We start from the raw sequence: 72,089 nt of genomic DNA on the forward strand, positions 1-72,089 counted from the left end.
TTGAATAGTACTCCTTTGTATGGATATATTCATTTATCTATTGGTGATCATCTGAATTTTTTTTACAATTTTGGACTATTACAACTCAAACCACTATGAATATCCATGCACAGGTCTCTATATAGATGTATTTTAATTCCTCTTGGGTGATGACTTTGGAGCACAATGACTGGGACATACGGTAGATCTAGGATGAACCATTAAGGACGTGTCAAACTGTTTTCCAAAGTAGTTATACTGTTTTGTGTTTTACCACTGTGTATGAAACTCCAGTGTTCTTGCCTGGAGAATCTCAGGGACAGCGGAGTCTGGTGGTCTGCTGTCTATGGGGTCTTACAGAGGCAGACACGACTGAAGTGACTTAGCAGCAGCAGCAGTATGAAACTTCAGTTTTCTATATCTTTGCGAATAGTTGAGATGATCAGTGTTTTTAACTTTAGTCATCTATAAAGTGTGATAATAAATAATAAATAGTTATGCTTCAATTATATCATTTACTAATGATGCTGTGAACTTCCATATGTTCAAGCTGGTTTTAGAAAAGGCAGAGGAACCAGAGATCAAATTGCCAACATCCACTGGATCATCAAAAAAGCAAGAGTTCCAGAAAAACATCTACTGCTTTAATGACTATGCCAAAGCCTTTGACTGTATGGTTCAAAGTAAACTGGAAAATTCTTAAAGAGATGGGCATACCAGACCACTTGACCTGCCTCTTGAGAAATCTGTATGCAGGAAAGGAAGCAATGGTTAGAACTGGACATGGAACAACGGACTGGTACCAAATAGGAAAAGGAGTACATCAAGGCTGCATATTGTCACCCTGCTTATTTAACTTCTATGCAGAGTACATCATGAGAAACACTGGATTGGATGAAGCACAAGCTGGAATCAAGATAGCCGGGAGAAATATCAATAACCTTAGATATGCAGATGACACCACCCTTATGACAGAAAGTGAGGAAGAACTAAAGAGCCTCTTGATGAAAGTAAAAGAGGAGAGTGAAAAAGTTGGCTTAAAGCTCAATATTCAGAGAACTAAGATCATGGCGCCTGGTCCCATCACTTCATGGCAAAAAGATGGGGAAACAGTGGAAACAGTGAGAGACTACTTGGGGGGGCTCCAAAGTTACTGCAGATGGTGACTGCAGCCATCAAATTAAAAGACACTTGCTCCTTGGAAGAAAAGTTATGACCAACCTAGACAACATATTAAAAAGCAAGACACTACATTGTCAACAAAGGTCCATCTAGTCAAGGCTATGGTTTTTCCAGTGGTCATGTATGGATGTGAGAGTTGGACTATAAAGAGAGCTGAGTGCTGAAGAATTGATGCTTTTGAACTGTGGTGTTGGAGAAGACTCTTGAGAGTCCGTTGGACAGCAAGGAGATCCAACCAGTCCATCCTAAAAGAAATCAGTCCTGAATATTCATTGGAAGGACTTATGTTGAAGCTGAAAGTCCAATACTTTGGTCATCTGATGCCAAGAGGTAACTCATTTGAAAGACCCTGATCCTGGGTAAGATTGAAGGCTGGAGGAGGAGGGGATGACAGAGGATGAGATGGTTGGATGGCATCACCAACTCAATGGGCATGAGTTTGAGTAAACTCCAGGAGTTGGTGATGGTACAGGGAAGCTTGTTATACTGCAGTCCATGGGGTTGCAAAGAGTTGGACATGACTGAGCTACTGAACTGAACTAAACTGAATGATGTCCAGCATCTTTCCATATGCTTATCTGACATTCATAAAACTTTGGTTAAATGTCTGTTCAAATTTTTGCCTTTTTCTCAATTAGCTTATCTTAGGATACAGTGTTAAGATATATAGAGAGTAGTATTCAGATCATATATATGTATAATTGCTTATGTTATTCATAGGGGAATTATGGATATATATATATATATATATATATGATCTAAGTATTATTCTTTTAGCATATATATACTTTGTAAATAGTTTCTTCTTATCTCTGGGTTGTTTTTATATTCTCTTGATAATGTCTTTCAAAGAGCAGAAAATTTTTACCTTTGCCCAAGTCATTTTTTTTCTGTAGATCATGTTCTTGGTGTCACATCTAAGAAATCTTTGCCTAATTCAAGGTCACATAGATTTTTCTCTTATGTTTACTTCTAGAAGTTCAACAGTTTTGCTTTTTACATGTAGTATTATAATCTAGATATATTTGCATATAATGTGAGATATGGATCGATTGAAGTGTACTTATTACATTAGAATACCTAATTGTTCCAGCACCATATTTTGGAAAGACTGTAGTTTCTCCACAGAATTTCCTATTCACCTTTCTTTTGAAATTACTTGTCCACTCATATGAGAATATTTCTGGAATCTTCTCTGTTTCATTGGTCTATTTTTCTATCTTGATGGCAATACCACACTGTTTAGGTTGCAGTAGCTTTATAATAATTCTTGAAATAAAATAGTATTTCTCTTCCATCTTTGTTCTTTTTTTAAATCAAATTTGTTTTGACTCTCCTAGGACCTTTTTTTTCTAGTCGAATTTTAGAATCAATTTGTTGATTTCAACAAGAAAGTTTTTCTAGGATTTTGATTGATATTACAATGAATATATAGGTCAATTTCAAAAGAATTGTAGTCATCCATTCCATTAATTGGATTTTCTCTAATTTACATACACTGTGTATTATAGTTTTCATTTTAAAGGTTTTGTGCATCCTTCATCAGGTTTATCCTAAATAGTTCATTTTTGGATGCTATTAAAATGACATTGATTTTTAAATTTCAATTTCTGATTACTCATTGTTAGTATATAGATCTGCAGTTAATTTTTACATTAATCTGATACCCTATAATCTTTCTAATCTGATTTAGTAGTTATGACGTTTTTAATATATTCTATCAGATTTTATAGAAAGATTTTTGCTTTTAATTCCAGTCATCCCACTGAAGTACCAACAGGTCACACCTGATCAAATGAGTTGTGGTGTCTCACACACAAAAACAATAAATATTATCAGGAGTCGCTCAACTCATTTATACCATCGTACTTTTAATGTGTAAAAGCACTTTGTTTTTGGATTGATATGACTCTTAACTACTTAATTTTCAAACCCATTTCTAGTTGTATCTTTATTCATTTGAACTAGTGATAAATATCACTTCTGGTTGCTAATATTAGTTATGCAAGTTCTTATTTAGTTTATTTTATGCCAGTTCTGAGCAATAACTGATCTCTCTCTCTCTCTTTTTTTTTTAACATGGTCTATTTTTATTCTTAAAGGGAAACTTGAAAAATCTAACCAAATATTAAGTCAAACAAGTTCAGTTTAGTTCAGTTCAGTTCAGTCACTCAGTCATGTTCGACTCTTTGCAACCCATGAATCCCAGCACGCCAGGCCTCCCTGTCCATCACCAACTCCTGGAGTTCACTCAAACTCACGTCCATCGAGTCAGTGATGCCATCCAGCCATCTCATCCTCTGTCGTCCCCTTCTCCTCCTGCCCCCAATCCCTCCCAGCATCAGAGTCTTTTCCAATGAGTCAACTCTTCGCATGAGGTGGCCAAAGTACTGGAGTTTCAGCTTTAGCATCATTCTTTCCAAAGAAATCCCACTCTCCAAATTTCTACAATTTTTAATCTACCCTATTTATAAATTAGTTATCTCAGAAATAATCTGCCTTTATTCACATGAACTATCACCAACCAGAAAATGAAGGAGATTGGCATAACTATCTCCTTCCTTGTGGTTGCTGGGCTCATCAGATATATTCAGCTAACTAGGCAGGTATTCTCATCCTCATTACTCTTTAGTTTTTGTTCTGAAAGTAGATGATTGGTCAACATTTCCAGATAGAAATATTGTTTTTGTTTTTGTTTTGTTTTTTTTTTTAAGTCCCCCCGTTGAATTAGTGACAGGACTAAACAAAAATATGTCTTCAAAACAAGAAGTTTGAGAAGATGATAGATGAAAGACCTAGAGAAATATAAAGTAAGCAATAGGTCATCAACTGGGAGAGAGAAAAACTAAGTGTACATAAAACAGTATGGTTTGTGTTGTAAAGAAGTGTTGGAACCCAATTCACACAAAAATCAATGGTCAGAAATCAACATAATAGTGGAAAGAATGAGACTAGAAATCACAATTGCTGAAGGTTAAACAGAAAGACATTACAGGTTATAATCAAAGCTTTATGATAAACTTTACATTATTTCTTTGAGGATAAGTGCTTCTCTGAACTAAATTCATGGTAATATAAAAGGATGTACAGTAGATTGACATAATTTATTTAAATAATCCAATATTGCTACTCTTAAGCCTCTTAATAATACACATAGTCTTCTGCTTTCGTTTTATTCTCTGTATTTTGATGGATGAAGACTATATTGAGAGATTTCTCCTCCTGACCATGATGGAACAATAAGGACTGAACTTATGCTCCTGCCTGAAACAAACTTTAAAAATATAATCATACATGCAGAGAAAATATGTAAGACAATGGTTTTTAGGACACTGCACATAGAGGCATCAGAGGTCTACTGAGATAATAAACAAAAAATGAATCCAATGCCCCAGTGCTCACTGCCCTGGGAGACTTTCCCAGTGGGATACAAGCAGGCATAAACCAGAGAGAGCTTGGTTCAGTTCAATTCAGTTCAGTTGCTCAGTCATGTCTGACTCTTTGCAACTCCATAGCCTGCAGCATGGCTGGTTTCCCTGTCCAACATCAACTTCCAGAGCTTGCTCAAACTTACATCCATTCAGTCGGTGATGACATCCAACCATCTCATCCTCTGTCATCCCCTTCTCCTCCTGCCTTCAATCTTCCCCAGCATCAGGGTCTTTTCTAATGAGTCAGTTCTTTGCATCAGGTGGCCAAAGTATTGGAGATGAATATTAAGGGCTGATTTCCTTTAGTATTGACTGGTTTGATCTCCATTCAGTCCAAGACTCTCAAGAGTCTTCTCCAAAACCACAATTCAAAAGCACAAATTCTTTGGCACTCGTCCCTCTTTATGGCCCAACTCTCACATCCATACATGACTACTGAAAAAAATATAGCTTTGACTAGACAGACTTTTGTTTGGTAAAGTAATGTCTCTGCTTTTTAATATGCTGTCTAGGTTTACCACAGTTTGTCAGAACTTGTTAGTCTCTCTGAATTTAGAAGATGGAGCCAGGAGTCCAAGAAGACCAAAGTGGTTCTCTTCCAGGGATGAATACCAGAAAGTAGAGAGCTGTCACTGAGAGAACTCCAGAGATATGCAGGGGGCCTTTCTGATATTTGGATGAGTAATGATTAGCTCTGCATGAGTTGATATTTGGGTGAGTAATGATTAGCTCTGCATGAGTTCAACATCAGTAAAGAAAAACCCTGAAAGGTTCAATGAAAACAGCCATGGAGTTTAGACATGTCTGGGTATAGAGCCGGTTCTACATCTAATAATTCATGGCCATCATGTAGAGTACTCAGAAATATTTTTCCATGGAAGTGGGCAGTATTAGGCCTACAGTAAATGTTGCACTAATTCTAACAAAGTTTAAAAGCAAGGCATGAAGGATAAAAAATTTTCCAAGAAATTTAACCTTGTCCAAACATGAAACTGAAAAAAGAAAAAAAAAAACCTACACATTTATAGATATGTTAAAACATTTAACTCTTAAGATACAATTCAAAATGACTGGTATCCACATTTGCAGCAACATCAATGAACTTAGAGATTCTCTTAATGAGAGAAGTCAGACAGAAAAGAAATATCATATGACATCCCTTACATGTGGAGTCTAAAAAGAAATTATACAGATGAACTTACTTACAAAAAAGAGACAGAGACTCACAGACTTAGAGAATGAATTTATGGTTGCTGGTGGGAGGGAAAGGGGAAGGGATATTTAGGGAGTTTGGGAAGGTTATGTACACTCTGCTATATTAAAATGGATAACCAACAAGAATCCACTGTATAGCACAAGCACATACAACTCTGTTCAGTATTATGTGGGAGCTTGGATGGAAGCAGAATTTGGAAGAGAATGGGTACATATACATATATGACTCCCTTCACTGTTCACCAGTACTATTACAACATTGTTAACTGGCTATCAGTTCAGTTCAGTTGCTCAGTCATGTCCGATTCTTTGCAATCCCATGAACTGCAGCACGCCAGGCCTGCCTGTCCATCACCAACTCCCAGAGTTTACTCAAACTCATGTCCATTGTGTTGGTGATGCAATCCAGCCATCTCACCCTCTGTTGTCCTTCTCCTCCTGACCTCAATCTTCCCCAGGATCAGGGTCTTTTCAAATGAGTCAGCTCTTGCATCAAGTGGCCAAAGTATTGGAGTTTCAGCATCAACATCAGTCCCTCAAATGAACACCCAGGACTGATCTCCTTTAGGATGGACTGGTTGGACCTCCTTGCAGTCCAAGAGACTCTCAAGAGTCTTCTCCAACACCACAGTTCAAAAGCATCAATTCTTCAGTGCTCAGCTTTCTTTATAGTCCAACTTTCACATCCATACATGACTACTGGGAAAACCATAGCCTTGACCAGACAGACCTTTGTTGGCAAAGTAGAGTCTCTGCTTTTTAAATTTGGAGCCCAGAAAAATAAAGTCAGTCACTGTTTCCACTCTTTCCCCATCTATTTCCCATGAAGTGATGGGACCAGATGTCATGATCTTAGTTTTCTGAATGTTGAGCTTTAAGCCAACTTTTTCACTCTCCCCTTTCATTTTCATCAAGAGGCTCTTTAGTTCTTCTTCACTTTCTGCCATAAGGGTGGTGTCATCTGCCTATCTGGGGTTATTAATATTTCTCCCAACAATCTTGATTCCAGCTTCTGCTTCCTCCAGCCCAGGGTTTCTCATGATGTACTCTGAATCAAAGTTAAATAAGCAGGGTGACAATATACAGCCTTGATGTACTCCTTTTCCTATTTGGAACCAGTCTGTTGTTCCATGTCCAGTTCTAACTGTTGCTTCCCGACCTGTATACAGTTTTCTCAGAGGCAGGTCAAGTGGTCTGGTATTCCCATCTCTTTCAGAATTTTCTACAGTTTATTGTGATCCACACAGTCAAAGGCTTTTGCATAGTCAATAAAGCAGAAATAGATGTTTTTCTGGAACTCTCTTGCTTTTTCCATGATCCAGCAGATGTTGACAATTTGATCTCTGGTTCCTCTGCCTTTTCAAAAAGCTGCTTGAACATCTGGAAGTTTACAGTTCACATATTGCTGAAGCCTGGCTTGGAGAATTTTAAGCATTACTTTACTAGTGTGTGAGATGAGTGCAATTGTGCAGTAGTTTGAACATTCATTGGCATTACCTTTCTTTGGGATTGGAATGAAAACTTACCTTTTCCTGTCCTGTGGCCACTGCTGAGATTTCCAACTTTGGTGACATATTGAATGCGGCACTTTCACAGCATTATGTTTTAGAATTTGATATAGCTTAACTGGAACCCATCACCTCCACTACCTTTATTCATAGGGATGCTTTCTAAGGCCCACCTGACTTCACATTCCAGGATGTCTGGCTCTAGGTGAATGTGAGTGTTCACACCTTCGTGATTATCTGGGTTGTGAAGATCTTTTTATACAGTTCTTCTGTGTATTCTTGCCACCTCTTTTTAATATCTTCTGCTTCTGTTAGGTCCATACCATTTCAGTCCTTTATTGAGCCCATCTTTGCCTGAAGTGTTCTCTTGATATCTCTAATTTTCTCAAAGAGATCTCCAGTTTTTCCCTTTCTGTTGTTTTCCTCTATATCTTTGCATTGATCGCTGAGGAAGGCTTTCTTATCTCTCCTTGCTATTCTTTGGAACTCTGCATTCAAATGGCTATAACTGGCTATAACCCGATACAAAATAAAGTTTGAAAAAAAAATGACATTCAATAAAAAATCATTGAGAATTTTAAAATGTAGAAAATAATGTCTACATTTTAGGTAGTTAGAATAGGAAAAAAGGAGTCTAGAATGGCAGTGAAGAAGAAGACAAAGAAGGGGAAAGCCCATGGAAGTAAAACAAAGGAAGGTCCGAGGACTGGAGTGAGAGCCTCAGGTGAAACAAACAGCCCTCCTGGCTATCCCAGTTTACATAGGGCAGGCTTAGGGGAAGGAGAAAAAACATACAAATAGAGCCAAAATTGAGCAGCAGACTCCTCTTCTCTTCTCGTCTTTTGGGTTGGCCCTCATGCCTCAAGCTTCCCTTGTGGCTCAGATGGTAAAGCATCTGCCTGGATTGCGGGAGACCTGCATTCCATCCCTGCGTGGGGAAGATCCCCTGGAGAAGGAAATGGCAACCCACTCCATTATTCTTGCCTGAAAAACCCCATGGATGGAGAGGCCTTGTGGGCTACAGTCCATGGAGTTGAACAGAGTCAGACACATCTAAGCAACTTCACTTTCACTTTCACGCCTCGAGGATGTATTTGCTTGCCAAATAAAACTAAGCTGTAACACTGGTCCCTCTGTTGCTTCAAAATTTGCTGCAGTGAGACAGAACTGAGGAAATTACAAACTCCCCTGCTACATAGGAAAGAGAAAAATAGATCATAGCAACCCCCAAATTACAAAGATGATAATAATTAGCACATAAAATTTCAATCATTATTTTAATAGCATTCCATATGTTCAAGAAACTAAAGACTGAATATGTTAAGTGGAATCATGAAAGATAGAGGCAAGGATTGAGAAAATGCAAGAAAGATTTAACAAGGACCTAGAAGAAATAAAAAAGAGTCAATATATAATGAATAATGCAATAAATGAGATCAAAAACACTCTAGAGGCAAAAAATAGTAGAATAACTGAGGCAGAAGATAGGATTAGTGAAATATAAGCTAGAATGGTAGAAATAAATGAATCAGAGAGGAAAAAAGAAAAATGAATTAAAAGAAATGAGGACCATCTCAGAGACCTCCAGGACAATATTAAACACCACAACATTCGAATCATAGGAGTCCCAGAAGAAGACAAAAAGAAAGACTATGAGAAAATACTTGAGGAGATAACAGTTGAAAACTTCCCAAAAATGGGGAAGGAAATAATCACCCAAGTCCAAGAAACCCAGAGAGTCCCAAACAGAATAAACCCAGGTGAAACACCCCAAGACACATATTAATCAAATTAACAAATATCAAACACAAAGAACAAATATTAAAAGCAGCAAAGGAAAAACAACAAATAACACACAAGGGGGTTCCCATAAGGATAACAGCTGATCTTTCAATAGAAACTCTTCAGGCCATGAGGGAATGGCAAGACTTACTTAAAGTGATGAAAGAAAATAACCTACAGCCCAGATTACTGTACCCAGCAAGGATCTCATTAAAATATGAAGGAGAAATCAAAAGCTTTACAGACAAGCAAAAGCTGAGAGAATTCAGCACCACCAAACCAGCTCTCCAACAAATACTAAAGGATATTCTCTAGACAGGACACACAAAAATGTTGTATAAACTCGAACCCAAAGCAATAAAGTAAATGGCAACAGGATCATACTTATCAATAATTACCTTAAATGTAAATGGGTTGAATGCCCCAACCAAAAGACAAAAACTGGTTGAATGGATACAAAAACAAGACCCCTATATATATTGTCTACAAGAGACCCACCTTAAAACAGGGGACACATACAGACTGAAAGTGAAGGACTGGAAGAAGATATTCCATGCAAATAGAGATCAAAAGAAAGCAGGAGTAGCAATACTCATATCAGATAAAATAGACTTTAAAACAAAGGCTGTAAAAAGAGACAAAGAAGGACACTACATAATGATCAAAGGATCAATCCAAGAAGAAGATATAACAATTATAAATATATATGCACCCAACATAGGAGCACCTCAATATGTAAGACAAATGCTAACAGTATGAAAGGGGAAATTAACAATAACACAATAATAGTGGGAGACTTTAATACCCCACTCACACCTATGGATAGATCAACCAAACAGAAAATTAACAAATAAACACAAACTTTAAATGATACAATAGACCAGTTAGACCTAATTGATATCTATCGACATTTCACCCCAAAACAATGAATTTCACCTGTTTCTCAAACACACATGGAACCTTCTCCAGGATAGATCACATCCTGGGCCATAAATCTAGCCTTGGCAAATTCAAAAAAATTGAAATCATTCCAAGCATCTTTTCTGACCACAATGCAGTAGGATTAGATCTCAATTACAGGAGAAAAACTATTAAAAATTCCAACATATGGAGGCTGAACAACACGCTGCTGAATAACCAACAAATCACAGAAGAAATCAAAAAAAGAAATCAAAATATGCATAGAAATGAATGAAAATGAAAACACAACAACCTAAAACCTATGGGACACTGTAAAAGCAGTGTTAAGGGGAAAGTTCATAGCAATACAGGCATACCTCAAGAAACAAGAAAAAAGTCAAATAAATAACCTAACTCTACACCTAAAGCAACTAGAAAAGGAAGGAATGAAGAATCCCAGGGTTAGTAGAAGGAAAGAAATCTTAAAAATTAGGGCAGAAATAAATGTAAAAGAAATAAAAATAGAACTTCTAGATATGAATAATACTATATCTAAGATATATGCTTGGAGACATTAGTAGATTAGAAAATGAAGAAGAAAATATTAGTGAATTTGTGGACCTAGCTATAGAAAATATCCAAGATGAAACAGAGAAAACCACTCAAAACAAACAACAAAAAAACACAGGGCCTCAGTATACTTTGAGATAACATCAAGAAACTAAACATATGTGTGACTGAAATTCTCAAGGGAGAGGAAAATGGAGGACTAAAATAATAATAGTTGGTTTTTTTTTTTTTCAAATGTGATGGAAACTCACACACTTAAGTATAAGAAACCAGAAGAAAACTACATTAAGGTACATAATAATCAAATTTCTCAAAATCAGTGATAAAAGAAAAATCTTGAAAGCATCAGAAAAAGAAGATTCAATGCAGAAAAGGAACAAGATGACAGCAGGCTTCTTATCAGAATTAAAGTAATTAAAGACAATAAGTATTCTATTAACACAGAATACACTATACCCAGCAACATACCTTTTAAAAGTAAGAGCAAAACCAACACTTTTATAAGTACTAAAGCAGAAAGATTTCAACACCAGCAGAACTGAATTGCAATAAATAAATAAATAAATAACCTGGTATAGGAAGTTTACCTTCTCACAAAGGAATAAAAAATGTCTGAAATGGTAAGTACTTGGCTAAATAAAATGAGGTTTTTCTTGTAGTTATTATTATGTAAATCACTTTAAAAGATCACTGAGTAAGGGTAGGGTTCAGTTCAGTTCAGTCGCTCAGTCGTGTCCGACTCTTTGCAACCCCATGAATTTTAGCACGCCAGGCTCCCTATCCATCACCAACTCCCGGAGTTCACTGAGACTCACGTCCATCAAGTCGGTGATGCCATCCAGCCATCTCATGCTCTGTTGTCCCCTTCTCCTCCTGCCCCCAATCCCTCCCAACATCAGAGTCTTTTCCAATGAGTCAACTCTTCGCATGAGGTGGCCAAAGTATTGGAGTTTCAGCTTCAGCATCATTCCTTCCAAAGAAATCCCAGGACTGATCTCCTTTAGAATGGACTGGTTGGATCTCCTTGCAGTCCAAGGTAGGGAATGTTAAATGACTTATAAAGGTAATGAGCTTTCTCTATAAGGTGATGAGAATAGTCTAAAACTGGATTACAGTGATTGCCGCACAACTCTGTAACTACACTAAAAATATTGAATTTTAAACATTAAATGGGTGAATTTTATACTATGTAAATTATATCTCAATAAAACTGTTTCTAAAAGATAATTTTCTATTTATGCTAAAAAAACAATATGTTGTGGGTTTATGACATGTAGAATTAAAATGTATTACAACAGGAGCACAAAGAACAGAAGAAAAAAGTAATTTAAAAATTACATGATTAATTCAAAAGAAGGCACACAAAGAAGGAAAATAAAACAAAGGTGGAATTTCCTGGTGGTCCAGTGGTTACTCTGAACTTTCCACAGATTATGTTAGGTAGTTAAAATAGAAAAAAGAGTCCAGAATGGCGGTGGTTAAAAGACAAGGAAGGGAAAGCCCACGGAAAATAGAACAAAGAAAGGTTTGAGGACCAGAGTGAGGGCCTCAGGTAAAACAAACTGCACACCTGACTAGCCCAACTTACATACGGCAGGCCAAGGAGGAGGAAAAAACATATAAGAAAGAGGAGCCAAAGGGCCAGGGCTTGCTCTCTCCGGCATGCTCTCTCTCTCTCTTTCTCTCTTCTCTTCACGTCTTTTGGGTTGGCATGCCCTCATGCCTCAAGGATGAATTTTCCTTTATTTTCTAAATAAAACTGAGCTGTAATATGGAGCTGTAACACTGTCTGTGAGCTGTGATGCATGGAGGGCTTTAATGTCCATGGCTTCAAATTTTTGTTGTGACAAGAAAGAACCAAGGAAATTACAGGCTCCCCTGACAGATTTGAACCCTGATCAAGGAGCTAAAATCCCTCCACCCAAGAGGCATGGCCAAAAAAAAAAAAAAAACAAAAAACAAAACAAAGAAAGAAAACCAAAATGCTCTATTAATATAAATAAAATGCATTTCTAAGTACAAGGTATTAAGAGGCATAAAGAGATACCAATTATTTGATACCAGTGAAATGTCTCCTTTGTCAAAATTACATAGCAATTCTAAACACTTATACATGTAATAGAGTTTGAAAATGCATGAAGAAAAAACAAACAAACAAAAAAAACCTGGAAAGAAAATAGACAAATTTTCAGTTATCTTCAGATGTTAAAAGATCTCTCTCAATAATGAGAAATACAACTAGACAGAAAATCAGTTGAGATATGGAAGACTTGAACAGTATTATCAGCCATTTTCACCTAATTGAACTTCACAGAATGCTCCATGTAGAAAATGGCAGTATGCACAGCTTAAGCGTTCAAGTGCACAGAACATTTACCAAATAGAGCATATACTGGGGCCACTATAATTATTTCAATGAATTTTAAAATAATAAATTCATACAAATGTAGTTCTCCAACCACAATAGAATAAGACAGCCAATAACAGTAAGTTATATGGAGTACGCATAAATGTCTGGGAAATAAATATACTCTGAAATAACACATATCAAAGAGCTAATGAAAGGGGAAACTAAAAAGTATTTTAACTGAGATAAAAACACAGGACAAAATATTAATATTTATAGGATGCAGTTAAAGAAGTAGGTTGGGGGAAATTTATAAAACTGATTATATTAGAAAGACCTCAAACCAATGACCTTAGCTTCTACCTTAAGAATCTTAAAAAAAAAAAAAAAAAAAATCAAATGAAACCAATAGTAAGCAGAAGAAGGGAAATAGGGCAGTTTTATGAGACTGAGGCCTTAACATGTGGACTCTTTTGTTTGTTCCTTGCTCAGTCATGTCCAACTCTTCATGACCCCATGGACTGTAGCTGGCCAGTCTCCTCTGTCCATGGAATTCTCCAGGCCAAGAACACTGGAATGGGTTGCCATTTCCTTCTCCAGATCCTCCCTATGTTTCTTCAGATGCCTCTGTTTTGCGTGTGCATAGTGGTTCAGTTGTATTGTTGAGACCTTTGGACTGTAGCCCAGCAGGCTCCTCAGTCCATGGGATTTTTCATGCAAGAGTACTGGAATGGGTTGCCATTTTCCTTCTCCAGTGGACTCTTTTGCTATCTTCAAAAGATAGCATTAGAACTGAGTTAAAGTGCATAATACTTTACATAAAGTGCATAATACCAGCTTCCCAGGTGATCCAGTGGTAAAGGATCCCCTTACCATGCAGGAGACTCAGGAGACTTGAGTTTGATCCCTGGGCCAGGAAGAAGCCTTTGTGTAGGAAATGGCAACCACTCCAGTTATTCTTGTCAGGAAAATCCCATGGACTGAGGAATCTGGCAGGCTACACTCTATAGGGTGCAAAAAATCAGAAGCAACTGAAGTGACTGTGCATGCACACAAGTGGGTAGAATACCTAGCTCCTGTTACAAAATTACTTGGAGTGTGTAAAAATCATCCATATGGTCACAGAACTATTCTGTATGACTAATATAGGAGAGGCACAATTTTCATTAACAATCACCTGTTAATTTTTATGAAAACACAAGATGAAGAAAAATGGAAGCCACTTCACTGGAAAGGCAGCACAGCATAGGAAACCTGGACTCAGTTGTCTGGAGTTAAATCCTGGCATGGCCACATACTGGCTGTGAGACCCTGAAAAAATTACTTAATTTCTCAGTATCTCAATTTCGTCTGAAAGTGTGGGCAGTTTCAGCATCTACTCTAAAAGATCATTGTAAGTATTTAATACCCAAAAGGTATCAAGAATGTACCTATTGTTCATAGTTAGCACTGTGTTATGCTGTGCTTAGTCACTCAGTCCTATCCAACTCTTTGGGACCCCATGGACTGTAGCCCACCAGGCTCCTCTGTCTATGGGGATTCTCCAGACAAGAATACTGGAGAGGGTTGCCATGCCCTTCTCCAGGGGATCTTCCCATTCCAGGGATGGAACCCAGGTCTCCCACATTGCAGGTGGATTCTTTACCATCTGAGCCACTAGGGAAGCCCCATAGGGAGCACTATCTGTTGTTAAATAAGCATTAGAAATTGCCACATTTTATTCCTAGGATTTTCATTCAAATATTTCCACATATTGTTCAAATCCCATTTTCATTGTTTTGTTCAAATATAATTAAGAAAGATGTTTCTTATAATACTATAAGAGGGAAATAGATTACAAGCATTTCACTCTTAAAAGTGAATATCAAATGGGCACTTCATGTTACTTTAGGACAATCAACAATGAGACAGAGGATGAATTGAAGAATGAAAATAATTAATTTAGTGAACTGCACAGTTTATAGCTCTACAGACTACACAGACCCTGAAAGGGAGATTAGGTAGTGTTGAAAAAAGCTTTAAGAATGAATAGGGGGAAGAAAAAGAGGTGAAAAAGCATAATAATGATAGATACATGAAAACTAGGATTTGCTTTCTATCTTTCTCAGAGTTTGTTTTGTATTATTTCTTTTTCCTGCAAAAAATTAAAACATGCTTCTGACATTTTGGCTCATTGGAAGTAGAAAATCTTTAGTCATGAAGACATATAAAACAATGCATAAATATACATATGAACAAATTAGCGTATATCTCCAAGAGATCTAAAACAGAGTGATTCTATTTAATTGAAATATATTATTATAAATACAAAGCAAATATAATAAATAAAAACCACTTATTTTAATATAAAATTATTTCTTGACCTCTTACTCAGAACAAAACAATATTTTCTTAATTCTAATACATTAAAAGCTTTGAGAATCCCCTGAATTCTACATCATGGAGGAACAGAATCAAGTGAAACTCTCCACATGAGAGAATATAGAATTTATGATCATCCCTTTCTTAACTGGGCTGGCTCTTAAGGGTTTTCAATAGTGTTGCATATTTGATAATGAATTGAGAAAAACTAACACAATTAAAAGAACATTGCTTTTATGGTTAAAAGTATTAAATCTACAGGTACCTCAACTTAGAAGCATAAGAAAAAAAAATCTTTAAAACTACAGTTGAGCTCTGTACTATGGTTGTTACTTATGTAAAATTTCAATTATAAAATATTTTATCTTTATCAAAAGCTATTAGATAAACATATTTATACATATATATTGGTTTTTAAGAACAAATTTACAATTTTACTTCAAAAAGTTCTTTTGTAGCATTTTTATTTCTCAAATATAATACTTTTTGCATAATTTTGAAAATTATAAATATAAGAATATTAATATTTATCACTGGTTTAATATAAATGTATTCATATTAGATTGTATATTATTGTTCTAAAAATTCTAAATTTGAACTGATCATAGCTCCCTTTAAAAATTACCTTTACCAAGATGATTTTTTTCCCCTTGTTTTGTTGTCCAAGAACTTACTAACTTCAGAAACAACAAAAGTCCAATGAAAACGCTTGATTAACTCAGTAATTACATATCAGCCTTTTGCTCCAAAACTACTTTTTCCTGAGTTTAAGCCTTCTGAAAATAGGAGTCAGACAAAGAGGAGATCTTGATGACTTGATTCTTTTCTTTGATTTTAAGCTTTCTGTAACAATTAATTGACTAATTCTACTGACTTTAGCCCTTTTATTTCATTGTCAGTACTAACAGAAGACTCCATTCTAATATTCTAACATAAATTTCTAAGCACATATTCATTACACACTGTTTCAATACTGCAGATCTTTCAATGATATCTCTGTATTTATGTGTTTAAATTTAGCACTTCTCTCAGTGTGGCACTAACCTATCTTTTCAGCCTTAATTCTAACAGCTACTTCAAGAAGAACCAGCCAATAGATATAGAAACCCATATATATCTTCATCAGATCTGAAAATATGATGTACTAATTTCCTTCTCTCTTCTTTTTTAATTTTTTTTAAATTGGAGTATAATTCCTTTACTCTGTTGTATTAATTTCTGTTGTATATCAATGTGAATTAGCTATATGTATACATATATCCCCTCCCTCTTGGGTGTCTCTCTCACCCTCCACCCCACTCCTCTAGGTAATCACAGATTCTCTCTTCTGTTAACATTTCTGAAAGAAAACCTATCATCTATCTATGCATCTATCTATACCTATCTCCTGAAATACAAACCATTACCATTCGTTATGCACTGCATTTTTGGTATTTTTTTTTTTTTTGGGTGTGTTCATACTATAACTATTGGTTCCATTCCATGCATTGCACAGGCATAAAAAGGTGACTCAAAAACAAAATAGGAACTCTTTATCAGAGTCAGCCAGAAGAAGCACATTTAGCTCCTTTTCCCAGGCCTACATCTTCCTTTTCCCCCTTGTCTCATTTCATAAAATAATGATCAGGAATTCTGGTGGAGAATCTGGATGAGTCTCAACTTCTTAGAATCCTTGTACAAACTGAAGTTTTAGAACCAATCAAGCAGGGTTTACTTAATCTTTGTAAAGTATTATCAAAAATCTTTTCACTTAATATAACAAATACTTTCCCCTGTTTAAAATTCTTCAAAAATATTTAGTATTTTATCTAATTCATCTACATGTTTCATAATGATCTTTTATTTTTGGTAGTACAGTTGAGGGATATTATAAATGAGACTACTATGAACATTTGTACAAGTCTTTATGCTTTCTTTTCCATTATAAGTACATAGATATTGAATGAATGGGCCGTTGATAGCTGTTATGTTTTCACTTCTAAACCAACTGCCAACTTGTTTTTTAAATGGACTCTACCATTTTGCATATCTGCTGTCAGTGAATGAAAATAATAGCTCACGTCTCAACACTTATGCTCATTCTTATTTTTTAATTTCTCTGTGTTTTTGTTTTCTCAAAAGTGAGATAGTTTAGATTAATTTAGATAATGTTCTAAGACATGTATCTGAATTCAATAAATGGTATTCGTTAAAATTATTATGCTTCTTATTTTTAGTAAAATTGTTTATTTCCCCAATTCTGTAATCCTAACACATATGTACAGTGATTTAATATAATGCTGGTTGCTGTGCATGCTCACTCATGTTCAACTCTTTGTGACTCCATGGACTACAGGCTCCTCTGTCCATGGGATTTCTCAGGCAAGAATACTGGAGTGGGTTGGCATTTCCTACTCCAGGGGATCTTCCCAACCCAGGGATCAAACCTGAGGCTCCTGCATTGGCAGGGGGATTCTTTACCACTGTATCACCTTGGGAAGCTGATTTTATATAATAAATAATCCATTAATGTTTTTGAGTTATGAAGGCAATGAGTTATAGAGAGTAAGAAAGTATATGAAAAAGTACATCAAAAGTGATCATAATCTTACTAGCACATCTGTCCAAATGTGGCATCAAGGCGAACAAAGGGAAAAGGAAGGGATAATACTCTTTTCAATGGTGTGTCTGGGGTCAGTTCTAGTGACTGGATTCTCATCCTCCCCTTTTCTTTAAGTACTTTATTACATTTAAAAAATCAGCTCTATTGAGATATAATTAACATATAAACTGTAAGATATTTAAAGTGTATGACATGGTGATTTAACACATATAAATATTGTAAAAGGGTTTCCTGCCTTTGTCTAAATAATTTTCATACCCATTACCTCACATAGTTATCATTTTTTTTGCAAGAATATTTAACCTTTATCCTCTTAGTAAATTTCAAGTAAACAATACAGTTTTCAACTAGAGTCACCACATTTATATTGTAGCCTCAGATCCTATTCATCTTGTTCAGATGCTAAGTCACATCTGACTCTTTGCAACCACATGGACTGCAGCATGCCAGGCCTCCCTGTCCTCCACCATCTCCAGGAATTTACCCAATTTCATGTCCATTGATAGTGAGGCTATCCAACTATCTCATCCTTTGTCACCCTATTCTCCTTTTGCCTTAGATTTTTCAAAGCATCAGGGTATTTTCCAATGAGTTGGATCTTTGCATCTGGTGACCAAAGTATTGGAGTTAAAACTTCAGCATCAGTATTTCCAATGAATATTCAGGGTTGATTTTCCCTAGGATTGATTGGTTTTATCTCCTTGCTGTTCCCATTATGGAAAATGTATACTGGTCATACTTTCAAATCATTCTAACATAATTATGTGTAGATTTTCTGTCTATTCCTCCCATATACCAGATAGTATCTTTCTCTAACACATTCCTTGAAAACCTTTTCACCTTACTATGTATGTACATGAAAGTCACTCAGTCATGTCTGACTCTTTGCGACCACATGGACAGTAGCTCATTGGTGATTCTATCCATGGGATTTTCCAGACAAGAATACTGGAGTGGGCTGCTATTTCCTTCTCCAGGGGATCTTCCTGACTCAGGGACTGAACCCCAGTCTCCTGCATTGCAGGCAGACTCTACCTTCTGAGCCACCAGGGAAGACCCTGCTACTTCACCCTACTAGAAACTACTAGGGAGAGGTCTGAGGGAAGGCAAATAAATACAGCAAATTTGTGCTTTTGGCATTAATATTTTTACTGGAAAAACAATATCAAAACTGATTCCAGCACATTGAAAAAAAATTACACTTTTCCTAAGACTTTTATATATTTTCAGGTATTGTCATACTATATTTATCATTTTAAGCACATTAAAATTAAAAATTGGAGTCAGAAGTAAATTTGATAGCTCTGAATTTTAAGAAGACTAACGAAAAATGATAATTTTTTGCACAGCTGAAATTTGTAACAATTCTTTTAGATATAAATTATCAGGATGGGGAACACATGTATACCTGTGGCGGATTCATTTTGATATTTGGCAAAACTAATACAGTTATGTAAAGTTTAAAAATAAAATAAAATTAAAAAAAAATTCTTTTAGATATAAATTATACTCCTACAACACATACTAACTGCTATAACACAAAAGCAATAGAAAATTCTGATTTATACTGAGTATCAAAAGTTCATGTGAAAAAACAAGTCTGGCAGTTAAGATACAAAGAATTAGGAGCATTTCCAAGTGATCACTTGAAATTTAGGAGGCAAAGAAGGGGAGCCAGGAAACATCAGATTATAGAAGGTAGTCAAAACCTAAGACAGGGAAGAGAGAAACAAAGAAAAATATATGGTTATTTTTAAAAGAACCTGAAGCAAACAGAACCTAGGAGAACACCAATATTTAAAGGGTCAACAGAATAAAGGCTGTAATGGAGACCAAAAATAAATTTTAGAATTGGAAAGAAAACCCAGAAAATGTAACAGACATGGTTGGTAATCTAGATAAAATGCATTTTTTCCTTTTTAGAAGAATTGAAACTTCTGTTCTTGATAATCATCTTTTCACCTCATGAAGCTCTTATGTTGTCAAGGCAATCTATTCCAAGCATAAGTTTCAGGACTGAATCTTGATTTTTAGCAATGATTTATTCTCTTCCTTGACTTGGTGTTAGAATCACAGCAATGCCCAGGGTCTATCCTGGGGATTATATTTCAATTGTTGGTAGGAACACAGAACTCCTTTATCTTTAACTCCTTTCCCCTTGGAAAGATTTAAAAATACGAGACAGCAAAAGAGACACAGGTGTATAGAACAGTCTTTTGAACTCTGTCGGGGGGGTGGGTGATTATTTGGGAGAATGGCATTGAAACATGTATAATATCATATAAGAAATGAATCGCCAGTCCAGGTTCAATGCAGAATACAGGAAGCTTGGGACTGGTGCACTGGGATGACCCAGAGGGATGGTATGGGGAGGGAGGTAGGTGGGGGGTTCAGGATGGGGAACACGTGTACACCCGTGGCAGATGCATGTTGATGTATGGCAAAACCAATACAATATTATAAAGTAAAAAAATAATAATAATAATAATAAAATTTTTTAAAAATAAAAATACCAGTTTAAGACTCAACATCAATTAAATCCATTGGAAATTCTGAATGTAAGAATAGGATATAGGCATTAAAAAATAAAATTCTCTAGATGAATCTAATCTACAGAGAGAGTTAAGAACAAATTCTCTAAAGCTGCATGTCATCACTTTTGTAGGAACTGGCTTAGAAAAGAATATATGACACAAGCTAGCTTGAAAATTACAAAGAGAAATTACCAGTAGGTGAGGAAAAATAATAGAAATATTTCTCCTGTCTCAGAAGAAATATCTCTAGAATGAGGCTGTCGAACATAGTAGCCACTGACCACATATGGTTCCTGAGTACTTAAAATGTGGCTAGTACAACTAAGAAATAAGTTTTTAAATTTTATTTAATTTTAATTAATTTTTATTTTGATTTAAAAACACATACATTCATGATTGGAAAAGTTTTAAGTATATTAAAAAAACGGGGTATATGAACCTATATTCTCAACTGTACATTTCATTAAACATACATCAAATGCTTTTGATTAAAATTTTATGTCCAAATTGAGACATTCAATACAAATCAGATTCCCAAGATCTGACATGAAAATGAAATAAAATATCTCAAAAATTTTTTTAAAAAAATCTTAAAAATATGTTTCTGCAGAGTAAGTGCTGGAATAAGGCTATTTTTATTGTAGGGGTTAAATAAGATATATAATTAAAATGATTTCACCTGGCTCTATTTACTTTTCTAAACATAGTGTCTAGAAATTTTTAATTACAAATGTTGCTTCCATTATATTTTCTGGGATGCTCTGACTAGATGTGAGTGAAAATAAAACATGCAGCTGCCATAGCCCTCTTGCTACCAGCATGAGGATAAAAATCACAGTGTAGGGGAAAACCAAGATAATGGTAGATATATTGAACAAGAGCCTTGGTGGAAACATGCTAACTTTGCAAGACTACCAGACATTTTCAGTTATTTCCCCATACTTCTTATATTAGCTATCTATTGCTACTTAACAAATTACCCCAAACATGTATTGTTTTATTGGTTAAAACAATAGGGATTTACTATTTTACAGTTTCTGTGAGGCAGAAAACTAGATATGCCTTAGCTAGGTGCCTCTGACTCAAGGTTTCTGACAAGTCTGTGTAATTATGAGGTGAGCGGGGCTGTGGCTTGACTGGGGTATGATCTGCTTCCAAGATCATGCATATGGTGCCATCAGGATTCAGTTTCTCACAGGTTACTGGACAAGAGTGTCAGTTCCTCACTGGCTGTTAGCTAGAGACCTCCCTGAGTTCCTTGCTACATGAGCCCATCCAAAGGGCAGCTCACAATATGGCAGCTGGTTTCCTCAAACAAGAGAGAAAACTCAAGATAGAAGCCACCATCATTTTATAACCTAATCTCTGAAGTGATAGGCTATTACTTTTGCCATATTTGACTCAAAGTGAGTCACTAGGTCCAGCCCACACTGAAGGACAATATTTACATAAGGGCATGAGTATTAGAAAGTGTGAATCATCAGAGACTATTTTATATACTGCCTTCCATGCTTCTTTATGCATTTCATCCAATCTCAGAGGTAACCACTACCCTGAAATTGCAAATGTTATTTATAGGCAAGTATTTATATTTTTACCTAAGTTAATAAATTCATAATAATAAATATTATTTCTTAAAGATCTATAATATCTTTGTAGTATTTAAATATAAAATGTATATATCTATTTGCTTTCCGCCATCAACATATATTGATGTTCATACTGGATGACTAGTTCATATAATTTACTTGCTATACAATATTTCATTGTATTAATAAGTCACAGTTACCAAGAAATAATTAGGGTTTCTTTTTCACATTTATTCTACTACAAAGTGAAAGTGAAAGTTGCTCAGTTTGAGTCTTTGCAACCTCATGCAGTCCATGGAATTCTTCAGGCCAGAATACTGGAGTGGGTAGACATTCCCTTCTCCAGGGCATCTTCCCAACCCAGGGATCAAACCCAGATCCCCCACATTGCATGTAGATTCTTTACCAATTGAGCCACAAAGGAAGCCCAAGAATGCTGGAGTGAGTAGCTTATCCCTTCTCCAGTGGATCTTCCCAATCTAGGAATGGAACCCGGGTCTCCTGCATTGAAGGATTCTTTACCAACTGAGCTCTCAGGGAAGCCTGATTCTATTACAAAGAGTGTTGTGAAAGATGTTTTTCTAAATGGTCTCTGTGCATATATGGGAGAGTCTCCCTAGACCTAGGGTTACTGGGATGTAAGGAATATGATAGTTCACATTTATTATTAGATATTGCCAAGTTTCTTTACAAAAGTTACATTAATTTGTGGTTTTGCCAGCAAAGTGTAGGAGTTCTTGGTTCATTGGCACTTGAATTTATTGAATATAACTACGGTTTTCCATTTTGTGGCTATAAAATCTCATTTTATTATGGTTTTAATTTGCTCTCCCTGATTACTCTTGAGGTTGTGAAAATTCAGCTTACTTTTATATGTGAGTTTTGGCACTAAGATTCCCTTCTCAAAGGCTTGTTGTTTATATACTTTGTCCCTTTTCGATTAGTTCTCTGTATGTGTGTGTGTGTTTGTTTTAAGCTTAATCATTGGAGCTTTATGTACATTCTTGATAGAAACTCTTTATCTAACATATTGGCAACAATATTTCCTTCCAGTATCTGACTACTTGTTTTTAATTTTTAACATATTAATTCTTATGAAAAACTTAAATTTTAGCACAAATTTATTTCAATATTTCTTTTATGATTTATGGTTTTTGTAAATTGCTTAAGGAAATATTTCTACCATAAATTCATAAAAATATTATATTTTTGCTTCCCTCTTGGGTCACTAAAATATCCAACTGAAAAAAAATGTTATTGTTTTATTGTGTTGATTTCATCTAGTAGTTCTAAGCATTTGGTAATAGATTTCTCTCTCTCTCTCTTTTTCTTCTTTTTTCCTTGTCTGGACCAGAAACAGACCATGTTAATTTTTAAGCTACTCTGTGCTATGCTACTCTGTGCTATTTTTTTCCATTACTTGTACTAAAAAGTATTCTTAATGAAAACAAGAGGTAAAACAGATACAATTCAATAAAAGATAAGCTATTCAACAATTTAAAGTGCTACAGAAAGTTAAAGAAGTGTAAAGTAGAAATGTTTCACTTATTTGTCATTGGTGATAACAAATCCAGGAATAGTTTGACAGAAACCAGAAACTGATGAGTTGAAAGCTGTACTGGTTGTTAGCGTTATTCTCTCTGTTTCCACCTCTCAGTCTCCAGAATCATGTTGAGATTGTACTTCCTGGCCCCACTGTGGTAGGCCTTTGACTAGTTTCAGCCAATGAGCTGTGAGGGAGAGTTGCCTGCATCCCTTTACGGTTGAAGGTTTCATTATTACATTCAGAGTTGTTTCCCCCACCACAGCAGCCACTAAGTTCTCATGGTTTGCTCCTTTATTTGGATGGGTCTAGAAGTGAGGAGACCTGCATAAGAGTAAGTGAATCTTTCTCATTACAAGCCCCTGTGATGTTGGAATTTATCTCCACAACACATCAGAACCTAGCCTGACATTATGTAAGTTGATATAAGATGGGTGTGAACTCATGTCCATAGCATAAGGTGTAGTAACGAATAATGGAATATCTCAGCAGCTTTAAACAACAAAATTTCATTTTTCTTACAAGCTACATGTGCATCATGAGTTAACTGTGGGCTCTGCTCCACATTTTCCTCACTCTAGGCCCCAGTCCAACAGAGCAGTCACTATCTGGAATGTCGCCAGTTGTTGGGGTAGAGTGAAAAAAGTATGTGGCAAATCCACACAGGCTCTTTAAGCCTCAATATGACACATGTCAATTCCACATATATTTTCTGTTAGTTTAGGTTCCCTACAAGTAGCTCCTGAGCTAGTGATTCATGTAAAAGTAATATAAATAGTGTTTACGGCTAAACCAGCAGGAGGGTGGGGAAATGGGAATGAAAGGAAAGGAAGCCAAGATATGTTGCAACATCAAGCAAAGTGCCCTAAAATTTTGGCTCCATCTTCAAGGTAGCTCTGGAGACTGGTCAAATGAAGCCTGAAATGTCCAAACCAGAGGGGCATAGAACCTGCATTATTATTCCTCGCTACTTGTCAGCTACTTTCTCAGGGTTTCCACTGTGGTGATATAAAATTCCAGGCTTTGGGGACTCCAGTGACACTAAATAGTGTCACAGATCTGGATATTAGCAGTGAAAACGCAGGAGTCTTTGTGCATGAAATTGCAAAGGGCTCCTAGGGGATAGGAAGGTACTGACAGTTCTGGTATGGATGTCAATGACAAGGCACAAAACACCTAAGCTTCAGGAGGCTGGGAAGTGTAATCCTACTGTATTAGCAGGAGGAGGTACTGACAATAGTCAGTGAGTAGCACTAATCACAATCACAAGGAACTGGGAGATAAAATAGAATTGCAGATTTTTATAGCAACATTATTAAATAACTAGTGTGTCCAAGTGGAGAAGGCAATAGCACCCCACTCCAGTACTCTTTCCTGGAAAATACCATCGATGGAGGAGCCTGGTAGGCTGTAGTCCATGGGGTCGCTAAGAGTAGGACACGACTGAATGACTTCACTTTCACTTTTCACTTTCATGCTTTGGAGAAGGAAATGGCAACCCACTCCAGTGTTCTTGCCTGGAGAATCCCAGGGACAGGGGAGCCTGGTGGGCTGCCATCCATGGGGTTGCACAGAGTCGGACACGACTAAAGCAACTTAGCAGCAGTGTGTCCAAGTGGAGTGGAAAGGAGAAGGAAAGAAGAGGAGAGGATAGAAGGAGAATAAGGGAGGATGAAAGAAAACACAGGTTGAAGGTTGAAGCAGATTTTCTCTTTCTTTTAACATTTAAAGTCCTTGAGTGGGACTTCCCTGGTGACTCAGTGGTTAAGATGCCACACTTCCAAAGCCTGGGGTACGGATTTGATCATAGGTTAGGTAACTAAGATTCTACATGCTACACAGCACTGCAGAGAAATTAAAAACAAACAAACAAAAACAAGAACCCAAATGTCCATGAAAAAGAAAATGGGAAAATAAATTTAAAGGAAATAAAAGTCTTTGAGAATATGCTGACATGCATACATATATATATATGTGTGTGTGTGTGTGTGTGTGTGTGTGTGTGAGACATACGTATGTATGTATTTTGTATGTATTTGGAGAGAGAGACAGAGACAGAGAGTATGTCATTACAGAAGGTGCCTTTGAAGATGTACTTAAGAAGAGAGAATAGATGAAGCAAGATTTTCTAGAAAACATAAAAGAATGGAATCCCCTGTACAGGTCAAATATTTTCATATATGTAGAAAGAAAAGACTTACTTAAGTGAAAAAAGAAAAAAACTAGTGATAAGACTGATTTGAAATGCAAATAAACCTATAGGCATGCGGCTGGGGAAGTAAGGATCTCAAGTGTCACCTGACCTCCCTTTTCTCTGAGTTAGAATCACCAAGTCATCTCTAGAAGGGGAGAAGGGGAAGAAGAGGGAACACAGGAATACAGGCAAGTTGGGGATAAACACTGAGGAGAGTAAGAGAGGCGTCCCTAGCTTTATGATGAAGTGTGTATGGCAACAGTGAGGACCAATGAGGGTGCAGAACAGAAATCTGAAGTGATTGACTCATATGCTTCCTCACATACTGAGCAGGTCTGGTGCTGTTGTGGAGAAGGGCTTTGGAAGATGGCAGCACAACTCTGTGAGAGGAAAAAGGGATTTGTGCTTTTGGCCATGGAGTGATTAATGTGAGCTTTTGCATGGCATCATCTTGTAAGGAAATAAGAGAAGCTAAGAAAGTGCTGAAAGATAGGGAGAATATAATGTTAAGAGCTGGATCAGCCAGAGTAGAACTAATGGTATAAGAGACCAATAAGGCAAGAAGTTGTATACATTAAACTACTGAACTTTTGACTATCATGGATTCTGCATTCAGAGAGATAGTGAGGTTAAGTGTAGGGCATTAATTTATAGTCAAGAAATTATAAGGTTAGGGTAGGATGTTGGGCACTTTAGTCACATGTAAAAATTGATTGAGACATTGAAATGACCAGGAGGTTGGACATAATGTTGTAATTTTGGCACATAATATTCTATAGTGCAAAATGCAGTGTTAATTGTTGAGACACCACTGTTGGAGTCCTGAACTTCTGGAATTAAATGTCTAAAACTATAAATTGTTTTTAAAACTATCTGTCCTCACTACTTAACTAGTTGTTTTACTAATGATACTCTTTCTCTTGAGAATTAAATGCAATAATGAATGTGATGTCTTACCTAATATGCAAAGTTGTAGGAAAACCCTCCCAGGTAGAACTAATAGTAAAGAATCTTTCTGCCAATGCAGGAGACTTAAGAGATGTGCATTGGATTCCTGAGTCTGGAAGATCCCATAGAGGAAGAAATGGCAACCCACTCCAGAATTCTTGCCTGGAGAATCCCATGGATAGAGGAGCCCAGCAGGCTACAGCCCTTGGGGTCACAATGAGTCAGACACAACTGAAGCAATTTGGCACACAGGCGAATATTATGCTTGCATGTTCAAAATGGCACGTAATAGCATAGTAAATCAGAAATGTCCTATATGTGCTAAATTAAATTGAGCCAATATTTGAAAATGCCACATATCATTGCTCTTGTTCAAATGCAGTGTGATTAGGGGAAAGAGGTAGTTGGCCTCAGATCATGTGGTATTGATCCATGTTCTCCTTAGATAAACAAGAATAATTTGATGTAAGTTACTATCTGTCTTTGTCTGGGAAATACAATTGAATAGTAAGCAGGAAAACTAAATTGAGACTTCATTTAAGTAATAAGACAGAGCAGGATATGGTATTGTTACATTAAACACCCTGAAGTGAGTTAATATGACCATAATATGGTTTCTTTAAATAAGCCAATTATAGCATGTACAGGTAATTCATTATTATCAGTATTAGTACATGAAGCTTAATCTTCCATTTTCTGTTTATATATCTATGAGACTTTACAATGCATCACCATAAATGCAAATGATCTTATTTTACACTTTTATAGCCCACCCAGCTAGAAATGTTTTACTTTTCATTTAATTTTTAATTTTTTCATTCATATGCTTATTCTTTTATTCACTTATGTAAAATTCTTATCAATTAAAACTACATAGGGATTCAAATAAGATACATGATATATATTTGGTACATGTGTGTGTTATTATTTTTTTAAAAATCAGACATTAATTCACTGGTGGAAGAGGTGATTCTAATGTGACAATAGTTTAGCCTGCTATGTCTTAATATTTAAAAAGAGATATCTTCAAGGAGATAATCTGATGGAGGGAAAACATATACAGAACAATAATTCAAATACCAGAAAAAAATGTTTTAAACTCCATAGAGAGATAGAGCTGGAATGTACACATGGAGATTCAGGGGAGGGAGAAATAGCATTTCTTTGAAAAAAGGAGAAAAAATTCTTATAGAAGAGAGGAATTCAAATTAACCACAGAGGATTAGCAAAATTTCTATGTGCATAAAGAGAAGAGTTATTGAGAGGAAAGAGTATACAGTTAAGACAGTGCTGAACAAATTCATGAAGTAAAGCACATCCCATTTTAAATTATTTTTCAACTAAATAAAATGGAAGCATCTTCACATTAGCTTTCCATGAATACATGCACACATAATTTTCAATTTTTTCAAGAAAATTTCACATACATAATGAAGTGAGATCAGAATGACTTGATACAGCATATTAATGGCAAAAAAAGGAATAAGCAGGTTTATAATCTGTTTAAAATTAAAACTGACCAGCTTTGCTGATGGACTAGAACAATGCAAGAGCAAAAGTCAAAAGTAACTATAAGCTATTGATTTTACCAATTGAATTAGTCAATACATGTAATCTCATTAAAAACAATGAATGTCTTTCCTCTTAGAAAAGGTATTTTCCATATCTAGAGGGTTTATCTTTCTACCCCTCATGAACTGGGAACTGAAGTGATCTATTTCTTACACTTTATTGCCTAACTACTCAAACATCTCTCTCTATTTCTCATCTCTTAATATAGTCAGAGCTTTTATTTATCCTTTCATGATTCAATTCACATTAATTATGATGATTCCTCATCTGGATAGCCCAACACCACTTTAATGACCTTCAGATTCATTTGTCCAACAAAATACCAAACATCACAGTTAAGATCAACATCGTTAAAACTGACAACAGTTTGTCTCTTGCTTCTCCGTGTTTATCTCTTGTCTAAAAGAACAGCACTATCATCTACCACACTCTCAATGCCTAAAATCCAGGATCATCTTTGAATCCCTCTTTCCCTTACTTTGAACAATCAGCAGACCTGGGTGGTTTCAGTTAGTGTGCTTCCCCTAAGAAATCTATTCAGTTAATGTTTTTCTTTTCTTTTTTTACTTTGGAGTGAAAGGTAACCTGGTTATTGGCTTATTAGTAAATTGGATTGATTTGATGTTGGAGATTTTCCAGGTGGTGCTTCAGAACAACAACAGGGATTAGGATATTGGCCAGTGGGACTAAGATGGACATAAAAAATTAGAGATGTGTTTTGTCTGATAGAATAATAAAAATGTTATGCCATTGTACAAGACAGCATTAGTTTTGTAAATAATAGCCAAATTTACTGTAAAATATCTTCTTTGTTCTCTTGATCTTCCTGTCATTTAAAACATCACAGTTGTCACAGCTAGGGGAGTGCTATTGACTTCTAGTGGAGAGATGTCAGGGATGCTACAAAATATTCATGCATAGGACAGCCTGCATTAACAAATAATTATCTTGCCCAAAATGGGAACAGTGTAAGATTAAGGAACCCTGCTTTAGGATCATGAAGTAAGCTACACATGGGCACATGACCAAAAACAAAAACAAAAACAGACAGGCATTTTATATTGAACAATTCCATTTACAATTCCAGGTACCCTCAAATACCCAGAGGGTAAAACTGCCTCTAAATGAGAACTACTACCTACAGGATTCAGCTGAATATACTAAAAATTGTTAATCTACTGTTGATTGACTTTTGACTTATGTCTCTTATTTTATTTGTTGTTATAAATAAACAATTTGTTCATTTTTCCCTAAATCATATAAAAAGCTAATTAATGCTCTGAATTAATCAATGATTAATTAATGATTGCTTATAAATAAGTTTTTATAAATGTGTGATTATTTTTCTTTAGCATATTATATCAATATATATAGCATATATATTATATTTTTTATGTGTGATTGAAATAAAAGAAACTTTGGAATATATAAACATGCACTTACATTTTTTTGCCTCCAATTTCTACCTCATCAAATGTGGTTAAATCTGTATCTATGTTCAAAGATAAAATAATAACTATTTAAAGGTCTCCTAATTCCTTTAAATAATTCCCTGAAAACATTGCACTTTGTTTAGGATAGGTTTGTTCAGCAAAGGTAAAAAAAAAATGTTACACATATTTGAAAGTTAATGATTCTTGATTTATATATCAATTTAACACAAAGAAAGCAAATTATCATCTCAAATAGCTTTATATGAATAGAGTGAGTATTCTTTTAAAAATCTCAATGTATAGTCTTTTATGATGCTGAAAGAAGAGATTAGCTTCCAATTTGACATGAAGAGCTGATCTTTAGCTGAATTTGAGTAGTGATTATACAGAGCTGAATCACTCTGCAGAATAAAGTAAAAAGAATGTATATTTTTTACAGTTTCCAGAAACAAGATCCATAGACTATGGAATGGCTTTATCATTGATAGAGTAGTAACCAGAAGAGGTTTAAGAGGAGGAATAGCTAATGAACTTTTAAAATTTTTTCACTGAGAAATACAGAAATAAAAATGTGTAGAAGTAAAAACATGAATACAGCTAAATACATTTTTAAAAGGGAAACATGTGATGAGTACCTACAAAGATTAAGCCACTACCATTATGAACAACCCATTTCCTAGCCCTTCTAATCACTGTTCCCTATCAAAGATAATCATTAAGCAAACTTCTAGCATCACAGTGGATTTGATTAGCTTGGTATGGAAATGTTTGTAAATGGAATTGTTCAATATAAAATGCCTGTCTATTTTTGTTTTTGTTTTTATTTTTTTGGTCATGTGCCCATGCGTAGCTTACTTCATGATCCTAAAGCAAGGTTCCTTAATCTTACACTGTTTCCATTTTGGGCAAGATAATTATTTGTTAATGCAGGCTGTCCTATGCATGAATATTTTGTAGCATCCCTGACATCTATCCACTAGAAGTCAACAGCACTCCCCTAGCTGTGACAACTGAAAATGTCTCCAGACACTGTCAAATACCCAGAGGGTAAAACTGCCTCTAAATAAGAACTACTACCTAAAGGATTCAGCTGAATATACTAAAAATTGTTAATCTACTGTTGATTGACTTTTGACTTATTTCTCTTATTTTATTTGTTGTTATAAACATTCTTGTACGACCTATGGCAACCACATGCAATTTTGTTGGATAAATGCATATAGGTGGAATTACTAGATCAAAGAATATGTTTTAGAACATATGTTAGTTTTCCATAGTGGTTGTGCAGTTGTGCCAATTTATTCTATCAAAAGTGTGTGTGACAGTTGCTATATAATGCTTCATATTTTCAGCCTCAAACAATAGCACTTCTGATAGATATGAAGTTTTATCTTAGGTTTTCTTTTGCACTTTTTTTTTAATTAAGTGAAGTGCTTTATGTAATGTTTAATGGATATTTGGATATCTTTATTTGTGAAGCACACATTCAAGACTTTTGCAGATTTATTTTGCCTATTGGTTTGACCATTTTTAAAAACACATGTGTAAGTTATATGATGCTGAATACCAATATTTGTCCTTTGGTTTTTCTGATAATCATCATTCTAACAGGTATGAGGTGATAGCTCATCATGGTTTCTATTTGCATTTCATTGATGACCAGTTATTTGAGAACCTTTTCACATATCTGTTGGCTATTTATATGTTTTGACTAATGGAACAGAAATGAGAACTCAGAAATTAACCTACACATGCAGTCAACTGATCATTGACAGAGTGTCCCCAAAATACAAAGAAATTATAGTTTCTTTAGTAAATTGTGTTGGTGAAAAGGGATATTCACATGCCAAAGAATGAAATTGAACCCTTATCCTACAGCATCACAAACATCAACATGAGATGGATTAAAGACTTAACTGTAAGAACTGTAATGGTAAAACTACTAGAAGAAAACAGAGGGAAAATCTTCTTGATATTGGTCTTAGCAATGATTTTTTTTGGATGAGACACAGAAATCACAAGCAACGCAAGCAAAAATAGACAAGTAGGGCTCCATCAAGGGCTTCCCTGGTGGCTCAGCATTAAAGAATCCAGCTGCAGTTCAGGAGCCATAGGAGAAACAGATTCGATCTTTGGGTCAGGAAGATTCCCTGGAGGAAGGCACAACAACTCACTCCAGTATTCTTGCCAGGAAAGTCCCATGGGCAGAGGATCCTGGGGGACTATGGTCCATAGCATCACTAAGAGTCGGACACAACTGAAATGACTTAGTAGCAGCAGCAGGACATCAAACTAAAAAGCTTCTCTACACCAAAGAAAGCAATCAATGGAATGAAAAGATAATCCATGCAATAGAATAAAATATTTGCAAATTATTGATATGATAAGAAATTAGCATTCAGAATATATAAAGAACATCTACAATTCAACAATAAAAACACAGGTAACCTGATTAAAAAAGGCAAAGGACCAGGCATTTTTCCAAAGAAGTTTTACAAATAGCACATTCTATTATTGATTCTTGGATTATATTCTATACTGTAAACTGAACCATCTTTCCATCTTTTATTTTTCAGAATAACAGAAGCTTCATTGGTGGAATCTTGAATACCCCATAGACTCTTCTTTTGTCTCACTAATTTTCTGTCTCTCTGAAATCCATCAATATAGTTGTCTGCCTAGTGTTTTCATTCCAGCAAATTTGTGGACTTATTTGAAAGACCTAATTAGAAACAATGTTATGAACAATGAACCAGATGATCTTTGGGGGAAATCTCTGAAAGGAAATTAATCCTTGAATTTATGATCAGATCAGATCAGATCAGATCAGTCACTGAGTAATGTCCAACTCTTTAGGACCCCATGAATAGCAGCATGCCAGGCCTCCCTGTCCATCACCAACTCCCGGAGTTCACTCAGACTCATGTCCATCGAGTAAGTGATGCCATCCAGCCATCTCATCCTCTGTTGCCCCCTTCTCCTCCTGCCCCCAATCCCTCCCAGCATCAGAGTCTTTTCCAATGAGTCAACTCTTCGCATGAGGTGGCCAAAGTACTGGAGTTTCAGCTTTAGCATCATTCCTTCCAAAGAAATCCCAGGGCTGATCTCCTTCAGAATGGACTGGTTGGATCTCCTTGCAGTCCAAGGGACTCTCAAGAGTCTTCTCTAACACCACAGTTCAAAAGCATCAATTCTTCGGCGCTCAGCCTTCTTCACAGTCCAACTCTCACATCCATACATGACCACAGGAAAAACCATAGCCTTGACTAGACAAACCTTTGTTGGCAAAGTAATGTCTCTGCTTTTCAATATGCTATCTAGGTTGGTCATAACTTTCCTTCCAAGGAGTAAGCTTCTTTTAATTTCATGGCTGCAGTCACCATCTGTAGTGATTTTGGAGCCCAGAAAAATAAAGTCTGACACTGTTTCCACTGTTTCCCCATCTATTTCCCAGGAAGTGATGGGACTGGATGCCATGATCTTCGTTTTCTGAATGTTGAGCTTTAAGTCAACTTTTTCACTCTCCACTTTCACTTTCATCAAGAAGCTTTTTCAGTTTCTGCCATAAGGGTGGTGTCATCTGCATATCTGAGGTTATTGATATTTCTCCCGGCCATTTTGATTCCAGTTTGTGTTTCTTCCAGTCCAGCATTTCTCATGATGTACTCTGCATATACGTTAAATAAACAGGGTGACAATATACAGCCTTGACGAACTCCTTTTCCTATTTGGAACCAGTCTGTTGTTCCATGTCCAGTTCTAACTGTTGCTTCTTGACCTGCATACAAATTTCTCAAGAGGCAGATCAGGTGCTCTGGTACTCCCATCTCTTTCAGAATTTTCCACAGTTTATTGTGATCCACACAGTCAAAGGCTTTGGCATAGTCAATAAAGCAGAAATAGATGTTTTTCTGGAACTCTTTTGCTTTTTCCATGATCCAGCGGATGTTGGCAATTTGATCTCTGGTTCCTCTGCCTTTTCTAAAACCAGCTTGAACATCAGGAAGTTCACTGTTCACATATTGCTGAAGCCTGGCTTGGAGAATTTTGAGCATTACTTTACTAGCGTGTGAGATGAGTGCAGTTGTGCTGTAGTTTGAGCATTCTTTGGCATTGCCTTAGTTTTATTCCTCACTCTGGCACCTCCACTATCAATATCTCAGATCTTAGATCTATTCCCAGTAACCTCTTGTCTAAGGTTACTTCATATCTAGAACATATGAATGAGGCTGAAGTTCTTTATCAATCTATCTACTGAAACTGGCCCAATATCTATTACTAGCAAAGATTATTGAAGGCCTGGGCCCACTGTACCACATGCCTTCCTAAAAAGACTCAAAAAATTTCCTGTACTACCATAGCTCCTCTGCTCATCAAAACAGCAAATGGATATGGTTATCATGTTCTTACAAGATTTATGTGTCATTAGCACATTCATATATACTTTCCTGTAGTCTTCAACAATGTGTGTGTGTGTTCAGTCACTCAATCACTCTTTACAACCCCATTGGACTGTATCCAGCCAGGGTCCCCTGATCATGGGATTTCCCAGGCAAGAATACTGGTGCGTGTTGTCATTTCCTCCTCCAGGGGGGCTTCCCAACCCAGGAATCAAACCTGTGTCTTCTGCATTGGCAGGTGGATTCTTTACCATTGCAGCACCTGAGAATCCCAGTTTCCAACCATAATACTATTCTATTCTCAATTCCTAAGATAATTAATTTTGCAGTGGTAGATGTATATTCAGCATTTTTTAAAAGCCTAACTTTCCAACATATTTATTAGTAGTATCTTTTTTTGTATCTATATAAGGGAATAAACATTACATGGGATTATTGTCTTCCACTGATAGAGAAGCATCCTCTTTCTCTTTGCAAAAGCCAATGAGAACTCCAACCTAATGTATGGTTGATCTCTTACTGTGTTCTCCAGATTGAGAGCCTTCCAGATGATTTCCTGTTTGCTGACAAAGATTTTAAATAAAAATTCCATTTTTTTTTTCGAAAAAAGTGCATTTTTGGGGTCATCAGTTCAGTCAGTTCAGTTCAGTCACTCAGTCATGTCCGACTCCTTGCTACCCCATGAATCACAGCACAACAGGCCTCCCTGTCCATCACCAACTCCCGGAGTTCACTAAAACTCATGTCCATCAAGACAGTGATGCCATCCAGCCATCTCATCCTTTGTTGTCCCCTTATCCTCCTGCCCCCAATCCCTCCCAGCATCAGAGTCTTTTCCAATGAGTCAACTCTTCGCATGAGGTGGCCAAAGGATTGGAGTTTCAGCTTTAGCATCAGTCCTTCCAACGAACACCCAGGACTGATATCCTTTAGGATGGATTGGTTGGATCTCTTTGCAGTCCAAGGAATTCTCAAGAGTCTTCTCCAACACCACAGTTAAAAGCATGGATTCTTCGGCGCTCAACTTTCTTCACAGTCCAACTCTCACATCCATACATGACCACAGGAAAAACCATATCCTTCACTAGACAGACCTTTGTTGGCAAAGTAGTGTCTCTGCTTTTGAATATGCTATTTTTTCCTTTGATGGAAAGTCATAACTTTCCATCCAAGGAGTAAGCTTCTTTTAATTTCAAGGCTGCAATCACCATCTGCAGTGATTTTGGAGCCCAAAAAAATAAAGTCCGCCACTGTTTCCACTGTTTCCTCATCTATTTGCCATGAAGTCATGGGACCAGATGCCATAATCTTCATTTTCTGAATGTTGAGCTTTAAGCCAACTTTTCATTCTCTTCTTTCACTTTCATCAAGAGGCTTTTTAGATCCTCTTCTCTTTCTGCCATAAGGGTGGTGTCATCTGCATATCTGAGGTTATTGTTATTTCTCCCGGCAATCTTGATTCCAGCTTGTGCTTCTTCCAGCCCAGTGTTTCTTATGATGTACTCTGCATATAAGTTAAATAAGCAGGGTGACAATATACAGCCTTGACGTAGTCCTTTTCCTATTTGGAACCAGTCTTTTGTTCCATGTCCAGTTCTAACTGTTGCTTCCTGACCTGCATATAGGTTTCTCAAGAGGCAGGTCAGGTGGTCTGGTATTCCCATCTCTTTCAGAATTTTCCACAGTTTTGTGATCCACACAAAGGCTTTGGCATAGTCAATAAAGCAGAAACAGATGTTTTTCTGGAACTCTCTTGCTTTTTCAATGATCCAGCAAATGCTGTAAACTTGATCTCTGGTTCCTCTGCCTTTTCTAAAACCAGCTTGAACATCTGGAAGTTCATGGTTCATGTATTGTTGAAGCCTGGCTTGGAGAATTTTGAGCATTACTTTACTAGCATGTGAGATGAGTGCAATTGCGTGGTAGTTTGAGCATTCTTTGGCATTGCCTCTCTTTGGGATTGGAATTAAAACTGACCTTTTCCAGTCCTGTGGCCACTGCTGAGTTTTCCAAATTTGCTGGTATATTGAGTGCAGCACTTTCACAGCATCATCTTTCAGGATTTGAAATAGCTCAACTGGAATTCCATCGCCTCCACTAGCTTTGTTCAGAGTGATGCTTTTAAGGCCCACTTGACTTCACATTCCAGGATGTCTGGCTCTAGGTGAGTAAACACACCATCGTGATTATCTGGGTCGTGAAGCTCTTTTTTGTACAGTTCTTCTGTGTATACTTGCCACCTCTTCTTAATATCTTCTGCTTCTGTTAGGTCCATACCATTTCGGTCCTTTATTGAGCCCATCTTTGCATGAAATGTTCCCTTGGTATTTCTAGGTCATGACAGCATACAAATTGGTAACTGTTTCCTCAAAAATTGGAAGCTATTTGTTTTTTCCTTGATCAGTTATTAGAAGGAAATATGGAGGAGTGCTGTTTCCCATAGGATACTCTATATTAGATTTCTAAATTTCTAGAACTGAACATCTTATACACTTTAAGGAAGCTGACAACTAGGGCTTAGACAGAATCACTAGAGATTTTCTTCAGTAACATAAGTATTTCCTTCAAAATTCCTTACCTTTAACTACCCAGTAAACATAAAACTTTATTTCTATGTGCACATGAAAGTTTTGGATAAGCTCTATGGATCCTAACTGAACAAGTCAATAAATGTCAGAAATCATTGTTTATTATAACTTTTTTCACTCAACTTTATAGGAAAAGCTCACAGTTCTTTATGCACAATGGCAGCAGTTGTGCAGTTAACTAATCCTGTAGAAAATTCTATGCAGTTCTTGTGACAGCCTCAGTTCCAAGCACCTAGTTCAGGAAAAACAAGCAAACAAAACAGAACAACAGCAATAACACATACATATATACATACTGAAATGGATTAAATTGGTTTTTGCACCCAGATGGTCTCTCTTCAGATCTCTATGGATTGTCTTGAAACATTGAGATGGGTTCTCAAAAAGTTTAACCCATCATGTAAAAGAAACTAAAATCCATCTTAAATAGGTCTTAGTTAGGCAACTTCAGCAAGGTCTCTGAGGATGTTTCTAGTGCCCACCCTGTCTATGAAGACTACAATTCTGAGAAAACTGTAAAAGTGAATCATGAACATAAACCCACTTCTTTAGGCTTCTTTGAACACCTACAAATGGACTTAATTTAATTAAGCCTCATATGGCTATAAATATACTCTTACTATTTTTTTGCATGTTTTCATGTTAGTTAGAGCCTTTTCTTGCCTTAAAGCAGCTGCTCTGGCCAAAGCCTTTGACTGTGTGGATCACAATAAACTGTGGAAAATTCTGAAAGAGATGGGAATACCAGACCACCTGGTCTGCCTCTTGAGAAACCTGTATACAGGTCAGGAAGCAACAGTTAGAACTGGACATGGAAACAACAGACTGGTTCCAAAAAGGAAAAGGAGTACATCAAGGCTGTATATTGCCACCCTGCTTATTTAACTTATCTGCAGAGTACATCATGAGAAACGCTGGGCTGGAGGAAGCACAGGCTGGAATCAAGATTGCCGGGAGAAATATCAATAACCTCAGATATGCAGATGACACCACCCTTATGGCAGAAAGTGAAGAAGAACTAAAGAGCCTCTTGATGAAGGTAAAAGAGGAGAGTGAAAAGTTTGGCTTAAAGCTCAACATTCAAAAAACTAAGATCATGGCATCTGGTCCCATCACTTCATGGTAAATAGATGGGGAAAGAGTGGAAACTTTGTTTTTCTGGGCTCCAAAATCACTGCAGATGGTGATTGCCGCCATGAAATTAAAAGATGCTTACTCTTTGGAAGGAAAGTTATGACCAACCTAGACAACATATTGAAAAGCAGAGACCATCCAGTCCATCCTAAATGAGGTCAGTCCTGAATATTCTTCAGAAGGACTGATGTTGAAGCTGAAATGCCAATCCTTTGGACACCTGATGCGAAAAGCTGACTTATTTGAAAAGACCCTGATGCTGGGAAAGATTGAGGGTAGGAGAAGAAGGGGATGACAGAGGATGAGATGCTTGGATGGCATCACCAACTCAATGGACATGGGTTTGGGTGAACTCTGGGAGTTGGTGATGGACAGGGAGGCCTGGCATGCTGTAGTTCATGGGGTCGCAAAGAACAGATACAACTGAGCGATTGAACAGACCTGAACTGGTCATTGCAAAGTAATTTCTATGCTTTGCATTTGGTATATTGGAAAACTACTGTTTGTCTGGTATTAAGGGTCTCATTTGATAAGAAAAGTAATTAAGATACTTGATAAGCCTCTGCCTGTTGCTTAGAAGCTTGTTTTTCACACTTTTCAGAGACAGTGGAATAAGAAAATTGCACATTAAAATTAAAACTTGCAAAGCTATTGGAATAACTTTAGTGCTGTGGCCAAAGGTTTGCCCTAAACTCTCATGGCCGTTGACTCCATCCAAAAGGAAATCACAGACTATCCTCACAGAATCTTCTTACTGAATGCCTGTACATCTTGTAATTTCACCCCTACATTGACTCTTCTCTTTTATAGTAGGCTGATGTGGACAAATTTTGTAAAGGTTTAACACAAATTTTAATCAATTGATTCAGTTTATTTACTAGAAATGATACCAGTTTATGATTACAATTGCACCTCATTAGAAGGAACCTTATCAGGCACTGTCAATTATAAACACTTCAGTATTAGAACACTTCTATTAGAAAGTAAAAGGTGTTAATGACTCAGTCATGTCCAACTCTTTGTGACTCAATGGGCTATAGCATGCCAGACTTCCCTGTCCTTCATCATCTCCCATAGCTTGTTCAACTCATGTCCATTGGGTTAGTGATGCCATCCAACCATCTCATCCTCTGACATCCCCTTCTCCTCCTGCCTTCAATCTTTCCCAGCATCAAGCTCTTTTCTAATGAGTCTAATGAGCTCTTCACATCAGGTGGTCAAAGTATTGGAGCTTCAGCTTCAGTGTCAGTCCTTTCATGAATATTCAGGATTGATTTCCTTTAGGATTAACTGGTTTAATCTCTTTGCAGTCCATGGGACTCTCAAGAGTTTTCTTTAACACCACAGTTCTAAATTATTAATTCTTCAGTGCTCAGACTTTATGGTCCAACTCTTAAATCCATACATGACTATTGGAAAAACCATAGCTTGGACTCTATGGACCTTTGTTGGCAAAGTAATGTCTCTGGTTTTTAATACACTGTCTAGAAGAATACTGGAGTGGGTAGCCATTCCTTCTCCAGGGGATCTTCCCTGACCCAGGGATCAAATTTGGGTCTCCTTCATTGCAGGCAGATTCTTTAGTGTCTGAGTCAGTGGGAAAGATCATTTTCACTTTCAGGCTTAGTCTACACCCCAGATCCTTCAGAGTGAGACACTTGAATGCAAAGAGTAAAAACTACCACAGGTTTTTCGCTTTCTCTTCCAAATTTTAATGGATTTGTTTTTTTTCTCTATGTCTCTGTTGGTTTAGGGTTTTTGATTGCTAATATGAGTTTCCAAGTTTCCTCCTCAGTCTTGTAACTCTGAGCACCAGAGGTTAAATCTTGACATTTAGATTATAGTTGGCATCCATGAACTCATTTTCCAGAGAAAGAGTTTAATTAATCAGATTGCTGGATTTGTAACATTTTCCCTGGAAAACTAAATCTTTCTCCCAGACAATTATATAAATTTTGTTTCACTATTAATTCATAGCAGGGCTTTAGGATGATTGATATAAAGAAAAATCAAAATAGAAACAGTCTAGAGTGTCATTCCCCACACAATATGTCACATGTTAATTGTCTAATAATTTCTGGTACATAAGAAGTCACAGACTTTGTAAAGAGATCAAAAAAGAACTTCCTTCTCCTAATTTCTATGCCAAATTGGAATATTCACTCTCTTCTATAATTTTATAAAACTGCATTCCTATTTACCCAAAAGATAGTCTTATTGCTGTCTCTGTCCATTGTTATGGCTATTTCAAGTTTAGGAGACAAAACTTTTTTAAATTAATTTTTATTAGAGTATAGTTGATTTATGATACTGGGTTAATTTCTACTATCAGTGAAATGAATCAGTTTTATATATATATATACATATATATATATATATATACAGATATACATTCTTTTTTAGATTCTTTTCCCATATAGGTCATTACAGAGTATCAAGTAGAGTTCCCTATGCTATACAGTAGGTTCTTATTAATTATTCATTTTGCATATAGTAGTGTATTTATGTCTATCCCAAACTCCTTAACTATCCCTTGCTCTCCCCCTTCCCCCCTGGTAACCATAAGTTTGTTCTCTAAGTCTGTGATTCTGTTTCAGTTTTGTAAATAAGTTCAGTTGTATCATTTTTTCTAGATTCAGCATATAAGTCATACAGTATGATATTTGTCTTTTTCACTGACTTACTTTACTCAATATGACAATCTCCTATTATTGCAAATGGCATTATAATCATGCCTACAGACTGAGTCCCACCCAAATCTCTGTGTTTCATAAGGAATTTCGGGTTCCTGTGACAAAGGGTTATGTTTTTCATACTTCAAATCTCTTCAAATCTATGCAATGAATTTTTAAAATGACATTTATTTGGAACTTTAATTCCTGGAAGTCATTCAAGAACACAAACAAAGCTGCCTTGTTCATACTTTTTGGTACCTAAATTTATGGACCCTGGACCACATTGTTTGAATATTCGTGGATCTCTGGGACATAAGATTGCTAGAATATTTTACTAATTGAACAGATATTGGTGTCTAATTCCATTCCCACCAGTTTTCTGGTTTCTAATAATCTGAACAAGTTCCTTTTATCTATGCAAGAACTTTACACTTCTTTTTCTTTCTGGTGCTAAGAAATTAATAACTATGGCCTCATGTAATATTGAACATGAAAATATAAATTTCCATAAAATTCACTGGAATTAGAAGAAACATTTCTACTTTTTCTTAGCCTGAAGAAACCATAACAAACTATATCTACCAGTGAATCTTGAGTTGCTGTTTTCTCTCCTAGTTTGAAAGCAATTTATTATGCCATGATTGAAATAGCCATTAGTAACCTAGGAAATTTAAATAAGAGCTACAAGAATTGATATAAATTCACCAAGCTGCAGTGCAATGTAGAAAAGTTTTAAATATACTCAGCACGAAGAGTAGTGCACATGCTAACTTAGAGAAAGTAGTATACTGAAGTAGTACTATCTACAAAGAGATGTACTATATAACTTTTAAGATGAACAAGAAAGGAATGCCAGTGTACAAATTAGATAGACAAGTTTTACATCAACTTACTGATATCAAACAGCTTTTCTTTACAGACTCAGATGAGGAATGGGATCTGTTCTCTTGCTTTAGTCAAGGATCTTGACTAATACACCATTGTTCAAGATGTTCTGCAAATCATAATATTAATATTTGTTTTCTGTGGAATTGTTTTCCTCGTTCTCTCCAGAGTCTTAAAAGCTTCTGAGCAGCACCCATTGGCCAGAGAATTTAAATTTAATTACAAAGACAAAAGTCATAAGGAGTCCTAATGGCATCCATCACCAATGAATCTTGGACCACAACCAATGAATTGTATCAATCTAGAATTCTGAACAAATCTACATGTGGTCAAATTATAAGATTCAATTTCCCTCCTGAACAAGAGGCAGGACCACGAGGCCCCTTGAAAGCCTACATTTTTTCCATTTTTAGCCTTGTATGACATTAAGACATACCTTTATTTGCTCCCATCCTTATTGGTAGCTCCTAATGACTAACATCCATCTTGCTGAAAACACATTGCAGAAACAACTGTTGTTAAAGTATCATACAAGAATAAATTTTCTGTCTTCCAAGAAGTAAATTCAATCAGCTCTTCTGCAAAGTAGGTAAACAGTTATTTCTTCTTGCTTGAGCTCTATAAAACTTCACCTATCTTCTCTAATTCAGAGCTTTCCTCTGGAATGACACTCAGATAACAGCATGTTAAAAGAAGCTTACAGTGTTCTCGCTTATTTATTCATTTTCTAAAGAAATAGCTGATGTCTTATAAATATTAATCTTTTCAATCCATGATCATGGTATATCCCTCTATTTAACCTCAGTTTGCAATTTATCCTGAAAAAGATAAATTCATTTAGGGTTCTTTACTATCTAAGTATTTCATTGTTTATGCTATTGTAAATGTTATTTTATTTTCAATTTATTTTCAGTTTATTTTTCATTGCAGTATAGAAAAATAATTGATTTTTGAAATGTTTATTTTTGTATTGAAACACTTTCTCTCTCAATGTGATTTTTAAGCATGTTCTCCTTTAGCCTGCTAGATTCAGGATACTCAGACTTTTCACATATCAGCTCAGCGTTCTCAAGGCACTTTTCCTGGCAGAGAGATTCATGTGGAAAATCTAGTCTTTCTGTTATACCTCAATATGCATATAGTGTCACTTCTCCTATAATTTTTTGATCATTATACTAGTTTCTTAGGTCTGCCATAACAAAGTATCACAAACTGGGAGCTTAAAACAATAGAACTTTGTTGTCTTACAGTTCTAGAGGCTGGAAGGCAAAAATTAACATGTCAGCAGGGTCATTCTCCTTCTGAAAATGAAATCTTTTCCTTGCCTCTTCTTAGCTTCTGGTGGTTCTCTCCCACTTTTTAGAATTCCTTGTCTTGTAGACACATCTCTTCAATCCTCTATCTTCACACAGTGTTTTCCTTATTTGTCTCTGCCTTCCTATGACTATCTTCTTATAAGGACACGAGTCAAATTAGGGATCCACCCTACTCCAGCATGACTTCATTTAACCAATTACATCTTCAGTGACTATTTTTTAATACGGTCACCTTCTGAGATACTAGGGGTTAACTTTTTAATTTTTTCTTTTTTTGGGGGGTGGTGACAGAGGAAGGGAAGACAATTCAACTCAGAAGAGTTGTATTAGTTACAAAGATGTACTTTAAGTCAAGAAGGGATTAGACTCCACTTCTTAATGGAGAAATGGCAAATATATTGAAAGAAGAGAATGTAAGATATTGACTTTAATTTAGGAAGATACACTCTGCCACAGTATTTATCTCCAGGCCTTTGATACTTGAAATCTTCAGTTTTGAATAACTTTAATTATGTCTTTAAGTAATATTTTATGCCTGCTTCTATTTTTAAAACTTTAAATAGGTAATTATATTTTTTATTTACTCTTTAATATAAAATGATGTAATATAAGCTTCTTAAAATCTAATATTTACTACCAAAATTTCTATAGCTATTGATTGCTTCATTGGCTTTCTGGTATTTAGGTTTTTAGTCTTTTAAAAAAATTCAGACACCTATATGACTTTTGTCTCTATTATTAAGCTGTATTTGTTTATGTCAGAAACAAAAAGGATATTTTTAATAGTAAAAAATCTTTAAATCCAAGTTTAATAATTTTATTTTTATCAACTGTGTCTGATATTTTGATCTTTAAATAAGATTTTTTTCTGACATCTGGGATTTTTAATATTTTTTTCCTGATGTCTCTTTGATTTGATTGGGACTTATTTGATTTTGATTTTACTTTGATTGCCATGATTGAAATAGCCATTAGCAACCTAGGAAACTTAAATAAGAGCTACAAGAACTGAGCTTGTAGAATGCAGCACTACAAGCTTCATGTAGTGGGAACACTTAAGTTCCACTCTCTAAGCAAATTTCAAGTATACAATACAGTATTATAAATTACAGAAATTGTGATATACATTATGCAATCAGAATTTATTCAATTTATAACTAAAATTTGTACCCTCTGTGCAATATTTTTCCATTTCTCCCACCCCACCCCTAGACCCTGGCAACCATTATTCTACTCTCTGTTCCTATGTGTTCAACTTTTTTAGATTCCACATAGAATGAGTTAATATAGTGTTTGTCTTTCTGTATGTGGTTTATTTCATTTAGCATAGTTCTTCAGTTTTCTTGATGCTGTCACAAATGTCTACTTTCTCTAAGTTAGCATGTGCACTACTCTTTGTGCTGAGTATATTTTGTTCATTGCATGTATGTTGTTTGCTTTATTCTTTTTATGACCTCTACAAAATAGTAAGTTAAGTTAGAATTGTGCTGCCATTAAACGTTTCCAAAATTCACTATGATAGCCAGTACTCACAGTAGTTTTTTTCCTATGATAAGCAATTTAAAAATTCTTGTTGAATATTTCTCTGATGAATGCCTAACTTATATAGAGTATTATACATGAAGGCAGAGATTACATTGTCTTCTTTTGTATCATGCCACCTTTAAATACTCAAGAAAAACTGTTCAAATAAGCTATAATTTTTATAATTCATATTTTTTCACAGTTAGCTTTCCCTGTGTCTTGAATCATATATTAAATAGGTATAACAAATGCATAGAATATGTACTAATTTATGATAAAAAGACAAATGCCAATTTTTATTTAATCTTAACCATTACACACTTTATGTCATAAGTAATTCTTTCAGCTATGCAGCCATCTACACTTATATTTTTAACACAAGTTCAGAGCCCTCAGAAAGGTTTCTGCTCAATTGAGTCATTTTATCCTATTTTTACTTACACTATTTATTTTACTATCCCATTGTTCTTTTGGCCTCTATACCCTTATTTTACATTTATGAGTTCCTTTCTTCCACAATAAGTTTTAAATATTCCACTACCATAAATAGTCTGTTGTACCTAATGGCTCTAAACCATTGCTGCCTTATTTAACAACTTTTCCATTACCCTTTAGGCATATCCTCATTGCTTCAAATCTAAATGGTACTATTGTTTCCATTAATTTTCCCCCTTAATTTCTAAGCAGTCTATCCTGAATAGAAGTCCTCCAATTTGCTGCTGTTTTGTTTTTCATCCTGGAGATTAAATAGAATTTTATGTTAAATACAGTAAAAAGATATAAAAGATAAATAAAAGATAATAATACTTAGAGAAAGCCATGCAAGTACAATTATTGTGTGGGATAAAATATTTTTCTTTAAATATTGGCCACTTTCTTTGTTTGTATTATTAAAACATCTTCAACCAATTAATAAGTATTTGCATGTCAAGTCCTCTGTTATACACTGTTGGGGAAATATAATGAAAAACAAAATTTCCTCCCAACCCAGAAAAAATGTCCCATGAAGGCAGAAAGAAGAGACCGAAAACAGTTTTGTTTTAAATAAGCACTGAAACAGTGCTATGCACATCACAGGCAATCTGCTAAGATACTGATAAAAGGAGAATTCTCACTTTTTTATATAGTCAGGTAGATAGAAAAGCATTGAATACATGTTCTCAAGATAAATAATCACTAGTCCTTAAGTAAGGAGAATTGACACACTTGTTACATATAGTTGATCCTAAATTCTTCTGGAAATGAGATGATCTTTGTGTTGGGTAATTTATCCAAAAAAAAAAAAAAGAAGAAAAAAAAAACATATCATTATGGCAGGCAGAAATTTTGGAGCAAAGAGCTCGCTGAAGTTAGTTTACTACCCTTCTATAGGCACTGAGAGATAGGAGATGATTACTTTACAGAAATGGATTCTAGGTCCTTGAAACAAGACATTACTGTTTTATAACACTGACAAGAGGCTTATTTAGGCTTCAAAATGATTTCATACATCTTCAAGGGACAGAGAAAGAATTTACAACTGTAACTTTTTTGTTGTTTTTAATGTAATTCTCTAAAATAAAAGGGGCAGTGGAAGGAGTATCTTTTCCTTTCAATACCAGGGATTCTATTTTTTCCCCCTGATTTATATTTATCTTTACAACACTCTGGGTTGTAAAGTTGTATTGTTCTTGAACATATGTTGGTTAACTTATGAAGATGCCTTTAAAAAGATTTTCACACATACGCACACACACATGCACACACACACTCAAGTAGCTAGGTGCTAGGAGGTTTTGATCTCCATTTCTGACTTTTTTACCTCTTTAGATGTCATTTATATATTTTACTTAGTGATGTTTTATTGATATAAAAGCAATTTAAAATGTATTGTTCTTAATTTTTGCAATTTCTGTTCAACAAATAATTGGAGTGTTTCTTTGTACAAAAGATTGTTCTAGATGATATAATCATGATACAATTCTTGCTGCTGTTCTCTAAAGTATCATACATTCTTCTAAAGCTTAAAATATATATATTTTAAGGCTCATACATGCACATAAAACCTATTTTAAAGTTAGAAACCTAAATAAATGATCCTCTCAAGAATCTTTGAATAATTGTAACATCATCTTATTAATGCATTTATCAGACAAGAGTCAATTTGTCTTCTCTGAGAGCAGTTTAATATTTGCCCTTTTCAGTTTTTCCTTTTCCTTTAGTGACAGTATGCTTTTTCAGTGACGACTAACAGTCAATGCCATTGCTACTTCTAGATAAATTTAGAACATCTGATGTAAAGTCACTCACTACAAAGGACATTCATTCTGATTCTGACAATGCTTATATTGTAAGCCCTTCATTTCCTCTCTCAAATCTTGCAGGATACAGACAACCCACATGACATGTGCATATTTATTGACAATCTTTTACTGTAACTTAGGATGTTTTTATTAATAAATAGATTGAGTTATAAAATTCAGATTCTCCATTTGGTAATTATATTCAACTATCCTAATTATGGGTTTCCCAGGTGGCTCTTTGGGTAAATAATCTGTGTGCAATATAGGATATTCAGGAGATGCAGGCTTGATCCCTTGGTGAGGAAGATCCCCTGAAGGAGGGCATGGCAACCCACTCCAGTAATCTTGCCTGATAATCCCATGGACAGAGGAGCCTGGTAGGTCGCAAAGAGTTGGACACAACTGAGACGCATGCATACACATACACATATTCTAAGTTTAATTCTGGTATACAATTTCCATCTTTCATTTTCTCATCTCACCTTTTTTTCTTTCTTCTCTCCCTATTTCACACTTCACTTTTACTTGCTAAACATTTAAAACCAGTCTTTAATGCACCAATGGAAAATAAGAGTTTTCCATGGGCTATTTTTTAGTAATATGAAGATTGTTTCAATGTTTGAAATCCTATCTATTTTGTACTCTATTGTCTTAGTGTAGGCTTTCAGCATTACTTACTTCTGAAATTTAATTGGATTCCATATTCTTCATGTAATCATAAAATATTTGTTGCTTATTACTTAATTATAAATTAAATAAACATATTATTTTATACGGAATTATTATTCCATATAAATTATTGCATAAAGTTATTTATCTTACAAAAATGGGTCCCTTTGGGTGGAACTGGCATTATTGTGATAACAGTGGAATTGGTTATAGTAGACATTCCACTAATTAAGAATTAAAGGATAGCATTGAAAACCTTTAAAGATGTATTAGAAACCCTAATATTTAAAGACAGTAGATCCTAGAGTTCTCAAGAGATTTATAAAAGGATTCAGTTAATTATGTAAACATTAGGGCAAAACATAATTTTTTAAAAATAGCAAGTTTCAAATCAGTTTAAATTTTTCCAACTATTTTGCTTTTGTTCAGTCACTCAATTGTGTACAACTCTTTGTGACCCCATGGACTGCAGCTGCCAGGCTTCCCTGTCCTTCAGCATCTCCCAGAGCTTGCTCAAACTCATGTTCAACTGAATCGGTGGTATCATCCAACCATCTTGTCCTCTGTCATCGCTTTCTCCTCCCACCTTCAATCTTTTCCAGCATCAAGGTCTTGTCCAATGAAAACAACTTAAGACTTGTCCTTTCCTTGTTAAGAAAGCAACCTATTCATATTAGTGCAAGCTATTATTTCATAAAGGATCTGTGCATCGTGTGGGCAAAGTATTGGAGCTCCAGCTTCAGCATCAGTCCTTACAGACTATTCAAGACTGATTACCTTTAGGATTGACTGCTTTGATCTCCTTGCAGTCCAAGGGACTCTCAAGAGTCTTCTCCACCACTGCAGCTTGAAAACATCACTTCTTCAGTGCTCAGCCTTCTTTATGGTCCAACTCTCACAATAATACATAACTACTGGAAAAACAATAGATTTGACTATAACTATAGTGCTAATAATTTTACAAATCCTTGCCTACAGTAAGTTGTTTCATTCTTCTGAAAGAAAGTAGTAGCATACTACAAAACAAATTATCAATGTATCTAAAATCAACCTCTCTGAAGCAACACAGAAGAACTGTACAAAATGATCTTCATGACCCAGATAATCACAATGGTGTGATCACTGACCTAGAGCCAGACATCCTGGAATGTGAAGTCAAGTGGGCCTTAGAAAGCATCACTATGAACAAAGCTAGTGGAGGTGATGGAATTCCAGTTGAGCTACTTCAAATCCTGAAAGATGATGCTGTGAAAGTGCTGCACTCAATATGCCAGCAAATTTGGAAAACTCAGCAGTGGCCACAGGACTGGAAAAGGTCAGTTTTCATTCCAATCCCAAAGAAAGGCAATGCCAAAGATTGCTCAAACTACCGCACAACTGCACTCATCTCACATGCTAGTAAAGTCATGCTCAAATTCTCCAAGCCAGGCTTCAGCAATACGTGAACCGTGAACTTCCTGATGTTCAAGCTGGTTTTAGAAAAGGCAGAGGAACCAGAGATCAAATTGCCAACATCTGCTGGATCATCGAAAAAGCAAGAGAGTTCCAGAAAAACATGTATTTCTGCTTTATTGACTATGCCAAAGCCTTTGACTGTGTGGATCACAATAAACTGTGGAAAATTCTGAAAGAGATGGGAATACCAGAGCACCTGACCTGCCTCTTGAGAAATTTATATGCAGGTCAGGAAGCAACAGTTAGAACTGGACATGGAAACAACAGACTGGTTCCAAATAGGAAAAGGATGTCATCAAGGTCCCACCACTACATGGGAAATAGATGGGGAAACAGTGGAAACAGTGTCAGACTTTATTTTTCTGGGCTCCAAAATCACTACAGATGGTGACTGCGGCCATGAAATTAAAAGACGCTTACTCCTTGGAAGGAAGGTTATGGCCAACCTAGATAGCATATTGAAAAGCAGAGACATTACTTTGCCAACAAAGGTTCGTCTAGTCAAGGCCATGGTTTTTCCTGTGGTCATGTATGGATGTGAGAGTTGGACTGTGAAGAAGGCTGAGTGCCGAAGAATTGATGCTTTTGAACTGTGGTGTTGGAGAAGACCCTTGAGAGTCCCTTGGACTGCAAGGAGATCCAACCAGTCCCTTCTGAAGGAGATCAGCCCTGGGATTTCTTTGGAAGGAATGATGCTAAAGCTGAAACTCCAGTACTTTGGCCACCTCATGCAAAGAGCTGACTCATTGGAAAAGACTCTGATGCTGGGAGGGATTGGGGGCAGGAGGAGAAGGGGGCGACAGAGGATGAGATGGCTGAATGGCATCACTGACTCGATGAACATGAGTCTGAGTGAACTCCGGGAGTTGGTGATGGACAGGGAGGCCTGGCGTGCTGCGACTCATGGGGTTGCAAAGAGTCGGATACGACTGAGCGACTGATCTGATCTGATTTGATCTGAAGTGAATCGTTCATCTGCCAGAAGACATTTGCCGATAATCAGTATAGACTCTTATTAAGTGTTATTCTCTCCTACATTCAGAGGCAAGTTAGGCAGAAAAGGGAAGATGCTGAATAATAAGATTAAAAATTTATGATGAAAAACTCTCATATTATCCAAGACCCTTAACCTGATCCCTCTTAGTAAAAAGTCATACATTTTATCAACCATTAAAATGTCTCCTTCTCTGGGATTTATTATCATAGCAGTTAAAAAAAAATGTGTTTCCTCTGTCACCTGATATTTGAAGTTCTTGCTTTAGTTCACTTCAGACTTAAAAGACAAAGTTCAAATTCCACTGTGTTTAAGATAATTGATTCTACAGGATAAAAATAATTAATTGTATATGACAAAACCATGTTATTTCCCTATGTGATATTATTAATATCAGGGAAGTTTCCAAAATTTCTACACATGCAGCAGTAGAAGCAATGCTTTCCAAATTTTGACTTTCATTGGAACCATCTGAAAGACTTATTAAAACACAAAATCCTGGGCCCCACTTGGAATCTGAAAGTCATTTGATCTGTGAGAGGCAAGGCAAGTATTGCATTTCGGACAAGTTTTCAGGTGATGTTATCTATGCTGATGGTCTAGAAGTCACTCTTTGAAAGTCACTATATTAAAAAATTAGGTGACTTATCTTGAAGTATCATTTGCATAGTAAGTTCACTGCTCTTAATTAGATGTCAAGGTTTTTATAAAGACAATTTCATTCATATTTACATGAGAAAATGTCAAATACCTATGCCAATTGTTTTTTAATTTGAAGTGGCTTTGAGGGGTGTTGGAGAAGACTCATGAGAGTCCCTTGGAATGCAAGGAGATCCAACCAGTCCATCCTAAAGGAGATCAGTCCTGGGTGTTCATTGGAAGGACTGATGCTAAAGCTGAAACTCCAATCCTTTGGCCATCTGATGTGAAGAGTTGACTCATTGGAAAAGATATTGATGTTTGGAGGGATTGGGGGCAGGAGGAGAAGGGGGCGACAGAGGATGAGATGGTTGGATGGTATCACCAACTCAATGGACATAGGTTTGTGTGGACTCCAGGAGTTGGTGATGGACAGGGAGGCCTAGCATGCCGCGATTCATAGGGTTGCAAAGAGTTGGACAAGACTGAGCGACTGAACTGAACTGAACTGAACTGGGGGAATTATAGAAACAATGTGGGAAATGAAGCCTGCTTTGGGGTTTCACTGGGATCTACACTATATTTTTAGAGTGGTGCCTTTATGGTACGTGCCTCCTAAGTTGTTTTAGTCATGTCCGACTCTGTGTGATCCTATGGACCGGAGCCTGCCAGGTTCCTCTGTCCATGGGATTCTCCAGGCAGGAATACTAGAGTGGGTTCCTGTGCCCACCTCCAGGGAATGTTCCCCACCTTGGAATCGAACCCATGTTTCTTGCATCTACCTGTGTTGACAAGTGTGTTCTTTGCCATTAGCACCATCTGGGAAACCCTTCATGGTACTAAGGTTTATTTAAAAACAATCTTGTTTTATGAAATTAATGGATATAATATTAAAGGAAGGGAAGACTGTAAGAGTTTAGTAAACAAAATAGTTCTCACTTTTATAGAGCTCTTAAATCCTGAAAGACAACTATCAACATATTCCTTACCTTTGTCTCTATTATGATTTATTATTCTTGCTTTTTCCAAGAAATAATAGACTCTGATTTTGATAGGACCTGGGAGAAGGCAGTGGAAACCCCCTCCAGTACTCTTGCCTGGAAAATCCCATGGACGGAGGAGCCTGGTGGGCTGCAGTCCATGGGGTCACGAAGAGTCGGACATGACTGAGTGACTTCACTTTCACTTTTCACTTTCATGCATTGGAGAAGGAAATGGCAACCCACTCCAGTATTCCTGCGTGGAGAATCCCAGAGATGGGGGAGCCTGGTGGGCTGCCGTCTATAGGGTTGCACAGAGTCGGATACGACTGAAGTGACTTAGCATCATCAGCAGCAGCAGCAGCATAGGATACATAAACAAAACTCAGTGGGAAATCTAAAAGAAGTCTCTTTTGTTGTTATTACAAGAAAAAAAGTTAGTAGAAAATTACAATTTAATATTTAATCTGTAGTGCACAGAAAGTTTGCATAATGAGAAAAAACTCAAGTAATTCAAAGGAATAACTTACCTTAATGAAACAAGTTTTTTCTTATTATTAAGGTAGTATTTCTGTAGTCATCTGGAGATGTCTTGGCCTTAGAAAGTAGAATCATAAGTTAGCCGTAATTTTCATGGAACTTAACAACCTTAGAAAATACTCTTTTAATGTCTTTTCTCGTTTCCCCCTATTCTTCTCTATAGTTTCTGTATTTTTATACTAGAATTCTAATTTTGTCCTTTTTGAATAACCATTTTATAATAATTATATCTCCCTCTTCCCATTTGTAAAATCTCTACTCTTCCTTTACTTCTTATATGTGATATATGCTATGTTAAACACTAAAGGAGATCCTTTATGAAATAATCACTTGCACTAATATAAATAGGTTGCTTTCTTAACAAGGAAAGTAGAAGTGCTAAGTTGTTACTAGTATCTATTGTTCCAAAGATTATAATAATCTTGCTGCTGCTGCTGCTAATTGGCTTCAGTTGTATCTGACTCTGTGGGACCCCATAGACGGCGGCCCACCAGGCTCCCCCGTCCGTGGGATTCTCCGAGACAAGAACACTGGAGTGGGTTGCCATTTCCTTCTCCAATGCATGAAAGTGAAAAGTGAAAGTGAAGTTGCTCAGTCATGTCCAACTCTTCGAGACTCCATGGACTGCAGCCTACCAGGTTCCTCCGTCCATGGGATTTTCCAGGCAAGAGTACTGGAGTGGGGGTGCCATCACCTTCTCCGATAACAATTTAAAAAATTAGAGATGAAATAAAACTTAGATATCAGCCGGTTGAACACCAACTTGATATATGAATTGTTTGTTTAGGATTAATGTATTGGTTAATTTAAAGATATTTATCATGTCTCTGTGCCCTATAGATATAGATATATACTAGATTCATAAAAATAATTAATGTATAGTTTATCTTTCAATAAATTTGCAAATATCTAGGGAAAAGTATCAAGCAACTAAATCACTATTGTATTAAGTGCAAAAGTAATGATGGCACAGAGGGAAAGTGTTAGTCACTCCGTGTCCTACTTTTTCCAACCCCCTGAACTGTAGCTCGCCAGGCTCCTCTGTTCATGGAATTCTCCAGGCAAGAATACTGGAGTTCGTAGCCATTCCCTTCTCTGTGGGATCTTCCATACCCAGGGATCGGACCTGCATCTCCTTCATTGCCAGCAGATTCTTTACTGTCTAAGCGAGCAGGGAAGCCCTATTGCAGTCAATCTCATTTCTAATGCATATAAAGGAATAATTTCCATCATATTTCCTATAATCTCCTCATGAATGCTATCAGTTATAAATCTTGCTATTTGCCAAGCTGCGATGTTCTATTTTAAATATAAATATTTTAAAGAGTGCTTATTTCATTAAAATTAAGTGAAATTTTATTGCTTTAGTTTCCCTTCAAAAATAGCACTGCAAATTCAGCTTTCAAAGTCAGCAACAATAGCTTTTAACTTTTTTTAATGATACATATGCCATAAGTTGTAAAGATGCACACATCTTAGACTGGCAATGCATCTGGGTCCATTGGGTTTTAATTTCAGATGTGAGTGGGAATAATCTCAAATCTATCAAAACCTTTGAGATATTTGAGAATCCAGCAATTTCGACCATGGTATACTTAGAAAGTAGGATACATTTATTCTATACACAAATTTCTCTAGATCATATATAAGAAGAGGATGTCTGAGTATATTGAGCATGCTTATTTTCAACATCATTAAAATAGTTGCTTTCCAAACTTATTATGACTTATACTTTGATCAACAGTGCATAAATTCTTGCTTCTCTATATTTTAATATTTGTAAATATTATAGTTCATATTGTTATATATTTAATTATTTTTGCCCACATTTTAGGGGTAAAATTGTATCTTGCTGTTTTATTTTTCATCTCACTCATTACTAGTTGAGTTAAATAGCTCTTCATATGTTTATTAAACATTTGTGATCTAGCATTTTTGAAATATCTATACAAATTTTTGACTCTTTCCTCACTGAGTATTTTTATTATTGATTTGTAAATGTTCTGTAAATCTTATTGACACTCATATTTTCTCTATTAGATCCGTGAAAAATAGCTTATTCTAGTCTTTCCTGCAAAAGTGATAGTGGTGGTGCTTTAGTCACTAAGTCATGTCAGACTCTTGTGACCCTGCTGATTGTCGCCTGCCAGGCTCCTAGGTCCATAGTATTTCCAAGGCAAGAATACTGGACTAGGTTGCATTTCCTTTTCCAGAGGATCTCCCCGACCCAGGGATCAAACCCTAGTCTCCTGCATTGCAAGAGTTTTCCTGTATTGCAGGTGCATTCTTTACAACTGAGCCAACAGGGATACTTGGTTGTAAAATGTTTAATATTTTATGTAATCAAATATATTTATATTTTCTTTATGATTTCTGTTTTGTATCCTGCCTATATATCATTCTTATCCTGAATTTCCTAAGATACATATTTCAATACAAACAAGTGTCTGTATATCATGTTACATATTTATCCCAATTGGAATTAATTTCATACCTAATATGAGATAGGAATCTATTTTTTCCCCCAATGCTTAATTGCTTCAGTGAAATTTATTGAATGTAGTTATTTCCTCACTGATTTTTTTTTTAACCAAGTTCCCATATATTTATTTGAAAACAATGGCAATGTTTACCAAAGGGGGAAATAATCATACTCAACGGTTTATTATAAGGACATCCAACCACCAGTGGAAACAGTGTCAGACTTGATTTTTTTGGGCTCCAAAATCACTGCAGATGGTGACTGCAGCCATGAAATTAAAAGACGCTTACTCCTTGGAAGGAAAGCTATGACCAACCTAGATAGCATATTGAAAAGCAGAGACATTACTTTGCCAACAAAGGTTCATCTAGTCAAGGCTATGGTTTTTCCTGTGGTCATGTATGGATGTGAGAGTTGGACTGTGAAGAAGGCTGAGCCCCAAAGAATTGATGCTTTTGAACTGTGGTGTTGGAGAAGACTCTTGAGAGTCCCTTGGACTGCAAGGAGATCCAACCAGTCCATTCTGAAGGAGATCAGCCCTGGGATTTCTTTGGAAGGAATGATGCCAAAGCTGAAATTCCAGTACTTTGGCCACCTCATGTGAAGAGTTGACTCATTGGAAAAGACTCTGATGCTGGGAGGGATTGGGGGCAAGAGGAGAAGGGGATGACAGAGGATGAGATGGCTGGATGGTATCACTGACTCGATGGACATGAGTCTGAGTGAACTCTGGGAGTTGGTGATGGACAGGAAGGCCTGGCATTCTGCGATTCATGGGGTCGCAAAGAGTCGGACACAACTGAGAGACTGAACTGAACTGAACTCATCCAACCACCTTCAAATTCCTTTTCCTTCAGAATTGTCTTGGGTAATCTTGATCTGAAATTTCATAATTTTGTCAGAACTTTAGAATCAATTTATCAAAGTTCTTCCCTCCAAAAAGCTATTGGATTTTGAATGAATTATTTTATCATTATATTTTAATGGGGAAATTTAACATTTTAATTATTGAACCCTGATATTCACAAATATGGATATCTCTTCCTTTATACAAATCTTTTTTGATGATTTTCAATGATGTTTTGCAATTTTCTCCCTAGAACTCTTTTACTTCATTTAATAGTTTTTAATCAAATCTTATTACAACATTTAACCCATTTATTTTTCTATCTGCTAAAAGTAAAAGCAACCATAAATATGCAGAAATTGTTATGAACTATTTAGTGTTTTATGAAGTATATAGTATTCTTATATAGAGTTAATGTATAAACATAGACTTTAGATTCATATCAAATTAAATTAGAGAAGTTTCTTGTAGGGATAAAAAGAAATAATTGAGATAAAGGAGAGCATAAAGAGATACAGCTTCATTTGTAAACTATTTCTTTAAATACAGAGATTGTATAACCTGAAATACATTATGTTTATTAATTGTATTCTTGTAGTTACCTTTATTTAATTTTCTAAGCAATTAATAAAGAAATATAAGGCAAGGCTTTAAAAGAGAAACATAATACAATCAAATAAACAAACAGAAATGGTATACACAACTGTGTATTAGCAATTGTTGATTTATCCAAGAGGTATTCGCTAGTAATCAGAGGAGGGACCTTTCAGGGTAAACAACATAGCTCTCAATATTCTACTTAGAATCCTAAGCAGGTGGGGTACACTGCTATGTGTCAGCAGATCTCCACTTAACTTGCTACGGAAAGGCCAGTTAATAGAAACATGCCTAACATTTTCATAAATCTTACACAACTGATATTCATATACCTAGACTGTCCAGTACTTCCTCTCAAGCATTTCCACAGCAATCTCTGAAACCTTTGTTCACTATAAAGAGATCTTAGTTTAATCTGAAACTCTCTGCGCAGAATTCTTCCTTTCTGTCCTTGCCCAAGGCTAAGACCTGACTTTTTTTTTTCCCTTGAAGCATACATAAGGGGAGGAGGATGCTCCTTCATCCATTCATAATTTGATACTAATTCACAACTAAATTAAAAAAAAGACCAACAAACATAAGAACATTGATTGGTTATAAGTAGGTGAAAGAGCCCTTTCACACAGTCTCCTTGTATCTCTGGACAAGAAGATAATTTTTTTAGTATTCTCCCAGTGTTTCACTTTAAAAATAGCATAAAGTTAAGCTTATAGATTATGAGATCAGATTGCCTGGGTCTGCAGTCTGGCTGCACCTTTTCCTAGCTGTGAGATCTTGGGAAATTAGTAATTCTTTCTGTACCCCAATGTCCTCATTTTGAAAATCAGAGATGAAAATTACTGAGCTTCTAGACTTACTATGAGAATTAAATGAGCTAATATACATGAAACACATGACATTTTCCTTGAAATATAAGCTTAATATGTTTTTCACAGGTGTTTATCACTATAATGTTTACTAGAAAAGCCTAATCTGTATCTTTGAATTTCCACCATTGTTTTCATATATCACCTCTGGAATAGCACAAAATCTCAAATATTTCAAATTTTTAAGTAAAACTCTGATATTTCTTTTTAGTTTTCTCTATTGGAAATTCTAGTTATTTACTGCGTGTATTGCCTTGTGATATAATTTCAGACAACTTATAACCTACCTCCTCTATACCTGAATGATAGTTTGATACTGATTCATATCTAAATTTAAAAAAAGACAAACAAACATAAGAACATTGATTGGTTACAAGTTAGTGAACTAAGAAAAAAGCTCATAAACTAATATTTTAAATGATATAACTTCTAGTTTTTAAATATATAGAATTAAGAAGAATCAAAGGAAAAATATGAAGCATAAAATGAGGAAAGGTCTGTTGTCCTCTATATTATTCATAAATAAAAGGGTATAGATTACATGCACTGCAATAGAGTGAACACTCTATGACTCAGAAGAATTTACATTCTATTCAACAGGATAGACTCTCGTCCTGTGGGAGTTGTGGCATACTGAACAATTTTGGTGACCTCTCCAGAACCCACTAAATCATGTAGAATATAGAAAATAATTTTACTAGCAATTAAGGGTAATAGTCCTTGAAGCACATACACATGTTGCAAGAGGTTATTTTATTACAGTTTTATATAATTATTGATATTTTACTGGCTTCTTTTCTTAATGGATTTGTTATGGGAGCATTAGACTGAATTAAATATTATTTATCAAGATTGCTTAAAGTGACAGTAGTAAGTCTTCCTTGGGGTTCTTATTCTTTTAATAATGACAAAATTGAGTCTTGAAGAGATAAATATCCATATTATTGCTTTCTAGTTACAGTCATCATTTGTAGCAACAACTGCCACACTGATACAATTTTTCTTTTTTACTGCTCACTCAGTTAACTTCCTGAGGTAGTTATTATTATCATCATGTACTTAAAAAATAATTGTCAAACTCCAGGGCAACTAGATTTTTCCTGTTATACTTAGAAATTATACAGCTTTTCATTCTATATTTAGGTTTATTGTTACGTCACATCACATCACCTAATTGCTCAGTCATGTCTGACTCTTTGCTACTCCATGGTCTGCCAGGCTCCTCTGTCCATGGGATTCTCCAAGCAAGAATACTGGAGTGGGTTGCCAGTTCCTTCTTCAGGGAATCTTCCTGACACAGAAATTGAACACAGGTCTCCCACATTGCAGGCGGATTCTTTACCATCTGAACCACCAGGGAAGCCCATGTTAAGTTTATTATCCATTTTGAATTAATATTTTGTAAACTGCATTATGTCTTTGTTTACATTAATTATTGCATCTACCTGTGTCTTCATATTTAAAAAGAGTTTCTTGTAAACAACATTAGTTGGATTTTTTTAATATGCTCTGTCAGTCTAGGTCTTTTATTATAATTTGGATGTGTAGATCATTCAAATATAAAGTGATTACTGCTATAGTTGGGTTAACAGCTATTCATATTGGTCATTAACCTTATTCTCTGTGCTTTTTTTTTTTAGTCTTCCCCTCTTTTTATGTCTTCTCAGGCTTTATTTGAGTATATTATGTAATCCCACTTTCTTTATTTGGCATATCAATTATCTTCTTTTAAAATTTTTTTAGTTCTTTCCCTATGGTTTGTTTTACATGTTTATGACTAAGTCCACTTTATATAACATGCTATTATTTCATCGATGGTACATTTTCCTTATAAAAGAGTATTCCTAATTCCTCTTTCATGTCCTTGCTTTCATTTATTTCACTTAAACATAAGTTATAATCAACATATAATATCAATATATATATAATACATTGCTGCTATTATTTGAATACTTATCTATTAATCAATTAATATAAGGAAAATGAAAGGTTATCTTACCTTCATTTATTTCTTTTCTCATGTTCTGCCTTTCTTTATGTAGGTCTAAATTTCTGACTTTTATCATTTTAATTTTTCATGAAACACTTCTTTTAAAGTCACATCTACTGATGACAAATTCCCTCAGTTTTGGGTTGTTTTAGTCTTTATTTCTTCTCATAAAGGTAATTTTCACTGGTTAAAGAATTCTAGGTTACTGCTATTTTTTCTCTTTCAACACTTCAAATATTTCACTCTACCTTATTCTTCCTTATATGATTTGTGAAGCTTAGACCAGTGTAATTCTTCTACTTTTTCTTCTGTGAAAGTGAAAGTCTCTCAGTCGTGCCTTACCCTTTGCAACCCCATGGGCTATACAGTCCATGGAATTCTCCAGGCCAGAATACTGGAGTGGGTAGACTACCCCTTTCCAGGGGATCTTCCCAACCCAGGGATTGAACCCAGGTCTCTTGCATTGCAGGCGGATTCTTTACCAGCTGAGCCACAAGGGAAGCCCAAGAATACTGGAGTGGGTAGCCTGTCCCTTCTCCAGCACATCTTCCAGACTCAGGAATCAAACAGGGGTCTTCTGCATTGCAGGAGGATTCTTAACTGACTGAACTATCAGGGAAGAGTTCCATTCTTCTTCTAGAGGTGAGGTGAGATGATTGGTTTTTTTTTTTTTTTTCCCTCTGACTTCTTTCAAAATTTTCTCTTAGTTTTTGGATTTCTTCAGTTTAAATGGTATGCCTAAGTGTAAACTTTAATATTTATCCTGATTGTTTACTATAAGCTTTCTGGATCTGTGTTTTAGCATCTGTTATTAATTTTGGAAAATTTCAACCATTGTGGAGTCAAATATTTATTCTGCTAATTTCTCTTTTTCTTCTCCTTCTGGTGTTCACATTTTATTTGCTGCATCTTTTGTATTTGTTTCAGTTTTCTGATACTCTATTTTTTTTTAATTTTTTTAATTTGAGTTTCAGTTTGAAAATATTCTATGAACATCTTCTTAAGTTACTACATACTTTGGCTCTTTCCAGTGTGCTAATATGCATTCTTCGTTTCTGAAGTATGCTTTTTTTTAATTTCTAGAATTTCTTTTTATTCTTTTATAAAGTTTTTATCTCTGCTTCTTATGGTACTCATCTATTATTACATATTATTTACTTTTTAAAAAAAATTAAACACCTTGGCATATTAATAATGGTTATGTTAAATTCTAGATCAAATAATGTTACTGAGTCCAGACTCATTCTGCTTGCCATACAACAGGCCAATTAACCAAGAAACAAGGTGTTGAGGCAAGAAATACAGCTTTATTTGGAAAGCCAGCAGACTAAGAAGATGGAAGACTGTCTCAAAATAACCATCTTTTTGGAATCTGGATGGTAGTTTCTTTTATAGAACAAGGATGGGGAGAGGTGAGGAACTAAAGAGGCCATTGCATGCATGCTAAGTTGCTTCAGTTGTGTCTGAATCTTTGCAACCCCATGGACTGTAGTCTGACAGGATACTCTGTCCATGGGATTCTCCAGGCAAGAATATGGGAGTGGCTTTGCTGTTTCCTACTCCATAAAGGCCATTAATCTTTCAAATATCTCCTACAATGGCAAGCCTTGGGAAAGGCTTGTTAAATGTGTTAAATTTAAGATGTGTTAAATTCTTCTTTCCTGTACCCATGCATAGGCGGACAGGGTCCTGAAAAAAAAGGCTCTTTTGTTTAATATTTAGGCAGAGGGGCAAGGTTTCCTGAGAGAGGCCATCATGTCAAAATATTATACTTTTAGTGAACAAAATCAGGGAAGCAAAGAGTGAAGTAAAAGAAATAGATTCAACATGCCGTCATAATTGGCTTTTCCCTGGAACAATAATTCCAATTTTTATTCCATATACACGTTATATATGAGTCTGAGGCTTGTTCTAACTCTTCAAACTGTGGGGATGGGGGATATTTTTATTTTTTATTATAGTATGGCCTGTAAATTTTATTTAAAGCTTGGTATGATGTTCCAGGTGATAAGAACTGAGGTAAATAGGCCTTTAAAGTGAGAATTTATGTTCATTTGCTGTTTGACTTTGGCTGCATTTACTATTTGTGGGCTTTCCTGATGGCTCAGTGGGTAAATAATTTGCCTGCACTGCAGAAGGCACAGGAGAGGAGGGTTTGATCCCTGGCTCAAGAAGATCCACTGGAGGAGAAAATGGCAACCCACTCCAGTATTCTTGTCTAAAAATTTCATGGACAGAGGAGTCTGGCAAGCTATAATCCAAAAGGTCAAAAAGAGTCAGACAGGGCTACTCAGCCCTATTTGCTATAACTATGTCAGAGACTAAAATATCTTCTGATGTGTTTGTTTTTGTCTTTTGGTTTCCCTAGTGACTTCTTAAATAAGGTCTAAGGTTTGCAGTTCTTCTGTTGCAATCATCTGCTACAGTACAGATGTACTATTGATGTGGTGCTGTTAAGAGAAGCAACCATTCTCTAAATCTATGAGTAGATCTCAACCCTTTATTGTGCCTGTACCCCTTAATTATGACTTTCACAAATTCCTCTCAGTCTTCTTAGCCCCCTTAGACAAGACAGGAAGGCTAGATGGGGCTGTCCTTCTCAAGTCCATAATACTTTGTTAAAGGAGTTGCCCTTGAGGACTATTCTTTGTTACAAAACCATAAAGAAGAAAAGAATACCCTGGGCATATTTCAAATGGTTTTCTTCCTTCCTTTGTTAGATGCTTGAGAAGAGTTTCCTGCATTCTTCAAAATGAAAATATGGTGGGGCTTCCAGAGGTAAAGCATATAAAATGCTGAGACATCTGGAGTTTTTAATTCTCAAGCCAGTTTACACTTAGCTGCCTGAAATTCCTTAATCATAGTTAAATGTCCCCATGGTATTTGCTCAGGAGTAAGGATGAGCTTGCCTACTACCAGGTTTCTGGGTAGGTGGAACAGCCCCTGGCATATGGCTGAGCAGACCCAGAGTTGGGTCACAGGGTTATGTCAGGGTATGCAGTTGGACAAGGTTGGTGATCTTGTCAGAGGCAAAATCTTAAAAGCAGAGAGAAGATACATTGCCTTTAACACAAGGAGTGACATTTATATATATATATATAATATCTTTTAAAAATTAAAGGAAAATAATTCCTAATACAGAATTCTATACCCAATGAAGATATTCTTTAAAAATAAAGATTAAGACTTCTAATATTCACTTTGACCTGTGAAAAACTGGGAAGTCAACATTCCTATACTCACAACACAAAGAAAGCTGAATAAATGAATAAAAAACAAACAAACAAAAAATCTTCTTAGATCTCTCAAAGAATTGAGGCCACAGAAACTCTTGCCCACCAAACTGGTGAAAGAAGCATACAGAAAATGGAATATCTTGCTGGGAAAGAAGTCCACAACTTGAACCAATATCATTATTAATCAGCATCACTAATCATCAAGGAAATACAAATCAAAACCACAATGGGATATCACCACATTTGTAGGATGGCTATCAAAAAAGAAAAAAAAAAAAAGATAAATCACATAGAAAACAGTGTATAGAAAACGGAATTCTTTTGTGCTATTTGTAGAAAGGTAAACTGGACATGGAACAACAGACTGGTTCCAAATAGGAAAAGGAGCTCGTCGAGGCTGTATATTGTCACCCTGCTTATTTAACTTCTATGCAGAGTACATCATGAGAAACGCTGGGCTGGAAGAAGCACAAGCTGGAGTCAAGATTGCCGGGAGAAATCACAATAACCTCAGATATGCAGATGACACCACCCTTATGGCAGAAAGTGAAGAGGAACTAAAAAGCCTCTTGATGAAGGTGAAAGAGGAGAGTGAAAAAGTTGGCTTAAAACTCAACATTCAGAAAACGAAGATCATGGCATCTGGTCCCATAACTTCATGGGAAATAGATGGGGAAACAGTGGAAACAGCGTCAGACTTTATTTTTGGGGTCTCCAAAATCACTGCAGATGGTGACTGCAGCCATGAAATTAAAAGACACTTACTCCTTGGAAGAAAAGTTATGACCAACCTAGATAGCATATTGAAAAGTAGAGACATTACTTTGCCAACAAAGGTCCGTCTAGTCAAGGCTATGGTTTTTCCTGTGGTCATGTATGGATGTGAGAGTTGGACTGTGAAGAAGGCTGAGCACTGAAGAATTGATGCAAACTGTGGTGTTGGAGAAGACTCTTGAGAGTCCCTTGGACTGCAAGGAGATCCAACTAGTCCATTCTGAAGGAGATCAGCCTGGGATTTCTTTGGAAGGAATGATGCTAAAGCTGAAACTCCAGTACTTTGGCCACCTCATGTGAAGAGTTGACTCATTGGAAAAGACTCTGATGCTGGGAGGGATTAGGGGCAGGACGAGAAGGGGACAACAGAGGATGAGATGGCTGGATGGCATTACCGACTCGATGGACGTGAGTCTGGGTGAACTCCAGGAGTTGGTGATGGACACAGAGGCCTGGCGTGCTGCGATTCATGAGGTCACAAAGAGTCGGACACGACTGAGCGACTGAACTGAACTGAACTGAAATTGGTACAGCCATTATGGAAATAGTACAGAGGTTCCTCAAAAACATAGAAATACCGTATCACCCAGCAACCTTACTTCTGGGTATATATGCAAAGGAAATGAAATCTGTACCTCAAAGAGATATGTGCACTTCCATGCTTTTGTTGTTTTTCAGTTGTTAAGTCATGTCCAACTGTCTGTGTTCTCATGAACTGCAGCACACCAGGCTTCCCTGTCCTATGTTTATTGTAGTATTATTCACAATAGCCAAGATAAGCAAACAACCTAAGTGTTCATTGATACATTAATGGGCAGAAAAAATTGGAATGTGTACATAGAATATTATTTACCCATAAAAGAAAGTCATCTTGAAATTTGTGACAGCATCAAGAAAACTGAAGAACACTATACTAAATTAAATAAACCATATTTAGAAAGACAAACACTATATTAACTCATTCTATGTGGAATCTAAAAAAGTTGAACACATAGGAACAGAGAGTAGAATGATGGTTGCCAGGGTCTAGGGGTGGGGTGGGAGAAATGGAAAAGTATTGCACAGAGGGTACAAATTTTAGTTATAAATTGAATAAATTCTGATTGCATAATGTATATCACAATTTCTATAATTTATAATACTGTATTGTATACTTGAAATTTGCTTAGAGAGTGGAATTTAAGTGTTCCCACTACATGCTTTAAAAATGAAAGCTATGTAAGGTGATAAATGTGATAATCAGCTTGATTGTAGTAACATTTTACAGTGTATACATATATCAAAACATCACATTGTACCCCTGAGATATAAACTTTTATTCATCAATTATAACTTAATAAAGCTTATATGGAAAAGTTTGCCTATGATTTTCCAGCGATATATTATGAGTTTTTTTAAGTTTCTTATTTTTTGCATTTATCTTATTAAAGGTTTTATAGATTCTTAAGTCTGTGGATTTATTAAAATTTCCAAAAATTCTTGCTCATTTTTGCCAACAAACATCCATATAGTCAAAGCTATGATTTTTCCAGTAGCCATACATGAAAGTGAGAGTTGGACCATAAAGAAGACTGAGTGCTGAAGAATTGATACTTTCAAGCTGTGATACTGGAGAAGACTCTTGAGAGTCCCTTGGACAACAAGGAGATCAAACCAGTAAATCCTAAAGAAAATCAATCCTGAATATTCACTGGAGGACTGATGATAAAGCTGAAGCTTCAATGCTTTGGCCACCTGATATGAAGAGCCAACTCCTTGAAAAAGACCCTGATGCTAGGAAAGATTGAGGGCAGGAGGAGAAGGGGGCAACAGAGGATAAGATAATTGGATGGCATCACCAACTCAATGGACATGAGTTTGAGCATAGTCTGGGAGATAGTGAAGGACAGGGAAACCTGGCATGCTACAGTCCATGGGGTTGCAAGGAGTAGGACACGACTTAGTGACTGAACAACAACAATAAAGAAGTTACCATGCTTATAGCAAAACCAGGGGCTATGCCCATTGGCCAAAAAGTATCTGCTTCATGCTCTAGGAACCTGCTGTGCCAACTACACTGATTATTACATTGTGTAAATGAACTAAAACATTTTACACTGTCAATGACAATATTCAATTTAATACATGAAAAAGTGCCTGAAAAACATACACATAGAAGATTATTATACCTTAGTAAAATAACGATTCTGTAACTGGCTTATAGCATATAAATACACTTTAAATACCAAACAGTTGAGTTCTAAGATTTGTACAAAGTTCTAAGAAAAGTGCAAATAAAAATGTGAATCTTTTAGTGCCATGTGTTTTTAATTCATATTTTGAATTTTCTATTTAAATGCAATTGTAAAATGAATGCAGTATGTTAGGCTCACTAGAGAGCTGTCTGCCAAAATATTAAGCCTTTGAAAAATTTATGAATCCAGAAGATGCTATAGAAGTAAAACAAGTCAAGTAAAAGAAATAACTTTTTTAGGAAAATAAGTCCTAAAATGTCTTAGCAATTGAGGAAACATCTTATGGATAATTCTTTTAGTTTATGTAATTTAGCATTTATTCACACCAAGTACAACCATTTATACAACCTTACATTTATTAATATGCAGTTTATTTATATTCTTGCTTGATAGTAAAGAGGGCAGAAGAATAACTTTACACTATGTAGATAATGTAGTTGTAAAAAGTGGAACCTATATTTAAACTACCAAAAGGAAATCAAATCTCTTTATATAGAATTCTATATCCAGTGGAAATATACTTCCCAATATAAATCCCAAGTGTGGGAAACTACAATAGAAAAACAGTTTCTTCTATCTTAATTTAATCATAAGAAAATATTGATACATAGAAAATATTTTTTAAAAGTTTTGAATGTGAGAATAGGTCAGCTCTTTCAAAGTAAAAATTATGAGGCAAATGTAATTTTGAATATTGAATAAATATTTTATATTACAAACATAATATTTTATTAAAATGTTCAATGTTTATGTATAATATTTTAGTGAAAGAAAACATATCTTTTAAAAAATATATACTAAAAATATACCTTTAGATTTGATTGTACAATATCTGGGATTAATTCTGAGTAATACAGAAGGATATCGATGGAAGCAATATGGAAGGATTATGAATGGTACATGTATAAGACAGAATCAGCCAGATATTGAAGGTTTGAGAATGGCAATATGTTTATGAAGTTGAATTATACTATTTTCAATATTGCATATGTTCAACTATTTCTCCAATAAAAGAAAAGGAAAAAGTCAATGTGGTTTAGGAGAGGTCCTTATGATATCCATATGAGAAGAATGGATATTATAGCTAATAGTCTATGTGTTACTTTTTAAGAGTTGTTAGAGAGAAAATTTTGAACAGCAGACAATGTCTATATAATGGTAATGTGTTAAAGCAAAAAAAAGGAAATGTACAATAATTTATGGGAATCAGAAGAGAATAGAATGAAAATTAATATCTAAAGAGAACTGTATGAGAGAAATGCTCAGTTTTACCATAGTATCATATATGATTAGAAATGTAACAGATGTCATGAGAAACACATTTTCACAGCAATAAGAAAATCATATGGAAAGTAAGAGTCTTAGGTGAGGGAAGTACAAAATTTCATTCAATCATCAAGTATAATATCAAGTATTGTTTCTCTTTGGAAATCATTTCTGCTGTTCCATAATAATATAAATAATTAAACCTCCTATCCTCAGCCTTTCATAATCACATAGCTCGGTACATATAGTTACCAAACACTTACAGTATTAATCATGGTTTTAATGGTTGACTTTATAATCTAAGAATTTCTAGAAGGAATAAAGTTTTACCTACTTAGTGTCTGCAATACTCTGTACAGTATTCAGCACAAACTGAACCAATACTTGATAACCAGATTAACTCTGGTACATCTAGGAGGGTCAAAAAACATGTTTTGAAAAAAATAGCAACATTTTATTACTAAATAATTTTTTACCCCATGCTGAATTTACACCAGGCTGGAAGAAGCACAAGCTAGAATCAAGATTGCTGGGAGAAATATCAATAACCTCAGATATGCAGATGACACCATCCTTATGGCAGAAAGTGAAGAGGAACTAAAAAGCCTCTTGATGAAAGTGAAAGAGGAGAGTGAAAAAGTTGGCTTAAAGCTCAACATTCAGAAAATGAAGATCATGGCATCTGGTCCCATCACTTCATGGCAAATAAACGGGGAAACAGTGGAAACAGTGTCAGACTTTGTTTTGGGGGGCTCCAAAATCACTGCGGATAGTGATTGCAGCCATGAAATTAAAAGACGCTTACTCCTTGGAAGGAAAGTTATGACCAACCTAGATAGCATATTCAAAGGCAGAGACATTACTTTGACAACAAAGGTCCGGAAAATCCCATGGACAGAGGAGCCCGGTGGGCTGCAGTCCATGGGATTGCTAGAGTCGGACACGACTGAGCGACTTCACTTTCACTTTTCACTTTCATGCATTGGAGAGGGAAATGGCAACCCACTCCAGTGTTCTTGCCTGGAGAGTCCCAGGGACGGGGGAGCCTGGTGGGCTGCCGTCTATGGGGTCGCACAGAGTTGGACAGGACTGAAGCAACTTAGCAGCAGCAGCAGTCAAGGGTATGGTTTTTCCAGTGGTCATGTATGGATGTGAGAGTTTACTGTGAAGAAAGCTGAGCACTGAAGAATTGATGCTTTTGAATTGTGGTGTTGGAGAAGACTCTTGAGAGTCCCTTGGACTGCAAGGAGATCCAACCAGTCCATCCTAAAGGAAATCAGTCCTGGGTGTTCATTGGAAGGACTGATGCTGAAGCTGAAACTCCAATCCTTTGGCCACCTGATGCAAAGAGTTGACTCACTGGAAAAGACGCTGATGCTGGGAGGGATTGGGGGCAGGAGGAGAAGGGGATGACAGAAGATGAGATGGCTGAATGGCATCACCGACTCGATGGACATGAGTTTGGGTAAAATCCAGGAGTTGGTGATGGACAGGGAGGCCTGGCATGCTGCGATTCATAGGGTCTCAAAGAGTCAGACACGACTGAGCAACTGAACTGAACTGAACTGATAGTCACATTAGAGTGTATGACTTCAATATATAAATTTAAGGGCATCGGAATTCAGTCCATATAAGCTGATATATAGAAAAGCTTCTCTGTTTATTTGGTTGACTTTGAATTAAAGAAACTAGTTAATTTATCTCTAATAATTTTCTGTGCTTCTATTCCCCACCTAAGAATTTGTCATCTCAAGCAGTGCCAAGTCTTCTAATTCCTCTAGCTATTATCTGTTTTCTTTACCTTACTACACAGTGAGGTTTCTTCACAAAATAACAAATAGAAGGATGACAGGATGTAGTGTTGCCTTGATTCCTATCTCAAAGAAAGTTTTCAACATTTCACATTTAAGATTGCTATATTTTATCAGAATAATAAAGTTATATTCACCCCTTTATATTATGCTGTTTTTATATCAAGAATGAATATTGAACTTTGTTGTTTTCCTGAATGAAGAATAGATTATTTCATATAATAATAATAGATTATTATCATATTTTGTTAATATGATAACATTTAAGTATTAAAAACAATCTGTTTTTATAATAAACTTAATAACTTGTGTATATATCTATTTTATTTTTATCTTAATTTTATTTGCTAGTGTTTTCCTTAGGAATTTGCTATAATATACTTAAATGTGTGCTCAGTTGCTAAGTCATGTTCTATTCTTTGTGACCCTATGGACTGCAGCCCACCAGGCTCCTCTGTCCATGGGATTTCCCATGCAAGAATGCTAGAATAGGTTGCCATTTCCTTCTCTAATACATAGGAAAGAGTTTCTTTTTATTTATTATACTTGGAATTTGTCAGGTACATAGTTTTGGCTTGGTATAAAAATTTCAATTCTCAACTGAATAACTTCAAATATTGATTGGCACATTCCCTTTCTATTCTCCTTTTATAATTCTCACTATATTCTCTTTATATTTTACTCTCTCTTCTACTATATTTTGCACCATTTGTTTCTTTGTAATCCATTGTATTTTCTTTTTAGCTTATTTTTCAGTTTACTGCTCTTTTTCCTGAGCTGTGTCTGGTCTTCTAAACTATCTATTGAATTCTTAATTTCCTTTAATAAAATTTTCAAATCTATACATCAGTGTCTCTTTTGCTGTCTCGTACACAGGGTTATTGTTACATCTTTCTAAATTCCATATACATGCGTTAGTATACTGTATTGGTGTTTTGCTTTCTGGCTTACTTCACTCTGTATAATAGGCTCCAATTGTGTTCCTTTTTTAAAAATAATTCCCAGTTCTCTTCTAGAATTATTAATCTGCTTTTTAGGTTTGTAGGTCTACTGTCTCCTCTTTTTCTCTGGTGATCTGTGTTCATGTTTTATCTCCTTGCTTATCTAATTTATTTATTGTGTACTCAATGTAGTACTTGCAAAAATGTTTGAATTAGTAATTTGAGACCTATGAAGAAATAAAATTTCTCTAGAGATATATTTTCTGCCAAATGCATGGGTCACTATCAAGTTTAGGATTATTATAATTTCTTGGATTGAGGTGATTTAAAATTAGAATGTAATTCGTTGACTTCACTTTATTTTTACTGTTTAGTGCCTTTGGAAGTTTATGCATAAAGTAAGGTTTGTTCACCTGACAATCCTCTAGATATGTCCTAGACTCCTTGTCCACAGGAAAAAAAAAAAAAAAAAACACAAAACTCTTAAAGTGTGCTCTTCAACATTTTAGCCACTGTATATCTGGAATTGACAAGTGCCTTTGGAGTAAAAGGGCTCTCAGTAGAGTGCACACATCCCTGGAACACCAACTTTCCCCGGAAGAATGCCCCTGTTCTTCCTCACTATCATGTTACTGCTTCAGTATTTTCAGACTTTCTCTGATTTGATTTTTCTTCTGTCCAAGTGTCCCATTTGCCTTCAGTACGATAGACCTCAGAAGATAGGATAATTATTACTAGATAGGAATAATTCTTGTTTAATTATTACAATCCAAGCAGAAATATTTAGGTGTAATGTTTTGCTTCTCCAGTGGTGACACTCTTATAATAAATATTGCTATATTTTTTGTTTGTTTAATTCCTATCCCCATCCCCATTTATTCTTCTAGATTCCCTCTTTACAGGAATTTCGCATGTCAGTGATGTAGAAACATGTTGGAGGCTAAACGGAGATTTTACTATAATGCAGGAGTTTAAATTTGAGTTTTTTGAGCTTCATTCTTTGTCAATGATAATGGGCAAGAGTATACAGTTCTTTCTCCCACTCCTCCATGCAGAGGCTGTTTTTCTTCCACTTTTACAGAGCAAATTGTTTCTTATAATTATAGACATATATATATGAGTGTGTGTTTGTGTGTGTGTGCTGCTGCTAAGTTGCTTTAGTCATGTATATATAATATCTCATTTGATCTTTGCTTCAAGCTAATTCCTTCTTGGTGCCATTGTTGCAGTGAAAATATTTAATTTGTTCACCTCACCTTAAACATTTTGCTGCTGCTGATGCTGCTAAGTCACTTCAGTTGTGTCCGACTCTGTGCGACCCCATAGACGGCAGCCCACCAGATTCCGCCATCCCTGGGATTGTCCAGGCAAGAACACCGGAGTGGGTTGCCATTTCCTTTTCCAATGCATGAAAGTGAAAAGTGAAAGTGAAGTCGCTCAGTCATGTCTGACTCTTCGTGACCCCATGGACTGCAGCCACCAGGCTCCTCCATCCATGGTATTTCCCAGGCAAGAGTACTGAAGTTAAACATTTTGCTTTATCTTCAAAGAGTAATTTTTACTGTACCTCCTGTGATGAAGGGATGGAATTACCTGTTAGAGACATCTTCTGTTTATTTCTACCTCATATGCCTTCCCTAATGAATATCCACTACTATGAACTTTCTTTCCATCCATTTTGAGTTTTGAGTGTTAGCTCCTCCTGCTTTCTCTTCATATAGAGCTTAGGTGTTTGCTTCTCATAAACATTGTGGTTAACCACGTGCCTCCCATCCTGACTGCAGAGTGGGGGTGAGGGAAGTTGGGCTGGGTAACAGCTCTGCCTAAGGAGGAGCTAAGCAGGCCCTGCGGTTAGAGGAAGGCCAGAGGAACAGCTTTGTGCTCTGGTTTCCTCTCAGAGAATAGCAGAGAGCAGTTAGCCCTCTCTGCTGCTTGTATTTGTTAATATTAAAAAAACATAGGGGTTAAAAAAAAATGTGGTTGAAAAATAATGGAGGAAAAAATTTCTAAAACACAGAAATATTTTTCATTATATGCAATATATACTTTTAAGAATTGATATCTTGCATAAATAATTCATAGAAAAACTTAATAAGCTAATAAGCTTATAATAAACATAATTTTTATGCACTTGAAACAATCAAAAGATTTATTTTGTAATACATGGAAACATCACTACTCTTCAATAGTTTCTTATACTGCAAAATTCTTTGGAGGGACTTGAAAATTTTTAACATCACTTTCTGTTCTAAATGTTTAGGACTCCATTACTTGCTTTACCTTAAGTCCAGTTTTCTAGTAAGACTAAATTTTATAGTAAGACAAGTTTTTCTAATAAATTCTCCTTTTGGATGCATGAATTATGATTATAAAAGTATTCTGTGAGGGATAAATTTATGTTCAAAAAGTTAAAGTTTCATCACATTTCTTAGAAACCCCTTATACTCCAGAAATTATATATAACTTTTAAAAATTATATAATTGTACCTCAATGTTTCAAACCATTTTATTATTAAATGTAACTGCATTTTTTTCTTTGCTATGTTAAAATGATGAAACAATTTCTTTTCGCTTCTATAGAAATTTTAAATATAATACTTTCATTTACTTTCCTTAAGAAAATAACAGATTTTAGGGTTTTTGATGTTTCCAAAACTGGATTAATAGACCAAAAGTGTCTTTTTAAAAAATTAGAAGGAAAAAGTAATTAGAAGAGGTACTGTAACAACAACAACAAAAAAAATCTGACTCCGTATTATATCTACTCCTTTAGCTCTTAACTTTCGTGCTCTGTTCTGTATTATATCACATGGTTCTGGACCTTGGTAAAGGAATGTTGCCTACAGCCTGAAATACACATAATGAGATCTGCCTCCCAGGCTTGACCTTTAAAGATATTATGCTTTTCACCCATATAGGGATAAAAAAATTGCAGAACAGACAATAACATTTGTCTTGTTGAAGGATTAGGGGAACATTGTGACCAGACCTACATGGACAACTGCAAGAACAAAGGATTATCACATCTCCAGGTTCTGGCCAGCACCAAGAAGTTTACAACAACTAGCAACATCCCCCTCCCTTTTAGTACAAAAGGAGCCTCAATTCTAACTCCAGTAAGATGGTTCTTTAGGACACTTGTCTGCCATCTCCTTGGTCTGGTGGCTTTCCAAGTAAAGCTGCTATTCCGTGCACTAGCACCTCATCTCTTGATTTGTTGGCCTGTTGTGCAGGGAGGAGTATGAGGTTGGACTTGGAAACAGTGAGAGATATG

This window comes from Bubalus bubalis, chromosome 1, assembly GCF_019923935.1.
Source record: "Bubalus bubalis isolate 160015118507 breed Murrah chromosome 1, NDDB_SH_1, whole genome shotgun sequence".
In the NCBI taxonomy this organism is placed as follows: Eukaryota; Metazoa; Chordata; class Mammalia; order Artiodactyla; family Bovidae; genus Bubalus; species Bubalus bubalis.